General features: G+C 39.8%; 2 protein-coding genes across 6 annotated transcripts; one reads left to right on the top strand and one right to left on the bottom strand.

The window, feature by feature from the left end:
• Positions 1 to 12,925: 12,925 nt before the first annotated feature.
• On the bottom strand, positions 12,926 to 44,464 carry HTR7 (5-hydroxytryptamine receptor 7). 3 transcript variants are annotated; one of them, XR_006014530.1, is made up of 3 exons: positions 43,342 to 44,462; positions 20,417 to 21,863; positions 12,926 to 14,855 (listed from the first exon to the last, which is right to left on the bottom strand). XR_006014530.1 is itself a non-coding variant. In XM_042018945.1 (3 exons), the coding sequence occupies exons 1-2, from the start codon at positions 44,376 to 44,378 to the stop codon at positions 21,113 to 21,115; spliced, it is 1,788 nt and encodes a 595-aa protein (XP_041874879.1). In that variant the 5' UTR covers positions 44,379 to 44,464; the 3' UTR covers positions 12,926 to 14,855; position 21,112. The 3 variants fall into 3 exon arrangements, 2 of the variants coding, with proteins under 2 accessions (XP_041874879.1, XP_041874878.1); XM_042018945.1 differs by having other exon boundaries at positions 21,112 to 21,863; positions 43,342 to 44,464; XM_042018944.1 differs by having other exon boundaries at positions 21,117 to 21,863; positions 43,342 to 44,463.
• A 7,038-nt stretch (positions 44,465 to 51,502) lies between these two features.
• Positions 51,503 to 69,697, top strand: RPP30 (ribonuclease P/MRP subunit p30). Of its 3 annotated transcripts, XM_042018947.1 has the most exons (12): positions 51,506 to 51,627; positions 52,637 to 52,692; positions 52,982 to 53,038; positions 53,757 to 53,831; positions 54,367 to 54,438; positions 56,174 to 56,263; positions 59,052 to 59,141; positions 61,238 to 61,354; positions 64,877 to 64,906; positions 65,323 to 65,360; positions 66,477 to 66,556; positions 67,945 to 69,697. In XM_042018947.1, the coding sequence occupies exons 1-12, from the start codon at positions 51,546 to 51,548 to the stop codon at positions 68,052 to 68,054; spliced, it is 897 nt and encodes a 298-aa protein (XP_041874881.1). In that variant the 5' UTR covers positions 51,506 to 51,545; the 3' UTR covers positions 68,055 to 69,697. The 3 variants fall into 3 exon arrangements, with proteins under 3 accessions (XP_041874882.1, XP_041874881.1, XP_041874884.1); XM_042018948.1 differs by lacking the exons at positions 66,477 to 66,556; positions 67,945 to 69,697 and adding an exon at positions 66,230 to 66,470 and having other exon boundaries at positions 51,503 to 51,627; positions 65,323 to 65,388; XM_042018950.1 differs by lacking the exon at positions 56,174 to 56,263.
• The last annotated feature ends 1,628 nt before the right edge of the window (positions 69,698 to 71,325 follow it).

The following is a 71,325-nucleotide window of genomic DNA, read 5'->3' on the forward strand; positions in this document are numbered from 1 at the left end:
ATGGTGACACTGCTGGTTTGTACCAGTCTGACCTGGACCTGTGCTGGCCAGAAAGGAGGGTGTGGCCTGCTCTGCCGTCTGCTGGGCTGAGAGGGGCTTGGGGCATTGGAGTGCTAGGTCTGGGTTTCAGAATGAGCTTCTGGGAAAAGGGTGTAGAAGAGAAATCTTTGCACTTGTAGGCCGTTGCAAACATTGTCACATTTTTTTAAATTTATGTATGTTCTCTACTTTTTCCTCATGGAATAAGCATTAAGTGCAAAGTTAGTTACTCTTACCTCTGTAATGTACTCTTACCTTTCTGCCATGATCTATTCTCTCTATTTTTGCCTCTCATTTCCAGGAGCACAACTATTTTGCAACTGGTTGGGTGTTTTTCAAGTTGTGTTTCTTTGCATGATCTATCCTAGCTTTGCAGAGAAGCTCTAATATATTAAACATTTGTATGCTCTAAGCAATGTGTCAATCTGATGTGAGTGCCTGACAAATAACCAACATTTTCTACATCTCGCATGGATCTAAGACAGAGGGACAATCATGTAATTCCCTGTCACTGGCTCTGCCAACCACTCACATTTTTTGCTTCCCAAAGCCAGCAGTTAGTAAGGTTGACTGAACAGAGCTGGACAGAACTAGCACTTGGTATGTATCAAATTTCCCAACATTTTAATCTATACCAGAAAAAATTGAGTTGGTAGAAGTGTTCCCCTACTTTCTGAATGAAAGCTGTAGTGTGTTACTGTTCCAGTTTGGGCAAATTTAGAAATATATCCTCTGAGAAAAGGCACAACCACCCCTCCCCCACCAGGTTCGGGAAAAAATAAATTTTCCTCGAAGGAAAGTGAAGAAGATAAAACTATTTATTTAACAAACACATGGGAAGGAAAATAATGTTAGATGGTAAAATCTTTCGCGGTAGAGGAAAAAACCTGGGAAAGTGTTCGAGTCCTCCCTTTGGTCTCCTTGGAGCTGGGGCTTGGGCCGGGGCCAGGCCCTCTGTGCCCGGTGGAAAGTCCTCCCGATGTGCTCTGATGTTACAGCAATCAAGCAGTCCAGTAGAAAAGGGGAAAAAATCCGGAATTCCAGAGAAGGAAATCCAAAGTCCAACTCTCAGTCTCTCTCCAGAGAACAAGAAGAAGAAAAAACTGGCCAAAAACTGACTGGAAAAAAAACAAGCCGGGTGCTTCCTCCCTCCCCTGCCCCAGCTAGGGAAAAAAAAAACCTGCTATCTTTTTGTAACCTTGAACGAGCTGCAAACTGCTTTGAGAAAGTTTTGCTCAGTTTTTTCCTTCCCCCTTTCAGGCTCAGTTTAGAGGCATAGAAAGGCACAAAAATTAATTTCTGGGCATAGGCAGCGATATGGGATACACATCATAAGGTCACCCCAAGACAGTTACATACTTTCAGTCTTAATAGTACACCTTCCTCAGGTGGAAACCAGAAATGTGTTCTGCACTGAAAAACCATGGTTTATCCACCTTAATCACATCGCAGCAGGTTCAGATTGTGCCTGAAAATGTTTTCCAATCAAAAGAGCCCAGGATGATTTTTAAAAAAACGCTGATACTCTTCTGAAAGCTGTCAGCATCAGAATAGCAACAGTTGGGCTCTTTCCATCTGTACTTTTTGTTGCTGGATTAATTTTAGATGTGCTGCATATGGATTATGCATAAAATGTTGCCTCCCTGCTTTTGTTGTTGCTGCAATTAGCTTCGCGGTGAGTAACTCTTCCGGGGATTTCATGGTCCAGCACGTGAGCCTCTCTGACAGGGCTCTTGGCTCTGGGAGCAGACACCTACTGAAACCTAAGAAGTCGTTAGAGGTGTATTCAAAAAAGGTACTCGTGGTTCTGACACTACCTGTGGCAGGCAACTGGAGAGGCACGGCTCCAGCACAGATTCCATCAGCTAGCTGTGTGGTCTGTCCAGAGCTGGGGGTTGGTAGCGATGTGCTGGGCATCCCTTCCTTCAGCTGTGAAGCTCTTGAAACTATCACACTCTAGAATTCAAATTAATTCAGATGCAAGTAGCATATCTAGTTTGATTTGCTACATTTTACCCCTCAAATATTTTCTAGTGGCATCAGGGAAACAGAAACTGATGGTTAAATTATAAAAATGTATCCTCTGGTGACTGTCATTTAGTGTTTCTCTGTGGATTTCCTCCATTTTACAGCTGCTGGTTCTTTAAATGGTATCTATTATCTGTTATCTAGTATTATCTGTTATCTAATGTTTAAATGTGTCTATTGCCATTTGCATTCCTCAGTAATTCCTCAAAATACAGCTAGCACAGGGAAACAGGGCTTTTGTGTTCTTTTAATTGAAAAAGTTGAAATCCTGCTTTAGAAAGAAAAGCATCCCTTGGTGATAATATTTACGTAAAGTCATGTAAACAAAGCCAAAGAACAAAATATAGCCTTTTTAAACTTGGAACCTTTTCTAGCACTGCACCATTCTTGTAAAATATGCACCAGAATAAATACTATTGCTTTTTTTAAAGCACTTAATTAAACTTCTAACTTCTTAAGTGTTGCCCCTTTTTTTTTTTTTTTTAATGATTTTTTACTGAATGTAACAAGGATAAATGGTTTAAAATGATTGTTTAGTTAGTGAACTAACATTAGTATTAAAGTTTCTCTTCTGGACTGTTTTCTATTCAGCATCATATCCAATGCAAGTACACTATTTTTCTCCTTAGGCTTGTCAGTGTTCTGGTGCTGCCAGTGAGTCTTGGCATTTCCAGCATAGGTCAGTATCACACAGAAAAATCACAAGCAAGAGTTAATTTTTTGTACAATGGATAAAATGTTTATTTTGTGAAATTTTCTATGTAACTATATTTTTTATGTCAAATCGAAATTCTAATTAAACATTGTGAATAGGAACTTAAAACCTCCTTTGCAAGGTAACTATGCACTGAGCTGAATAACAATGAGAGGAGATAAACATTAAAGTAATCTTTCTGTAGTGTTTCCTATTAATTAATGCTAATGTGTCTCTTCAGACACTGTAGCATTACAGATGCATTTATATGCCTTTTTGGGGCAAAGTACACATCAGAGGGATAGTTGTACCTCAAACGGAAGGTGGAATAGTAATATATATTTACAATTCTTTTAAAGAAAATTAAGTTTATCTTATGTAAATTGTAAACTAAGGCTTGTACACAAGCCTACTCCATGACTGCTTGTACACAACACAGAACGCAGCTCTTCCTCTTGTGCTCCCTGGATGCTCCAGTAAGTGCAAGAGCTGTTTGTGTAGGGCTGTTTCAAAGTTAGACCCCAGAGATTTCAGCTCATGCAGGATGATATGAATGCACAAACCACAGGGTACCACTCCTTCAAATATTAGGAGTAGCCAAAAGCCTGGCTAGAAATCCTCATTTCTCATGTTTGAAACATTATAAGTGTGTTTATTTTATGATGCTGAATGTAACTACTACATTGCAAATGCAGTCATTTTATAGGTTGTCTTCTTTATAACAAGAATCTCATATATCATAGCTTATTTCCCTACAATATACTGGTTGCCATTCATGTAAGAAATATTAGTGTATATTGGGGAGCACAGACACTTTCCCAAATATGTCAGATTTTGTCAATAGGATTAAACTCAAGTGGGTAAAACATTAATGTCCAGAAGAACAGACTGAGAAAGTGTGTTCATTACGTAGGAGAGCATGTCCTCAGCTGTCTACTTAGTATGCTGAAGTCTCTGGATTATGGAAAACAGAAACTTCTATAGTATATAGCTGAACACATTCAAGTAGAAAATCAGAAGTACAAACTGATGAAAATTGAGCTAATTAAGATTAACAGCTTTGTTCTTTCTCCAGTTATTTTGTTCTGTCGTACTAGAAGTCTTTTCCCACCTTCTTGCTGGTGCCCTACTCTCTTCCCTAAGATGCAGCCTGAGCTGTGATATTGTTGCTCCAGTTAAAAGGCCACCACCTCACCAGCTGCTTTGGAGCAGCATGAGGAGAGTTTTAGCACTTGCTTTTTGACAGTTAAAGGAGCAACAGATCTGTTCCTTCACAAGTGGATACAGAGTCCCTGGGGGAAGGAAATGAGTTGCAGTTTTCTCCTCACATTTTCCATGGTTGTGCTCTAAGCTGCCCTTTTCATTCCCACAGGAGATCAATCATCCCTGTCTTTTTACTAAGTAGTAAATGACAGAGTTTCATCTCTATGATGTGTGTAGGTGAGCTAAGTAGGAGAAACTCTCAAGGATGTTTTTGAGGGACCTCTTCTCAGGCAGGAAAAAAAACCATCATGAGAAAAATCATAAAATTTCTCCTATGAGAGAAGCCGAGGGGTGGACTATAAAGACTAAGGATGTTGGCATGATGATGTTAGAGATGACCATCACAATGGTCAGTTATGACTAGGATGGACCAAATGATACAAGGACTTAATAGGCAATGAGAAGGCTTGCAGGGACAAAAGGGCAACTAGCACAGGATTAGATGGTGGAGCATAGAGGATCTACAAAAATTGTTTCAGTGACATTTTATTGAATAGAGAGAAAAAAGTTGGTAGAGTCAAGGTTTAAAAAAGATAAATTTAAACATAATGTGCTCAGATCTTGGAGCTGTGGGTGGAGTGACAGAAAGATGCCATAGTCTTTCTGAATACTAGGTAAAGGAAACCAGCAAAATCTGGAAAACAGCCTAAAAGTGGGCTACTGCCCCCAGAGGGCTTGTTGAAACTATTAATAAAGTGGGGAGTAATTCAGAAATTCCGGGACTTTCATAAAATATTTTTGACAACAGTGAGATTTTTCTTCATCTGAAATAGAGTACTTGGGTCACAAAATGCCCAGAGTTGATCATTCATTACACGTATTCTCATAATCAGAAGAATTTTTTGTCTAAATCAGCATTCTTGACATATAAACTAATTTATTTCAAGTATCTAAAGGCCTTTTATCTGAACTAATCACCTCCCACTGAAATACCACTAAGACTTCTGTGAGAAGAGCAGACTGTACCTGCAGTTTACAAAATTAAACAAAAAGTAGTTAATCTGAAATACTTTGAGAATATTTAACATCAATGCCTGCAAGCTGCCTTCAAATATATCTAATAGTGAAACATTTTTGGGAATGTGCTGATAGTAATACACCAGCTTGTAACCTTGTTTAGACACTGTTTCTCTACAGAAAAGCAAAAATCAGATTCCCAGTCATGGTTGTCTCCTCCTGACATCCAGCAATATCACTACCAGGTAAGTTATGTGATTTTATGGTTATTCCTGCCTAAATAGCTAAATGAAAAATGGGCTTTCTGATCTTCTTTACATCTTCCTGCTTCTATATCCATTCTCAAACATTCACAAAATATTTCAGACTATCACTTTTATTATAATTGTGCTGTTAGTATTCAAGTACATGAGTAAGTTCATTTTTAATTTTGAATTTTATTTAAGTTAATACTTTAAATAATTTAACTAATAGTTAAATTATATAGAAGAATGTTATACTGCATGTTAGATGAAAAACATGGATAACAACATTTTAAGCTACAAAAGGAACATCTTCTAAAGTGAACTGATGCATGCAAAAAGATTACAGAGAAAGAAAAAAAAAAGATAAAACAAGATTACAAAATATTTGCTGACTTTTTTTTTTTCAAAGGTGCTTCCTAGAAGTCTATTGATCTAGGATCAAAGCTTAAAGGATCATATTATAGTGTCAGTTGAAGTATCAACCTAGAAATCTGACTCCACAGTGGTTTTAACTGCCAGGCCAGCTCTTAATAAATAAAATCTTAGATAAGATGCCCTGGTTTTAGTGTTCTCAGTTGAATTCACTGTAAAAATAGGAAAGCTTCCTTTCTTCTTTGAATCCATAGATAAAATGTGCAATTATTTGTTACCAGCCACTTCTGAAACACTGAGGAACAGAGGGACTGGGAAACTTTTCTTTGAGCTCATTCAAATGCCGGTCCTGTTACCAGAGGTTAGTAAAGGTTTTATTATAGAATAAAAGTTTTGGAAGTGCAAAACACCCATAATCCCTTTTCCTTCGTGTTACATGACAAATCAATTATAAAATGTTGTTTTTCTTCAAATCCATTAAATTTCAGTTTCCATTCTAAACACAGTTGGATGAATAACACCAGCTAAAAGAGCTTTAATCTGTAGCTCAGATCTGTTAACATTTAATTACAAATGTCATTCACCTATTACAACACTTAAATGTTAATATTCTGAGTACATGTGCATTAAATCATATAACTTCTTGAACATCTGTATCATATCCTTTTGGTCAACAAAGGCAAGTATCAAGTTTAAAGTAAAGACTTAAAATAAATTTATCTGCAAATATATACATGTCAATAATTTCTAATTAATGAGAACTACTCCTTTTCAAAGACAGGAGGAAGCACAAACATGAAGACTAAAACTGATCTGTTAACTCTAGATTTATTGTTTGCTGGCTTAAATCTTGAGCAAAAAGACCATTTAAGAATTTCAGTTTACCAGTATTGCACAACAGCTAAAAACTGGTCTAGCTGCTGATTTTTAGACTAATTTTAAAGAGAAAGTGAACTTACAAAAGCATAATTTTTTTTTTGTGCTGAATCATCACCATGGAAGAGCAAGAAAGCATAGGAAGAGAAACTTTTCTGACCTTTGTGACCTTTCAGTAAGCATACACTAAAACTTACTATCAGGTGACTTGGTGTACGAGGATACAGGGATGCAGAGAGATGCATCCAGACTCAACTATGCAACCCACAGGATGTTTTATTAATCACAGGCCCATCAACTTGAGCTAGTTGTTTGCTGGGAGAAAACCCATAATAAAAACAAAAAGTATGATCTGTCTTCTCTTCCTATAGGGAAAAAATTAATCTTCCATCTTCTAATGAACAACAACTGGAAAAAATTTGCTTCATGGGCCCACGTGGATCCAAATTAGCCAGCCAGCAATGATCTTTGCATGGTACAGCAAGAGACAGAGCTGCTTGTTTCCACTATAATCCACAAAGGGTCAATGTTTTCCAGTTCCTTTCAAAGTCTTTGCTAGCCAAGAAGTAAAATCTGTACTACAAATGAAAAAGGTTGAAATATTATCAAATGTCAGTTGGAGGACAGAGATACCTATATGAGTTTGTATCCCAAGTAATCGCAGGACCATTTTCTCCAATAAAGGCTTAATCTTTCTCTGTGTTTTATCAGAACTAGTCAGTCTTTTCTACTACTTTGTTCACTAAATCGCAGTTTAGGCTCTACAGACTGTAACGTGAAGATAAGAGCTTGAAGTCCAAATGGAAAAGGACTTATCTATGTGAGCTGCAGTTTATGGAACTATAGCAGATAAAGAGAAATGTATTTTTGGACCTCATTCAGGTTATTTTTCTTCTGCAATCTGCTGTGCTGCTTAACCAGTGAATTAGGTAGGCCAATTCATGGAAATTGAGAAAATTATAATCTGTTTACCATCTCTTCTAGGTGATAATTTTAAACACAACTTTTTTTTGCCCTATCAATTATCTGGGACAGTTCTAAAGGGAGCATTATAAAGACTAGAATGTTCCTTTGTGGCAACAGAACAATTTTGAATAACATTTTAAAACTTGCTTTGATAAAAAAGCTTTTGTGCTCAACAGTCTGAAGATCTTTCACTCAGAAAAGTCATATTGGAGCAAAAGACTGAGACCATACATTATAAAAGTCATGTTAAATTCTCTGGTTTTCAAGGTTGCATTTTGATTTTTTTTTTTTTTTTTTTTTTTTTTTTGAGTGTTACATAGTCTTCCCCTGCCAAATCCAAGCTTATAGCAGGTAAAATATTCATTTATTAGATGCAACAGGTATGTTTTTAGCTTCAGTTGTGAAAGTGGAAGTATTTCTGCTATCTAAACTTTTGTGGATAGCTAGGAATCAGGGGTAAATTCACTTGGACAAATCCAGATAACAGAGCTTGCCCAATTTCTCACGAATTCCAACTGCTGCGTGTCAGGATGTCAAATATTCTTCATAAGGCCTCACTGAAGCAGGTAGTACCACATCAATATGTTATGGCTGAAGAAGTGCCTCTGGTCTGAAGCCCTCCCTAGGAGAGCAGTAAGTTATATTTTTCATGTTGTGCTTAATGATTCTGTAGGATGATGTAAAGCACATCTGGACAATGGTAAACTTGAGTTCTGCTTTCTGCTCCCGGAATTTTATCAACAACTTTGACTGTACTTCTACAAAATATTCACTGGATAAAGAACTTCCTAAATGTAAATTAACAACTGAAGTAGTAGGCTATGGAGTCATGTATTCCTTTGGTTCCATTTTGGCCTGATTAATATATTGAACTGCTCTCTGCAAAGGCTCTTCCCCAGAAGGGCCAGACAGTGCTTCTGTCACTTGGAAGAGAGTGCTAATACACTCACTCTCTGAGTAAGGGGTTGTGGGTTTGATGTCAGCCTTGATCATGGGTTTCCATGTGCTGAGTAACTGATCTGACAACATTGTAAGAAACATAGATACCGCCACAACCATCTCCAAAAGGAGGTGACCAGCGACATGCAGAGGTCTGGTTCTGCTGGATGCACAGTCCATGTTCCCAGGCTGTGTTGGATTGGCAACCTGGACAGATGATCATCTGGTCATATGGGCTGGCTCTGGCTCTGCAGACTTCTGTGCCTTGCAGGAGCTTACCGAGAACAGAGAAGGGGTGGTTTAGATGTGTCCATGGCAGCTAGGTAATGTATTATTGGATCACAATTCCGGAAATATTTCATTCAATCCCACAAAAATTTTGCCTCAGGGTAATTTTTATTAGATACACTGTATTTCTGCTCAAAAATTACTATTTTTTGTTCATATACGAATCAAAACAAGAGCTTTTTTTCCCTTTGTTATCACATTCAAATTTGAAAACAAGCTTTTCCAGCATGGGAGCTCTTAGTGATTTGAAACAGGCAGCAGCTTTTCTACAGTTTTTTTCTTTGCTTGCTTCTTGCTTTTGCTGTCCTTTTCAAGAAAATGATCACTCACCATATCTTTATCCTCATAATGTTTCAAATGAGAGATAAGCTTTTTGTTGGGGGTTTCTCTCTAATGAGTCATCTATAATTCATGATAATTAATAAAATAAATATATTTAGTTAATTGCCATCCAGTTGTAAGTTGTTATTAAAATTTCATTTTCTACCATAAATTACTCCTCAGAAATCATATTTTATTCACTTGGTAAATCTGTTGCACTGTTCATAGTGCTATTATACCTGTGACACTGTAATAGCAACAGTGAAAATCAAGTCATCTTTCTGCTGACAGAATAAGAGCAGTAAATGTCAAACTAATGAATATAGAGTGGGCATATGTAAATGGCCTAGGAGAGCAGAGAGGTTCTTAACATTTCTCATTTTAAGCATAGATCAATGTGAGTTTCACCATGTGAAAGACTCTTGCACGGTTCATCTGCACTGGCTGTAACTTGATCAGAAATCATTTTTAAAAGGGCTTCATATTCTTGCTAAAAAATTTAGTCATGTTTAATAGATATCCAGCTTGAAAATAAATCTTACTGAGCTGTTAGTCCTCATCAGTCTGAGCTTTGGGGACAGCTGTGCCCCGTGGTGTGCCCAGGGCTGCCCAGGGCAGGGGATGTGTTGGTGTGTGCCCCATCTCGCCTGGTGCCCAGGCACTCTGCTCCCTTCCCCATGGACATGGAGCAGGGAATGGTACTGGGGAGGAAACCTGCCTTGTGGCATGCTCCCCACATGTACATCTGGATTCAGGCACTGGGAAGTAGCTCTAGACCGAGGACACAGATTTAACCTCCTTGTTTGGTTTGCCTTTGTTCTGGAAAATTGCACATACATGCTCAGTGTCTCAAATACGGCTTTTCTCTGATGCGGTTTCCCATCACGGCTTGTGCTGCTGTTTGTGTCTTTAATCTTTCCTCAATCTGATAATTGAAACCATGAGAGATGAAGTTTGCTCAGAACAACTCAAATGGTTACATGAAAAACTGATTTTTTGAGAGCAGTTTCAAAATACTCTGTCTTCTAAAAATCTCTTCTACGATATGTTGAAAAAAATAATCAAATTATTGTATCTTTCTTACAAATCAAAGAGCATTATTGGCTATTTTGATTCAGCTGGAAATAATTTCTGTTTATTTGGCTAAATGTCCAACTTAGATAAGTGGTATTTTCAACAAAATAATTCAGATAGGTAGTCAACCATAGGAAAAGATTCTGGCTAAAGAAATAAGCATTGATTCAACAGATTTAAAAATAAGAAAACACTAGCATAAATGAAATATGTTATAAAACACCTGCATATCATTTTCTGAAGATGTCCCAAGATGGATGCCCTCTGTGCATTGAGAAGATCATACTAGACAAGAGGTTAGATGATATAATTCAAGAAATTGGAAAAAATATGCTTTCTAGTCTGAGCAATCTTTTCTGGACCGAAATGCTAATAAAATTTTTGAGCATTCACCCTTCCCTGAAAAGGCTTGAATAGATGAAATCAGCTTTTGTTTAGGAGCAATCAGTCCCGACCTGCTCCGTACGTCCCCTGCCAGTGCCCTTTGTAGCAGCACTTGTGGTGAGCAAACCAAACCACACTTTCTTCAGGAGAGCCATTAAAAATTTCTCATTCTTTCAGTTCAGTGCTATCCAACAAGTGTAAGTACTTTCTTCAACAATGATTTTAATACAGTAAGGATTTTATATTAGTTGACCTGAAAAAACCCAGACATTTTTGTAGATGAGAATGTCTTCCATGAATCTAAATTAAAATCACTTAAATAAATGGATTCTCTACTTAATGTAGCATTAGTTCAAAGAAAGCACATGACAGAGGGATTAGTATTCAGCAGACTTCTTATTTTATTGTATAAAAGTAATTACCTTTTAAAGACTATCAAAATTAACATTTTAATATTCCTCTGGGGTTATACATTTTAAAAACGTAATATAACTCAGTACCTAATACAGAAGAACCCTATTTCCTTTTCTGCTAAATCAGTCTGCTGTATAAATTTGAATAATTTGCAATGCAAGTGGCAGCAATTCTTTTTATTACAAATAAGACTCATATTACAACAAAAGATACTCAATGTTTTCAGCACAGGCCACTTAGAACTTGAAGAGCTTAACTTCATTAAATTTGTATTTCTTGGTAAGCTATTTATGGAAAAGAGTCTCTTTTATTAACCATCTTCATGTTTTACCAGACCTCATGGAGGTAAAATATGTGACCTAAAATAGATTTCCATCTCCATACTCTGGTGAATTTTGCATATTAAAAGTCCTAGCTGGCTGAAATAATAAATAAAATTCACTTTTGTCTGTTAAAATTGAGACCATCTGACTGTTTTCATACTATGTGTAGATATGTTTTTCGTGCTTTCGTGTAATTTCATTTATCAGCGTATGTTATGACAATAAGAAAAACTTTCTTCTTTTATCACCATATTTGTTTTTTGCTTAGGTCTGAAGCAAATTAATCACTTTGTCATATTGATAAAGCTATATAATTTAGCAAGAATTTTACAGTAGAATCAAGGAGACAGCTAGGAAAAGGCTTTAAGATTGTACAATAAAGGAACAGATTAATTTGGGAAAAAAACAGACAGTAAGGGAAGTGCAGGAGAGATTTAATAAAGGTGTAGTAGGCTTGCCCACAAAATATATCAGTGGTCTGTTAACCACAAGAGTATATGGAAAAAAGACAGTCTTGGGTGGATAGTGGAAGATCAAGGGCTATGCAATTTTTTTAAAGTCATCTACTTTATCAAATGACAATGGTAACTGATAAATGCAGTGGCAACCACTGTAAGGTAGCCCTGCAAAAAAGCAAACTGTACACTGCGTCATCCCTGAACAGGTTAAGTGACAGAGCCAGAGAGGCATCCTCTGCAGATCCAGCACAGTGATTCTGAGCCTTGTTTCTGGCATCATCCCCTCTGCTGTTGTTATAACCACAGCCTGGGGACTTGGATTATCTCAGTGTGAGCCAGGTCCATGTGCTGCCCTTGTACTGTGGGCTACAGGAACTATTGAAAGCTCAACTCCTTATCCCAATAGGCCATCTCTTCTCCTGACCTCTTTTGATCAACCCTACTTTTTCCCTAATCCTCTAAAATATACTGTACATTATTTGCTGGTATTGAATATGTACTTAGCCTTGGGTGACTCTCCTAGTTACTGTGTGGCCTTGTGCATTGGTTTAAGAGGTGATAGACCTGACAGTTACAGCAGGAAAAAAAAATAAGCTTCATCTTCTATGGAAAAGTATCAGTATCGTGTAGTTCCTAATGTTCTCTGTGTTATTTATGTGTCTGAAAATTCCTGGGTGAAAAACTCTTCGTGGAAAAAAACAGGTAGAACTGCAACTTTGCAGGTCTGTGATGCCACAACCTATCCTAAAACATCCTCATAATTTCTGTGAGATTCTAGGAATGTAATAGGTAGTTAAATAAATATTTATCAGGTAATAATAGAATCATTACCTTCTTTTTATGAGGCAGAACCACCCTAAAATACAAGGGACATGTGTGTGTGATATATATGCGTATCAGATATATCTGTCTAGAGTTGTAGCTCCCTAGCAGCTAAAATCTCTGACTCTTTTGCCCTCTATTAAGTTCCTCCTAAAACATGCATTTTCTCTTAAGCTTAAAATATTGACATTAAAAACCCTATAAATTTTCATAGAACAATTTCACTGGTAGCTTTTTTTAAATTTGAGTATATTCTTTTAATCCTTTAAAATATTCATATGACATATAATTTTTTCCATTTCAATTCAAGTTAAGGTTTTTGACACAGTATCATGAACAAGTAAAATGACAGTCTAATTCATCAAAGTAAGATTGGTTTATTGCCTTTGTGAAATGGACATGCAACTGAGACCATAAAGCTTGAAAATGAGTTTCAGAGTATGGCCACTGCCCTTCATTTTAAGGCTTGGGGTTTTTTTTAAAAAAAGAAACACACACACCCCACCCCCCCCCCCCTTTTTTTTTTTACTGTTACAGTTATGAACCTATTATCTCCCTTTCTCACCAGGTTCAGTTATAATATTACTTGCCAATGTATTTTTGCCTTCAGCTGAGTTTCTCTGAATGGATTCTCATATAATGCAACCAGAACTGGTCCACTGGCCATTGACAATAACTGTCCCATTTCCTGTTAAGTACTTCAGGCTAACCAAGTAAAAAGCATTTCTGTGACATTCCCTTTGGAAAATAAAGCAAACTGTAAGACTCATTATGTTTCAAATGCAGAGCTCACAGTGAGTAGTTATACCAGTAAAATACTGAAATGAGCCTTGCTGACCTGGTAAAATGAAAATATGCCACTCTGGTGCTCTCATGTAAGCACAGGTGTTATCCTAGGGTGTCAGGATAGTGCGTAGAAGAAGGATTCTCTGTTCTAGGTTTTACATAGGCTTAACATATAGTTGATTTGCTTCCCATGCTGATCCCTTGCCAATAAGAAATTAATTGGCCTGTTCTGGTATGTCTGCCTCCTTATTTAGGCAGCCACAGTGAACTTTCATATTAATTTAAACAAAGGAAATCAAAGCCCCAGTGGCACATGTAGCCACTGGATGATTTACCAGCAGCATTTTGGTTAAACTGCGGGTAAGGGACTAAGTTATCACAAATCCCACAGCTATGGAAATAAGGCAAGTGCTCATCGAGGTGTACCTTTAGCAAGATAGCCTTTAGGAATGGGATATGCCTCTGCATTGTGCATTCTGTAACCACACATAGCTTAGAATCTCAGAAGGGAAAGGAATATGAGAAGCTCAAAAAAAAGGTTAAAAGCTATGTTTAAGGAACTATCCTTTGAATCAATTTTCCCTGGGACAAATGGTCATTAATACTTGCCTACTTAATTTTTATCAAGCCAAAGGGATATGTTTAAATTATAACAAACCATTGGCAGAAATAACACTTCTCAAACACATTTTTAAAAATTATAATTAGTTCTCTCTCTAGCTAGCCAGTAAGACAAAAAGCAAAGTACTATGGAAATTCTCCAGCCTTTTATACTTATTTGAGTTGAAATGACAGGACTTCATAAATTGGCAGGTCATCAAAATTACATTAAAGCAAAGCAATCATATTTGTAAATTAGCCATGGTGTAATACACATGCATTCTAATTCTGTCCCTAAACTTTCGTCACAGCGTAAATGAAAGCAGCTTTTTACAAAAGTTTGGGAGAACCAACCACATGTATGTTAACAAGTAACAGACATTTACTTCATACAACAGAAAGCTTTAAAAAAATTGGGCTTTTATTGTTGTCATTCTCAATCCTGTTGCAGGTGTACAGCATCTCTTTAGTACAAGCTCTGAAAGCATCCACAGAGACAGCATTGACCTCTTCTTTTAGTACAGCAAAATACATTCAGTAACACTGACAATCCCTGAATAGGAATACCAATGTTAGGATCCATAAATATAGTAAACATATGAATGTTCTTCTACGTAGTTTAAAGTGGTGGAAATCTGTACAACCCTTTATCTTTGAGTTTTAGTGGCATTTTTTTCCCCCACCCTCTGTGTCAAACTTATTGCTGAAATTATTTGGCTTTCTCAGGCAGAAAACTATTTTCATTTGTATATGGCATCACTTTCCTCCATAACAAACAAGATGTGACTACTTCCAACAGAAATGTATTTAATGCAATGTATCAAGCTCATGGAGTATTTTTAGCACATTCCCATCAAAAGAAGATGAAGTACATTTCATAAATCTATCCAACTCTTCCAAAGCCAACTCTTCATTTTTCTTCTTCCTGTTCTGGCTTGGCTTTTTCTGGCTGCTTTGAAGCACATTTGGTCATGACTCTTTTTCCCTGGAGAAATCAGGACTTCTCCTGTTTTTAAAAAAGTGGATGAATTAGATGAGAAATATCCTGGAGCAACTAAAAGTTCTGACCAAATATACCACTGAAATAAATGGAAATGTTTCTCAAGAGGCAATTAGATCATTGAGATAATTCTCTAAAATCCTATACAGAGGAGGAAGCTGGGGGAAAGTGGAGCATTCCGGGGGCTTTCAGTCCTTTGTACTCATCATATTTCGGGTTGTTGTGAGCAGTGAGGAAATTCAGTCTGTTTTACACAAATCAGTGGCAAAAGCCCTAAATTCCTTCATTAAATACAGGTGACTTTATTGAGAGCCCTGCATTTGGTCCAGCCTTCCAGCCTCTGGTGGCAGCACAAGCCTACACTGCCCATGGAGACCTCACACATGTGAGAGAGGGAGAAAGGAGACAGAGCAATAATGAAGACTTCTCCCTCGCTTTCATAAAACTGTCTGTAGACAAAGAATTATTGCAAGAATCTTTGCATGTAATACACAAATTCCTGCCTCTCTTCTCAAGCTGGGTGAAGGGGAGAACCACTCTTGTACAGCAAGCAGGCTGAAATGCTGTAACAGAAACATCTGCAAGAATACAAGACAGGTTTTCGGCGCATTCCTCTCCAGTCTTGCAGCAGGGGACTAATTTGTCTTGTTATAGCCTCCCTGTTGAAACTATGGAATTAATCATATCTGTAACTGTATCAGGAGCAGGCATTTTTACAGGCAAACCTGCACTCTCACCTATTTCAAATACTTTATTACATGTAAAAACGTCTTGGCAAAAAATGATCCAAATTGAAGGAAGGCAGGTAATTATATCCAAGTTCAAAACTAGATATAAAGGAAAGATAAAGGTATTTTAAATCCTACGTTTTAGGTAATTGTAGATTTTTTTTAAAGCCAGAATAAAATTCTGGACTTCATATAATTTTCCCTTTAAAATGTTGTTTTTCTCTTTTCTGGGCTGACAAGAGATTATTTCAGAAAGAGAATGCTGATATTAAAAAAAAATGTTATTATGCAGCATTAACTTTACCTGCATAATACAACTTCTGATTTTTTTTCTTTTAATGACAAGTGAAAGGTCCTTAACATGATTGTCACTTGCATTTACTGCATTCTTTGAAGACAGTAATAAAATTTATGGATTTGTCAGCTTTTGCAACTGTTGGGAAGTAAATGTTCATTTAATTTGCCCAATTTTTTATTTTCCTTGCAACCATCTTCAGGATGGTAGATTTGACTGAGGAATCCCTGCTGTTTTAACTCAGACCTGGTTAGTTTAGCCAAAGATGCAAAGTTGTCTGGGGCAACAGTGAGTTTATCCAGATGCATTCTTTTATATTTTTCCATGCTTTAAACCACAGATTTTTTCAAAAGGGCTGAACTAAGTATACTTCAGTAGCTTGCTGTCTCTTCTCTTGCAAAAGGTAAAAATAAGTGTACTGTAAACACAATTTTCTGGAACTAGCAAGACCACACAACTACTGAATTAATGAAATATTGTTGGTTTTGATGGAGTAGATAGAAAACTAAAAGCAAAATATTTATTCAGTCTGGTATGTTGGTTTATAAAACTGTATGATCTCTTCTGGAAACTTTGATACATTTGAATGCATTTTTTTTCCTGAAGTAACTTCACTAGCTCTGTGCAAAACCTCACAAATGACAGAAAATATAATTTCAGTCAGTAAAGTCATGAAGTTACACAAATCATCAAAATATTACCCCAACAATCACCATATATTAATATCTTTTAGAAATAGCTCAATGGGGGTTTTTTAGCTTGCAGCAGTGAGAAATGAATCTGGGAATCATAAGCATCTTTTCAGTTTTCAGCAAATAAAAGGCATTCTGTCCTTTTGGAAATTTCACTATGTGAGAAGGTATTCAGGAAAATAGCAGAGCAGCTGAATAGTGAATGTAGGGAATGACAGGCCCGTGTGGCAAAATGTTTACAAAGTGGATGTAGAATATATAATTCTCTTCAAACTCACTCTGAACCCACTCTTTAGAGGCAATAACTACTTAGGAGATTTAAAACCGTGAAGAGGGACCTAAGTTTGTGTTTCTTGCAAATCGTAGAGATTGCTCTTCCAATTCAGTGTTTCTTAGGCTATTTTTAAATTTATTTGCTTTTGTCCTTCTCTTAAAAAAAAAAATCTAATCCTCACACAATCCCTACCTCCTCAGCATTTGAAATAAGAGGTTTCTTCTATTCCAGGATATTAATAATTTTTCATATTAAAACCATTCCCCAAGTCTCTTCATTTTCTCTCTTCTCTCTCTCTGTGTCTTCCTGAGAAATGTTTTAAAAGACAAAAACTATTTCTTAAGCAAACTATGAAGAGGATTTGGTGACTTGTTGATTTTGTACATTTTCTGAGAATAGTATAATTTAAATAGTTTTTTTTCGTGAAGGATTAGAAAAATAATGGTAAGAGTTAATTTAATAGCTGGGGGAAAGCAAAAGGACCAATGGCATTGCTTCCAACACCTTCCAATTCTGTAACTACAGCATCTTGGTCAGGAATCAAAAAATCTAACTCAGAAATGTTCTTCTAATAATGCTGCACTGTTTGGAGCAATGGATGCCTGGAAATTTGTTGTTCTGCCATGAAGCAGGGGCAAAAGTGAATGTATTTTTCTGCATTATTTATAGTATTAATTTGATAAATAATTCTCTTCTTTATGTCTCATTGCAGTAGATTTCTTTCCCACTCTTTGGCACACCTTTCTGTAGGTGATGCTAGCTCTGAACAGAGCATGGAAGACACTGTTTTTCTTTTTACGAAACTGAAATGTGAAGCAATAGATGCACAATAATAAGATATTACCATCAAGTCACATGTTTTACTACTCCGTTATTTCTGTTACTACCTGGTAAGACTCTTACTAAACAGAGGAGTTTGGCAAGTGCCAATAATGTGTTACAGTATTAGATGTACAGGCTGGTAGGTGGTGGGAGCTGGAAAAAGTGTTAGGAGTGAGGTTTCTGCCACAGACAGTCTCCCTCTAAAAAACAGTGCTAAGCAAGCAGGGGGAGTACAATTCTCACTTTCCCCCTCTTCATTTAGTCAGTGTTATGATGGCCTGCCTGTGCTCTGGCTGGTTCTTGGAGCCTTTCATTACCATTTTTTTCACAACCCCTTCTATCTGATTCACCCTTTTGGCTTTCCTCTAGAAACACGTGTCAGAACACACAGACCAAGAGTGCAGTCTCTTCTTGAGTTTGATGAAAGCATGTACCAGGCTGCACGTGTTGACATGAGCTTCTCATTCACCCATTCTTTTATCACCCCCTTTTCAGATGTGTAGTGAATTATTTAAGTTTAAAAAATGCTATTTCTGCAGTTAGATGGTGTGATGCAGTTCTATTTATTTATTTATCTTTTTCAAAAGTGAAATGACCTGTTCATGAATGCAAACAATTATTTCCTTCTTGTTCTTATCAAAGCAACGTTCCATTAGACTTCTGTCTGAAAACTTTCTCTTCTTCTCAACTTTTCTTCTCTGTGTGTCTGGGCAATGGGGCATTCTTCTAATCTTCTCAACTTCTTTACTTTTCCCCTCAAATATAGCTCCATCTAAAACCACCTTCCATTTGTCTATATTTTGGTTTGGGTGTATGAAGAAACCTTGTAGTCTTTTTTTTGGTTTTTTGGGGGGGTTTTTTTGGTTGGTTGGTTGGTTGTTTTTTGGGGTTTGTTTGTTTGTTTGTTTTGTTTTTCTTTTTTTTCCCAAACATATCCAGAGATCAGCTATAGCTGTTTATCTCCAAAAACTTCAAGGATTAGTATACACACGCCATAACAACTCTTACTCCTTTCTGGGGTCTCATTACCTGAAACAGATGGTAGAGGAAAGCTGGAGTCCTACAGGATGTTTTCCCAGAGGAAGGCAATTGCTTTTAGTGACAGCTGGGCAAATGTCAAATTCTGACTCACAAGACACATATTTCATTAAAAAAAAGGGAAAAATCTTATTTGGAGGAAACACAGTTTCTCACACTTTCCTGCAGAGTAAAAATGATGAAACTTCTGTCCAGAATTCTAAAATCACCTTCAGAGTTCTATAGTCCCACTTGGAGTCTTCCCGGATACATCTATTTTTTTATACCCATGTATATCCTTACACAGACAAAAACCTTATAGAAGGCCTTAAAAATTTCTCACTTATGCTGGGAAAAAAATAGAAAAGCTACTCTTGTAAGTAATAAAGAAACAACAATAATTTCATGTTGAATATGGAAAATATGCTTGAGTTAACATGAGCTCTACTCCGTACTCCAGAGCTTGTGGATATTTTGGGCCCAAATCTCTTCTTGGCACTGTGCATAGTATTAAAACATTTAAAAGAAGTAGGACTGTCCCAAATCAATTTGAAACTTCTTTAGAAAACTGTTTTGAAGCTGCGATACATTCTCTTACTCTTACAAAACTATGATTCTCTTCTGAAAATGAGGCCAAAATGTACTTCCTACTGTAGTGTATGAATGCATCTAAAATGACTTAAGCATGTTTCAGTACACATAGCTCAGCACATCAATCCAGGTCTTACCTATGTGCCAGTTAGAGGCTCAAGTGTTTGCAGTTATGTCTGGGTGCTTGGAACAAGGGATCTGGCACAGACTTCTCACTACTTAGCCCAAATTAACATCACTGAACTCATTTAAGTCATTTTGGCTTCATAGTTGAGAAAGCAGGGACAGAAGTTAGCCTAAAGTGTGATTTGATGCTGAGGCAATTTGATAATGAATATGTCTCCTCACTGATGTCCTGATATTTGAAAAAGTAGATCAAGCTCCAAAGCAGTCTTTGTTCACTAATGTACCCCCACCCTCTGCTTCAGCTGGAACATGGTGTGCAGTGCAAACTTGGGCCAAAGAACTCATCTTGATCTTATGAGTTGTTCTATTATTATTTTAAGTTATTATAGTAGTATCTTACACAATCACTGCATGGTTTATTAATACATTATTAGTAATAGATTAATATAATCAATATCTTTATTATTAATTTTTAAATAAAATCATTGTTATAATATTTGGGCCTGCTCCACTGAGGGAAGAGATTTGTTACCAAAGTCAGGAGAAGTAGGATCACATACTTGGACAAACTGGAGTGGTGGTAGAAAAAGCTAGAACCAGAAAAACTAAATTATCTTTATTCTTACACAGGGCAAGGCTTTAAATCACTTCAAGCACAAGTGATGATTAAAATTAGCTGTAAGGATAAAGTTCAGATGTCTCTGAAGTCATAAGGTCTTATGTTTATTTTTTCCTTACTGACTTCAGAAGAGAAAGAAATCCCAAAAAGTAGAAGAGCTTTCAAATAGAGAGTAAGAGCTTTCAAACAGACAGTAAATTAACTACTGAAGTGGAATAAGGACTAGCCATACATCAACAGAAATAACTTGAGCACAGACAGCGTCTCCATCTAGATTAGAGAAGTGCTCAGCTGAGAAGGCCAAGAAAATTAAAGAATGAAGAGATGGACAAAGACCAGATAGATCCTGAAATAAACTGTAATCAGACACATTTGTTATGTTAGAAATATAGTACAAGATTACCTGGTGTGATTGGCACAGCAGCACTGCAGCTACCTGCGCTGCATGGCTGCATGCAGCAGTGGATGTTGGTCCATGTGACTTTACTCAAACTCCTATAATCACATTGGAAGTGTAACATATTCTTTCAGTGCCAGAGTTGCTGTGCAAAGGCAACATTAAATTTCACAACATAGTTCATTTCCAGGCAATCCAATAAATTAATGCTTAATGAATATATGGGGTTCTATAATAAAGAATACTTCTAAGCAATAGAAGATCTTTGATCCAGCTTCTACTTAAATGATTTATTTTTGTAATAACAAAGTGGAAGTAAATGAACTTTTCATCATTCTTAAGTCTTTATTACAGTAAAGAATCTCTAGGACACAAGATGCATCCAACATTCAGACCTACTAAACATTTTTTGGGCCAAACAAACAGGTTAGGCCAACTTTGCTTTTTCCTCACTAACAGTTCAAACATCCTGCACCACATTCCTCTTTTCCTATATTCCTCTTTCACCCAAATTCTTTAGATGGTGGTCTTGTTTTGCCAGGCTGATTAGGACTGGTGGGCTCTACCTTGCTCCCTTCCCTTGATGACTGCATTAACAGAGCTCAAGAAGCCTGGTTCTTCCTACAACACTTCTTTCGAATCTGTGGGGGAAAAAGCTAATGTGATAAAACAACAAATTATCACAGTAGAGGATGAGCAACCTTACAGAACAAATTCTGGCTTTTCTGCAAGCTTCAGAGCCTCGTGCATCCCTGCGGCTGAGAGCTTGCGGTTGATGTTCCTATATCTGCATTGCAGCAGGTTGCGATAGGTCGTCCTCAGGTCCCGATTGAAGAAGGCATATATAAAAGGGTTAATGAGAGAGTTTGCATAGCCCAGCCATAGAAATGTTCTCTCCACCCAGAGTGGGATACAGCTGCATGCTGTACCACAGATAAAGGGCCTTGCAGTTGAGAGGAGGAAAAAGGGCAGCCAGCAGACTGTGAAAGCCCCAACAATAATCCCAAGGGTGGTAGCAGCTTTCTGTTCTCTTTTAAAGATGGAAATGTTTTTCTTGTCATGCTTTAGGAGTCGTGAAAAATTAGTACATTCTTCAGATTCCTTGTGCAGTTTTACAACTCCATTCACAGAAATCCCTTCTATTTCTTCCAGACGGGGAAAACCAGTAAACTTGTGTTTAGCAGCACTCCTCCTGGCAGCTTTATAAATCTGATAGTACATGAAAAGCATCACTGACATTGGAATATAAAATGCAACTGCTGTGGAGTAAATGGTGTAGCCAAAGTCTTGACTGATGAGACAAACCTTTTCATCATTTACGTTCTGGGCCCAGCCGAAGAGTGGAGGTATGGTGATAGAGGCAGATAAAAGCCAGACACACAGGATCATTTTGGCCATACACTTCCCATTCTGCCTTACGGGGTACGTAAGAGGTCTTGTTATTCCCAGGTACCTGGAACGATAACACAGAGTTACCACAGAGGGCAGGGGTTAACTGTTAAAAGTTATTTCACGTAGCCTACCCTAAACCAAAACCTTTGGCCAAGTTTTCTGTTTCTTAATTTTCAGTCCTCTCTTTGCATGTATTACTAACTTGTAAATTCACGTGTCTTTCACATTAAAATTTACAATGTTAGTATTCTATATAAAAGGTCTTTTATTCCAGAAGGAAATCTCCCATTGGCCATAACAATGTGATTTTCATGAATTTGTTCAATCTCCATGCACATAAAGCATATTTCGGCTTTTAAGGAAATTCTGAAGCCTTAATTATGTTTTACTACCTTATGAAATCTTGGACTATAGAAAAATGCTCATTCCACAAAGCCATCCACTTTTTGTATTGAGTGGATGGTTATAACAAGCAAGCATTCATCTTCACTCTTCTGATGTATTCAACAGTTAGGAAGAGCCCTGCCACTAAGCTGAGATAATTGGGTTGTCTTTCTTTCTTTCATGTTTCAGGAACAACACAAACAACAAACTGCAAACTTATACCAAGAGTAGATTATTTCAGTACTAAAATAATTTTTTTATCATTACTTAATTAGAAAAAACATGTCTATTAAATGTCCAAACTTTTACTGAACAAAATAAAAGTCTATCACAGCTCCAGAAGACCTGGGGAAGAAAACACATTTTACAGACAAGAAAAATATTTATAATGGGTCAATTTTTCAATAGAAAAAAAAATTAAGTCTGTTGACAACTTTTATATTTCCTAATTTGTGGTATTTTAAACTAAGTATCTTTTTCTATTTACAGAAGTATTACTATGGCTCTATATAGCTGGGTAAGAATATTCTAGGTTTGAATTTACTCTCAACTATAGAAAATGTCTGTACTTCCTCTCTAACAATGGGAATTTCTCTTAGATGGAATCAGATGCTTTTATTTAGACCTAAGATTTTTAGTTTCAATTTTGGCTTCTGCTCAACTGGAACTTACCTATGAGTTACTGTTAACTTCTCAAATTGTTCGTTTTCACTTCCTCCAAAAGAATTTTGAGAAAAGCGGTGTGATTTGCTTTGTTACTTGTAAAAGAAATTATTTCAAATCAAGTTTCTGAATAACGTTTTGGTTTCAAGAGCTACCAGGGTTTACTCACATAGTGAAGGTTCTGGAGAGTTACAAATGAGAACTATAGTAATGTAATTAAAAATATCTTTGGGGAGTACGTTTTCTCTGTCTATTCACTTAGCACATCAAATATGAGATTTGCCTGGGTCTGTGGAATGCTGCATTGTTGATTTTACTGCAATGCAGTAAATTATGGCCAATGCTCTTGCTTTATACAAGCACTCAGGTATGCTACAGTGATGGAAGTAAAAGAAACATCATTTAATGATCTGTTCTGATGAGTATCAACAATCCTTCTCAACCGTGACATTGGTTTTATATTGCTATTATGACAAGTGTTACACAAAGGACAGGCTGGTTTATTGTGCCCTATTCTTGACAGGCTGCACAAGTAAATTACAGCAGGCCAGTATTTTGCCAGTCTGCACCTGGAGAGGCTGTGAACTAAGAATTCTCATTGGAACTGTCTGGGATCAGAGCAGAGCAATCCATGGACCATGCTGTTAAAAAGGGCTGCTTCTTGTGCCCCTCAGCACCAGCATTAGAACATGGTCACTGGCCCAGCTCCAGCAGCCACAGGCATCATGCAGAGACCATGGAGATTTCTGTTTTACAGCACCATGGCCAAAACCATTTTCACTCCCAAGGAGCCGAGGGTTTTCCAAGGCGCTCCAAGATACAGAAGAGAAGAGTTAGTGCAGTGAAATTTCAGTTTAACTACTTAAAGGATACATCATACTGCTTTAAGCAATGCAATTGCAGAAAGGGTGAGTTATCAGCTGCAGCTTTTCTGGGACAAGAGTGGCCTTACCCTTAAAATTTGTCTAAGAATAGCACAATTTAGGTACAAAACAGTTAAACGCATCCTTTGTGCACAAAGACTTCTTGTCATTTACAATGGGTTGTTTTAAAAAAAATCCTTAAGAAGTTGGTTTGCCTTCCTGAAGTATGCACTTCTCTAGCTATTACCCAACTGGTCACTAAAAATAACACACTTTTGAGGTGAACTTTATTATGTAGCTAAAAAAGTTAAGCTGGATTTCTGCAAAAATCAGATCTGTGGGCTGCATACTCTGCCTACTGATGCATTCTCATGCACCAGAATATAACAAAAAGAATTCATGAAAGCGTAAGTATACTGAAAAGAATTTAAATTCATTAGTTTTGCCCTGGCATCACTTTTTTTGGAGAGTATCTTTTCTTCAGAAATGCTATTTGAAATTAAAATACATTAATTAACATAAAAATACACCAGCATCCTTTCTGCCTTATTCATTTTGCTAAATGTAGTATGATAGGGGAAAAGAAGTCAGCAGGCACAAATTAAGGAACGTTATCTTTTAATCTCTCTATACGAAATCCATTACCCTTGAAAACTCATTTGCAACGTCAAAATAATGTAAATCACTACGGTTGCCTAATACACTAGAGAGTGTTCAGGGCTTAATAGACTCATGAACTTCAAAAATATTGTGTCAAATTCAGTAGGAAAATATGCTTTGTAATGCTTAATCTTAAACTAGTACTTTAATAAAAAAATACTAAATGTAAATCAGCTGAAATTAACATATTCAAGTATAAGTAACACCTTGAGGTCTTATTACTGGGAAAGAATGAAGTCAGAGTCCTTAAAAAGCCCATTTCATGTGTCTCAGCTATCCTCCACATGAAAGAAGTGTCTCAGACTTGTTATTCTGAGAGTTGTTTCTTTCACATGCCACAGATGTTCATTTTGATCTTGGTGGAGAAGAAACTGTGCCTCAGTTCTCACTTGTAAAAGAAGGGCAATGCTATTTTGTATTCTTCCTGCTCCAAATTTCTTGACTCTATGGTTCTGCCAGACAGGGCATATCTCCATGTTACACCCAGCTCAGTGAGGTCTGTATCTAGGTTACTCCCCAACAGCAGAGTACTGCCGATGAATAGCCTTTATTTCTTCTAAAGTGGCCCCAGCATCTTCCATTCAGCACTGCCTGATGCTGCATGCAGAACACCGACGTGCAGGATGCTGTACTGTTGGGCAACCCTATGAAAAGGCACAACACACACAGCAGTCACATCCTGCTGCCATTCCAAGGATGCTGGGTGAGTGCAAAACAGTGAGAAGGAAAAATCTGGCACTACTATCTAATGGATACAGCAAAAAAGGATGATGTGAACTTTTTTTCTACTGCATCACTCGTGGAAAACAGACCCTTGCTTGAAGAGCTCAAAGTAAACAGCAGAGATCAAAATGATGTTAAATGGTGAAGGGCAGAGTAAACTTCTTGTTAAATGAATGTATATAAACACACGAGCATGTCCTGATTCTGGGTTGGTTTCTTATGATTTCTTCAGTGTCCCTTCTTCCCCACTGGGAAGAAGTTTGGAACCAGTTTGGAAACTGGTTTCTTTGTGCAGTCCACACATCGTGTGCCCAGCTCTGGGGAGGAAAAGTTACTGCATGCCATCCTCTTTCTGGAGCTCTGTTCAAACCTGCGAGGGGAGGGGGTAAAGAACTCCCTCCTTTAGTCAGCCATTGTACACAGTTGCCATTTGCCACACACAACGAACACCAACAGTGGAAAAGGTAAATTAACAAATCCTTTCCTTTCTAAAAATCTGATTTCCTGTGACGTAGAATTCTTTCCCAGTATCTCTAAATGGTTAGCATTCAATGACAAGAAATTGTCATAGACAATTTAATGCAAAATCATTATAACTGTATAGGTCTGTTTCTGAGATTATTCAGTTTGTGGGCTTTTTCATTCTGGCTTTTGATACTGATCCATTTCAATGACCACACAGAATACTTTTTATACTGCAGGGCTAAAAAAGTCTCTATTGTCACTTGAACTGTAGATCGGACAGGCAGATAGGTCTAGTCCTCATACCTTTTGAAATATCCAGAAAACAAGTTGAGACTTAACAGCTACATTGACTTCAACAATAGAAAGAAAATAATAACAGGATGGTCCAATATGTGATCATGTGTCCTAACTCTTTCTCTTCTACCCCCATTATATGGCTAAAAGATAAAGAGTAAAAGGTCTTGCCTGACACTGTGAGCAAAGTCATAGAGCAATAGAAAGCCTTACATCTCAAAGAATTAAAATAATTTTGAAGCTTCCTGCCCAACTCAATAATAAATTGAATACACCAGGACATCGGGATCACTTACACCACTTTTGTACTACACGTGTTACTCCTTTGTCTCTGGTCTCCATGTACTTTATAGGCAGATAGAATTCCATTCTAGTTAGTCCACATTCGTTCCTTAGCATTCACTGACTTGATCTAACAGATTCCAGAGTCAAATTAGATCTTTCACTGTCTGACTGCTTTTATGAAGCAGATTGGACTGCTACAGAACAAAACTAGAACCATTATACTGGAAATTATACAGATGTGTATTACAGCTATTTCTGCCAGGAATCACAACATACTGCTTTATTATCACTTACTATTTGATTACGAGTTGTGCTTAATATGACGTTCTGTCAGTTCTCCTACTGTTGTATTTTAAGAGTCATAAAACTGCTTTGTTCCAAAGGCACAACAATGCTTACTCCTTCCTTTCTCTCTTTCTTTAGCACAGAAGCTTTCTGTCTTCAATGCACATCTCCATGTACGGATTTCTTTGCAAACCCACAGCTATAGATTCCCTTCCTGTACCTCACCTGAAATAATTACTTATTCTCAAGAATGATGCTGATCTACTGACTTTTCTTCATTGACTATGATTCTCTCATCATCTTTCTTAATGTTTTTCTGTTTGGTTCAGCTCAACATTAAGAGACACGTCACAAGAAGAGGAGCAAAATGTCATTCCTCAAAGCTATCCATCATTCAAAAATATTCTCCCTAGTATATATCTCAATAATTTTTTCCCTTTCTTTCAAATGTAAATGTAGAAAGTTGAAACAAATACCAAATCCTATATTTCTGTTATGGCTATGTCAAAACACCTAGCAAATACTGTTCTCTTTTCAAAGATGATGTGTTTACACAATGCAAGAGATGCTCTGTCCCTCAGACATCCTTTTAAAGAGAACAAGATATACAAACATACAGATTTACCAGGAAAATACTATTCCTATCACATACTTAAGTAATTGAGACAGAAGTAAAAGAACAGAAACATAAGAAGACCTAAATGGTGAGACATGAGCACTGCAGTGCACAGCTCTGGTGCTATAATGTGACAATTACCTTGCTAATAACTGTACAATAGTACTTGGCCTTTCTGCAATACAGAACTGGCCTCATAATCACATCATGATCACTGCCAGTTTATTGCCTGGGAGGATATTTCAGAGGCAGTAAAATATTTTTCTCCTTAGCAGAAATGAGCAAAGTTACTAATTTCAATGCATATATTAAACATTTCAGAATATGAATTGGGTCACTTTAAAACCTGAACATAAAATGTCATGTAATGGTAGAGTGAGACAGGAGAACTAACATAATCAAAACACTACTCAGTGGAGAGAAAAAGACTGACTAATTTTATGCTCTATCTGGTTAAATGTTGCATCTTTCCTATGCTGTGAATTAGTACACAGGTTATAAAAGTCTTAGCACAGTGGTCAGCTTCCACATCTTAATTGCTAGAAATCCTAGAAAGCTCTACTTTATCCTTCTCAGCTGATGGTGAATGAACAAACATAAAAGATGTTAAATCTATGTTTTTATATCGATTCTTCTAGCTGCTTATGCTTCACACTTCATAAAATTTCAACCTTATTCTTATCATTGAAATGGTGATGTGTTAATTTTTATATTTGGAAGAACGAGAATGAAATACTTGTTTTGCTTTCAGTAAGGTTAACACTCTACATTATTCCCCTTTTTGTTTTTAATTAAATGTATTTTCTTAAATTCTCTTTATAATAGGATCATTTCTACAGCTACAGTGGGTACATATTGAATTTATTCTACATCGTAAATGTTCTGACTTGATTTTTCTTTTTCTCAAAAATCATTGTAGGGGTTTATTTTTGATGAACTCAAGAAGTGTAGGTGTTCCTGGCAGTGGGGGAGGATTAAGTCAATCAAAATTAAATATCTGTTCATTCTAAAGGAATGTAATTTGCATAGTAGAAGATTGCTTTCTCCTCTTTTATATTTCTTTTCATTTCTCTGTACTTTCCTGGGCTTTCTTCCTCTCATATTGTATAACTTTACAGCTTCATATTTTTCATATTTATTTTAGCTCATTTTTCATTCTTTCATTTCACTCATTTTTATTTCACCTTCTTGCTGTCTTATTTCTCGTTCTCTTTTTGCTCTGTATTTTTCCTTCTTTATTTCTGCTTACTAATCTTAGACATCCACGCCATAGATAGGGGAATGCATTCTGTTCTTTTTCTAAGAAATACATGACAACCATATTGTCAGGATATGTGCAAAATTTTTCTATTCAACTTCTATTACCTTACTTGTACTTCTGAAACCATATTGCTCTTTACTTTCAGACCTCGGCAAATTTCTTTCACCTGCCCTCACCCTTTGCCTTTCATGTTCACCCTGCATGACTGTCAAAGCATTTATCACCTGTCACATCTTGTTCTCAGCTTCTTGACAAACCAGCTCAGTAGCCTTTCATTTTCCACTGCAAATTATACATTGCTTGGAAAGAAAGGTCCAAACGTGTAGTTGCTGATGTTTACCTTGCAACACAGCCTGAATGCTAGATAATATGTATTTCCTACCTAATATTTTGCAATTACCCTTATAAATATTCTAAATTATAGATTAAATGCTCTTATTAACTCTCTTTGAAGGAAACAGTACCTGTATATTTTCCTTTCTCTACCATCAACAGAGACATTAAGGTAGGAGATATAAGAAGGGAGGTGGATTTCAGCCCATTAATACTTCACCAGCCACCTAGAAACCAGATACATTTGAAAACTGAGAAGGTTTTGGACACAAATTGTTTAGAACTAAGTTGCATTGTGTAATGGAAGAATTACTATTTTTAATTTTTTTCAAAATATCTGAGCTGCAACTTTGTGGGTTTCATCGTCACTAGTTTCCTGTTTACAAGTGTGGTTTGCTTACTGAGTGAAATAGGATTAATTATATACCGAGCTCAAAAGTGCTTTTCACCCCACTTCTTGATAGATAATCTGTAACACTTCAAAAGCTCTCCAAATCCAGGCAACTCGCACATAGGAAGAATCATTTTTCTTTACAATGTTCAACAATGTGATAGGTTGAGGGAAAATAAAAACTCACGCTTTTCTAAAAGAAAATGCATAACTGTGTCAGGGACATACTACCTACTTCTGCCTTTTCACACACATGCACCTCCTCCCAGATTTGCAAGCTCCTTTATTTAACACCGATCTATTTATTTTTGTGGAAGAAGTGAGAAGAGAGTCAAAATGCTTTCCCTACATTTTTCTCTTTTTTTGTTTTTTAATAAAAAGTTATATTCATCAAAATAAAGTATGATTTGCGATACATACTAGTAACATTTTAGGAACATTGCCTAGAGAAAGACTTCTCAGGCTTTTTAAGAAATATCTAATTTACTGAGAAAATCTTCATGAAATTCATCCTCGTATACACACAAGCTGCTTCACAAGTGCAGCTTGTTAATACAGCCTCATACCCTGTGGTATCATTCACAGTAGTTGTTAAGTCATTTTATCAATCAAGGAGTAGAAGGAAAATCAAAACCTCTTCAAGGATGGCAGTTTGTTGCTATATTCAATAAGGGGATTCATATCAGAAAACACTATTTCTATTAAAATTCACATTTCAACTTATTCCACATTGAGAACATCTTTATTATCCCAAAATACTGCAGGCTCACAGAAACAAATGCAGTGCAATTGCATCATGTCAACTGTTATAGCTGAGTATATCTAATTACACGTAGACTGATGTCTGTCTTACATGACTATTTTTTCATCTTTATGTGTATGATGCAGTAGTTCATGTTATTAAGTTATTACAACATGCCTGGCCTCTTTTTGAGAGGGCAGAGAAGATATTTAACCTTCTAATACTACCTGGAAGACTAAGATAGAAAAAAAAGGTTTCTAGAAAAACAATTAAAGAGGAATCACATTCTTGTTTATTTCTGTCTGGCTGTGATGCAATGTTCATTAGCAACTGAACATGCAGGATAATAGTTTAGGTTGGAAAAGGCTAGGGAAGAGGTTTTATCTCATATGGCCTTTTGTATGTTAGAGGAGAACTGGGTAAGTCTGAAATGGAAAATGAATCTGAGTAAATGATGTGGCATGACTGGAGGGAGTTGGTGCTGTCAGTGAGCTTGAGGAGCAGCAGAGACCTTGAGCATGAATGCACAGTCCAAATGATCCGAGGAAGGATGAGGCTTGACTTGGAATATTGCTTAATAGTGTTATAGAGGACTTATTCTCCCCTTTAAAGATGTGGTTTCTTGAAGCACCAGCTCAGATGAAATCCCTCCTCTTTTCAACAGAGGCAGTTTCTGAGCAAAGAGCAAAAATTAAAAAGAATATGTATTGCAGATAGGAACCAAAAAATCCTCATTTTCCTTTCGTGTTCACCCCATCTCAACCCTCTTGTCCCTCACACCCGGGGTTATCGACAGAGAACGTGTGAAGGCTCAATTTCAGAGCTATGAAAAACTGTCTTTTCTTTTTTAAAGAAGAAAACCCTCATCTGACTACCACAAAGCGGAAATGGCTAAGGTGATTTTCTCCAACTTCACTACATGAGTCACGCTTGGATTGACACTAAACATCAGCTTAAAAGGAATTATTTTGAAAGTTATAATAGTGTTTCAAAATGAAAGCCTCCCACAACTTTAACTAGAAAATCATGACTGATGTCTTCAGTACAATTAAATTAAACATTTCAGAAATATCCATAGTATAAGTGATGAATGAAATGAAAAATTACAGCCCACTGAACTGATAATACCACTATATTAAAATAAAGTATCCTCAGGGAATAGCTATTTCAATGTGCTGATGTTTATGTCCCTTCTCTTCCTTCCTTGAATACAAACAGTTTAAACACAGTATCTTCAGACAAAGCACTTAAGGAACAACCCTCTCTAGAATACTTCTTCCTTCCTCCCCCTTCTTTCTTTTCCTCTCTCTGAAGAGACAGGAAAAATGCTGGAAAGACCAGGTCCAAATTCTCCTTTTTGCTTCTTCACGACAGTAATTCTGCAAGAGCCCTAAGGAACACCTGTACAGTCATTATGGGTGAATCTCAATACAGACCTAACCTACTTAGACATTTTTGACTCTGTCCATAGTTGTATTGGCCTGAAGGCAGATCTGAATTTTTTAAAAATCACACAGAAGTCTTTCTATGTTCCACTGGATCAGGTATGTGAAAATTACAAATGTTGACCTCAAGCTTTACTTGTTTGCCCTCGCTTGGCTAGACAAAATACAAAATATATCAATAAACGGTATTAGATACACAGGAAAATCCAAATCCAAAGCAGGTTTAATTAAGAATATTCTTTCAAAAATTTTGGGATATGCAAAGCATCTTGTATAGTGTTTATCTAGTTGTTTTTTAAAGATGCACACTGGAGTTGCTTTTCCTACAGCAGTAAAATAATTTCTCTCTTCCTAATATGAATAATTCTTAACACAGGAAAAAATCACAACTCGTTTTGGAAGCAGAGGCTGTGGGCTGGACAGAGCACAGCATGAGGGGAAGCTATCAAGGAAGGAAGGCAGGAGGTTAGATCAAAATGTGAGTCTACAATTCAAGAACCTTTTAGAAAACTGCTGTTCACAGTCCTTTCCAGCAGAAACTTTTGGTTCAGTGACTTATCATTAAATAATAAGGTGATTCCTTCCCTGTAACTTATATAAACAGCAAATTTTTTGTCATTTCTTGATATTTTAGTAGTATATTTTCTGCTCAGTATGTGGTACAGAATGAGGTTATCGTGTCTCATCATCTTTCATGCCAATGAATGTAAGGTTTACTGTAGCTACCACATTTCTCAACCGTATGTGATTTATTTCCTTAGCACTCATTTTAACTAACATATTCACTTACAGCATACTTAGACACCCAGTCTTAAGTTCTCCCTTCACATGTAATTCTTCTGCCTGCTGTCATTTCCCTCACAAAATGTGTCATTCAGTGAAATTTTGAAATTTAATATCAATAAATAAATTGGTCAGGTTGAGTTCTCTTATACTAACTGGAAATAGAAAATTTCCAGGGATTTAATAGTTCTTCCCTTTGCAGTCACTCAGAATCCCTAAATACAGAGCCCCAGGTGACCTTTAACTGAAGGAGAAGGTTGAAGGAGAGAAAGATCTAGTGAGAAGAAGTAACTGCAGCTAAATCCAAATTGCAGTGGGTAATACTGTATATTCAGCCTTTCCCAAACTCAATATTTAGTAGTTCATTTGTCATAATACTTATTCATTTTTGCCAGCAGCCCTGGGAATGAAGAAAGTAACAGCCAAATGGACACCATTTCTTTCTAGCTAACAAATCCCACACTCTCATGAACTTTGAACCTCCTGGGTCTTGCCCAGACCTGCCAGGCTGTGGTTCCACGTAGGGGGCTTTTTTCAGCTTGCTGCATCAGAAACATTTAATCCAAATCCAGAAATCCATACTCCCCATTTCAGATGTCACCAGGTCTACCTTTGTAAAGGTAGCTGCAAGCAGGCTTAGAGATCACTAGACAGGAAACCTGGAAAAAGATTATTCAGGACAGTGTGTCCTCTTTGTCTAGTTGAAAATAGGCCTGCCCACAGCAAATTTCCACTACAGTGTATTCTTTTTTTCAGCAACATCCTTCACATTTTCCTTCTTTTAAAAATCATGCAAAATCTGCAACATTAAATATTTTTAAAATATAGAACACATTTCAACACAAACTGTTACCACCAACTTCACAGGCATGAAAACATAGTACATCCAATCTACAAAATGAACCTCTTGCTTTTTTTCTTGTCAAGAAAGGAGTTTCTGGCTCTCTTCCCCTGAGTTTTCTGTACAGAATGACAAAATTTGAGGACAGATTCAGCTACTGATTATTCACAAATAACCGTTTGTCCAGCTCGGTGTGGTCACAATACCTTCATAACATCTTTTCATGCTCCTCAGAATCTAGAATTATATATTCATGCTGAAACAGAAACACAGCCAATGATAGATCATCTCCTCCAAAGCCTTTAAAGATAGCAGGATGTGAAGATTATCAAGGATCCCAGAACTCTCTTTTATGTTCATTTTACAGTTGCTACACCACACATGAAAGCAGTGGAACAAGTGGGATCAGCAGAAAGAAGCCCTTCTTCCCACCTCTCAGTGAGCATGTCTTTCCTTTGCTTATTTTCCTCAGCAACAAGATGGCAACTCTAATGTTCTTCTGAGGTATGGTGGCATCAACTCTGTGTGGACAAAGAGTGAACTACCTAAGGTTCATTGCTGTGACTACGGCTTCCAATGATAACAGCTTTCATTGCCAGGCTGAAAACTTCAAACATTCACTTGAATTTAGGAGCAGAACATTGGCATCAGTGTGGGATGAACCACCACAGCTGGCCTGTGGACATCTCAGGTAGCTCACTGCAATCTGCAGGTGTTTGAGAAATTCGACAGGATCCTCCCTTTTTTTCAACAGCTCAGGAGCAGTGCAGAAGTTTTGTGTTAAATTACAGGCTTTGGAAATGTTAAGCTGCTTCTTGTGTTGTTCAATTCATAGACGAATGGTCCACTATGCTATTTTATTTTCAGTTATGTTTTTTAAAAAACAATAATGTATTCTGTTAATGGCCATACTCATTTTGCAAAAAAATATCTTTTTAGTATGGGACAATACACGCTTGAGACACTACAATGAGTACTGTTGCTAAAACTGCTTGTGACGAGAAGTGGGTCTTCAAATGCAGATACTTAGGGTAAAAAGGAAACTGCAGTACATAACAATTCAGAAGTTAAGTCTTTTGAGCCAAAGCTGTACCACTTTAAGCATCAAAACATCTTATTAGACTATTAATGAAAAGCTTTGCATCTTGTCACCAGCTGTTTTGGGTCATGGGTATAAATATTTCCAAGTAGTTTGTGGCCAGACAACACACCCTTTGTTCAGGGATTAAATATTTCAACTATTTTCTAAATGTCAACTTGTACAGCAAATAAACAAAATTTAACAACCCACATGGAGAACTGCTCAGAGAAAATTATTCTGGCAAATGTTACTGCATATATGAAATATTTCATGACAATCACAACGTGTTTTCATGGTTTATATTCATGATGACAGTTACGTTGTAAATTCTTCAATAAATTTAGATAATAGCACACTCTTCAGCTATCTGTACTTATGTCTTCCATTTCTACCTTCCAGTATTTATACCTACTGACAATTTCTGAATCCCTGTTATCAGAGTAAATCTTCTGGGGCACTATTCTTTCCTTTGGTTAAAAAGTTCCTGTACTTTCTCATATGGGATCAGTCTTCTAGTGAACAGACGCAACTGCCCCAGGCTTGGGATTTTTGCAGTTACGCTTTTTGTCCCTCTCTGCAGATCTGCAAAACATATGTTGAAATACATTGTCCCCAGTCTTCAACATATTTCATGAAAAGCAAACAGTTTATAAATAAGGTACTTTAAAAAAGTTCTTTATGGGTGGCTCAATTTCACTTGCAGCAGCAATAGGCCATATTTCTGATTACAGATACTTGTATGGGTGACAAGAAATTATGATTTGAATGCCACCAAGGGCATCAGCATTATTCAGTGGCAGTGAAGGTGGCACATCTCCATGCCAGATTATTGGGAAGAGACCTTGTCACGTGTTTGCCTGGATCTCCAATTACAGTCTCTTTTCAAAAGACTGGAGAGTTTCCAGCCAAAAAATAAAAAGCAAAAAGTTTGTACGTAAGTCTGCCACAAAAATAGTGCTCTTGCAGGCAAGCCTTTACTGCCACTTCTGATTTTACCCAACTTGGTGAATGTCTGAGATACAACAAGCTCTGTCCACTCTCCCTTGATCCCTCACCAGTTTTTCCACCGCTGCTAATGCGTGGCAAGGTGCTGCTTGCCCCTCAACCTGTTATACCATGCAGAACAAATAATTTCTAGAGTGAGAAAAATGTTATCTTTCATACAGCTCTGCCTCCACTTCCTACAATCTCCTTAAGAGACATAAGAACTGTACATAGAAATGGATTTTTATTGGATTACCAACTCTCCTTGTGGTTATACTTTAAACTTCTACAAGCTGAAAAACTTGGTTTTAGGTGTTTAACTGTACCAAAACCCCACCCATTTCCTTGATACATCTCAGGAAAAAACTCTGCTGCCAATTTTCTTTTCAAGACACAATGTACCTCTAAGAATAGACTTCACCCCGGTTTTCCTTAATTTAAAAAAGTTATTTTTGTAATATCCCTCTTGGCTTTGTGTTTTGGCTTGTTTTTTAAACACTTATGACCATTTAGCAGTGAAATAGCTATCAATGATGAAGTAAATCCCCTTCAGTGGTGTCTTGTGCTAGCTCCAATTTGATAGCAAAGGCCACGATAGACAGAAAGAATATATTCAGTACTGATCTGATTTCCATGCACATCTCTGTTCTGCACTACTACAGAATTCATTCTTGTCTGTACATTACCCCAAAGCCATGTTTATTGTTAGAAGTGAATCACTACCAGATTTGCATACATGCTAATGTGTACAGAACCTCCCATATGTATCAGATAATCTAGATTTCTATACAAAGCCTTGAATAAACAACAGGGTACAAAAAGAAAACCAATGACACTCATTCTCTAATTTTGCTATGTTAGCTCAAACAGAATAAAAACAAATTTTCACTATGACATTTACTCCTGGGATCTTTTGAAGATGAAAATTTGCAGTAAGAGTTTGTTCAAAAAATTTCAGCTGTTTTTTTGCCTCTTTTCAGTATATATAGGAAGAGTTATACTATTCAATCCTTTAGAAATAGTTGCCTCTCCACTACAACAAGAAAAACTGAAACTTGTAAGTTTTCCAGCTGGAAGAAATTATCCTCATCTTATAGACTGTAGTGACCATTAGAACAAAACTGCAGTGAGCACAGGTTTATGATACTTGTGCTTTGGACATGCAGGTATCAACACTTGTGGTTTTGCTCCCCAGTCTTTCTTCTATGACAGCCGCACCTCAGCAGACTCAACTATTTCTGAAGCTCTTTATTTTCATACAAGGCCTACAATGGCCAGCTTTCTTCAGACTTTCTAGTCCACAGAGGAAGGACCAGATCTGTGTGTTATATATTGAGAGAAAAAAAAAAAGAGGTGTTTGCAGCTGACAGACAGTACCATATGTACATATCAACTGCAGATGAAGAAAGTTTCAAAAGTTGCCACAAACACTTCCAATGAAATATTTGAAATTCAACAACAATATCAAAAATAATACTGTGTTTCTTTAAAAGGAATAAGATATTTTATATAATTTTCAGGGAGTTCTAAAAATAATTTTCAGAGAAAATTATTCAGGGAAAGTGAAAACATTTCCTGACTAATTTCTGTTTTTCTAGACTCTTGTGTGAGCATGCTACTACTGATACAGTAATCTTGTTTCAGTGTACAAAACTGCAAAAGCTTTGATGTTTCATTCTATGATACTCATCCAGTTCAAGAAAAACACTAGGAAAATGTATTTTGATACCAGTGTAATCAGGTTACACTACACATCATACCAGTATGATATGCATTTGCATTTTTGTGATTTATATTAGGACATATTTTTGAAAGTTCCCTTCATGAACTAAGACGAGTGTTTCTAGAACTGCATTTTTGCTGTGAATCTTCAAGCAAATCTACCCTTACTTACAGAAACTATTTTTGTGACCTTGACAGGAAAGAAATCACTTTTTAAATGTCTCCGGAGTGCCCTGCTTGGCAAAAATGTGAATTAGTGTTCCTTTACCTCTGACTTATCAGGCTCCTTTGAAATGTCTGGATGAACCCCCAAGAATTAGAGACCCCAAAATCACTTCTGAAAACTCATCCAGTGTAAAACCCTGGTAGGAGCAAACAGAAGATAGTTTCAAATGTGGGGGGAAAATGCAACATCCAGTTTCAAGAAAAGGCATTCAGGTAAATGTGGTTTAATCTCAAATCTCCTGCTACTCACTGAACTATAATTCCCAATTCATGCACCTTGAAAAATTACCAATTGCAGTCACCCTTGCACTGCCACCTCTGGGTTATCTTGCATCTCCCCACTTTGTGACTCCCTTTCAGTAACACTGCTTAAATGCATCCAGTACAGAACAGCAATAGAATAATCAATCTACAGATTTCTTTTCTATAACATCTTCTAGCTTCCCAAATTTTGTCAGCCTCTACAGTGCGGACACAAGATACACCCACCCAACTTCAGATCTTATGCCTTTTTCCTCTGCAAAAGAACAAAACTTCCACTCATTTTGATGTTAAAACTCCAGGTTTTTTTCCTGTGTTACGTTTTCACAAAATAGTCCATCGGTTTTTTAAAATAACTTTTATCTGTTAATTCCCACCTACTTATTGTGTATCTGGCATGAAGCACAATGTCTCTGCAAAGACATAATACAACAATACTTGTGGCTAAGACCTGGTTACTCTGTAAGTAACTGCATCTCTTTCAGGCTGCCTACATGACACAGGAAGATGCCCAAGGATGTCACAGAAAGGTACCTAAAGAAATGGGATCATGTTAATGCAACAAAACACCCCAGATTAATTTATTCTTTTGGAGTGGGTTCTCAGTGACAGATACACATTGCACTGCCTTATACTACTTAAAGCATCCAACTTCCAATTGAACTTCTTCATCTCTGAATTTTGGACCAAAAATTTATATTGTATCTTATTTCAAATAAATAATGAAATGGAGATTGTATAAGTGTTCAGCAATAAATTCTCTGCAAAAAAGAAACTGCATCAGCTTAAGGAACATTCTCTAAATAGACTACATTAGAAAAACTACATGGAAAGGATTAAGATCAAATCTGTTCTTTTTCACTTTAGTTTAGTTTATTAATGCTGTCTGTGTCTTTCATAAGCTAGACAAGTTATTTACAGGATCAGAAAGAGTACTGTTGTTTATCAGACTAAACAGTGAAAAAAATGGCTCTTGTGAGGGTGGCTGCTGTTAGCAATTAGCTGCCATATTGATCTCAAAACTTTCTTCTCCAATATAGACCTTAACTGCAATAACTCCATCACACACTTTTCCTATAGTTCCTTTTAGGTTTTTCTCTCCTCTCTCAGTTATTTCTGTGTAAATATATGTATCGAACAAAATCGCACAAGTGGAACTACTGGTGGCAGCCTATGTTTATTCTAGATCCAAAATATATCACATAGAGGATTTTTTCACAGCTATTTCTGCGTATTTATTCTACATGGATTTTGTGAATGATCTGAGCAGGGATGGCAGAACAGACTGCAGCCTTTTCCACCCATGGCACTGAGGCAGAAAAAGTCTTCATACCAAATAGGAAGCCACACAGGACTATTAGGTACCATTAGGTTTAACAATTTTCTAACAGTTTTCAGGTCATATTATCAGCTTGGGATGTAGGTAGAATTTAGACACCTGGATTCTATTGAAAGTGCTTAAATCTTTATTTAAATTGAGTTCCAAGTTCTTCCTTTGAGGAAATTTGAGGTCTGTGCAATTCCCAGACATGGAACAAAGACTTGAGGAGCGAGTGAGCTTTTGGGACTGACACGTTCTAAGGAGAAGCATAAGTACTCATACTTGGAGCCTTGCAAAACAGGAGAGAGAGCTGATTCTTGTGTATAAAAATCTCAGAATCAACAAAAAGGCCCACTTATTTGCATAGAAATTCTAAATCCTCATCAATTTAATGGAAGCCTGGAATAGTCGTGAATTGTTGGCCAAGATACAGACTGGAAAAGTTCCCAAAAAAGTGTTTCATTACTTGTGTGGGTGTGGGGAAAGTGTTATAATTCTTCAACTGTATCTGAGTAGTTATGTTTCTTTATCACTTTCTAAGCCAAAGAACTATTTTTAAATTGAATTAAAAATTGCTACTTATGCAGTTATCCTGTGGATACTCTCCAAAACAGCATTTCTGTAGCTATCTTGGGTCAGAACAGCATGATGACTCAGCATGAAAACACCACGAGTTCAAATACAATTAATCCCCTTTATTTGTTCATTCCCCACTAAGATATGGTTCGTATCCACCCCTCATAATTCACTCATAACTTTTTCTCACTCTTAAATGTAAAGAACGTAAAGGAATTTAAATGTGATATAATCTATTTATTTCAGAACCAGAAAAGTGGAGCCTTAAGAGCAAGAGAAAAAAAAAATCCAAACACACTAATAGGAAATACTTAAAGAGTATTCACTGAGACCTGATTATCCTGCAAAAGTCTCTGTAGGTCCTACCTTTCTACGGAGCTACTTCTCGTATCACAGATGGGGAGAACAGCAAAGGTAATTATTGACTGAGTATCAAGCTTCCTTGCCTGTTTAATCCTTGTGAAATTTGAAAAGGCAAAAATACTCGTCAGTCCATCATATCTGCTTTAGTTCTGACAGACCTGCCTGTATGCACATAGCCTTCTTCCAAAGTGCAGGCTTAAATAAGACAGAGATGCCTAAAAAATATGTTCATCTCAGGTCACCCTGATAAAATCTGTGAAGGTTTTTACGTTGTGAAACAAAAGGGAAGATATGATCTGAAGAAAAGCATAATAGTCCAAATCCTGGTAACTTCAAGGACATTATCTCATGATCTCTGCAAACTTAGATCTTTATGAATGATCAAACAACCTGTCCAACCTGGCTTCTTCCTTGTGCACCCTGTGCAATGTTAGATATCCCCATAATAGCACATAACATCTACTTTGCACCCTCATTGTTTACACAACTCAGAATAGAAGCAAATTCAAAAGTACAAGAAGTGCTTGGTGTGTCTAACTAGGAAAAAAATACAAGGTTTTCCAACAGACAAAGCCAGCCCATTTGTACACCCCATGCTAACATGCTTTTTTCAGAGCTTTCCAACTGATAGACTCTGCTAAAAAACATATCCGCCACTAAGGTCTGTGCAGCAAAATCTCTCTGAGCAATGGGATTGCCAGCTGCTGGCATTTCAGGGCTCTCAGTGGCATAAGCTGAGTAGCACATATTTGTGCAAGAGAAACAAATCAAAAAGCCTTTTCAATTTACTCACTTTATCCTGCTTGGCAGCTCCTCAAAGCCTCTGTTTTACTAACTTAATTGTTTGTTTAATAAAAGGTATTATTATTTCTCCTTACAAGCTCTCCCTAACAGCTTGTAACAAACTTGGTTTTTTAAGATTAATTCAATAGTAATATTCTTTCAGCTATTTACCTGATTCTCATATCTGCTTCAGGAAGAACCTAGAGATTTAAAAAATTTTAAAATAGTCTATTTATTTGCTCTCTCTGCACTGTCTGCAATAGCCTCATCTTTTACTTCAGGAGAGATGTTACTGGATCACAACAAAGGTTTCATAAAGTGCCCTAAAGAGCCAGGTGACAGTGCAATTCCTAATTGTATTTCAAAAATGTTTCTTTGTCCTGTCTTAACCCTTCCTCCTAAACAAATGTCTCTCATGTGAGCCCAGGATCTACAAGATTTAAGTACATCTAAATGTCTCTGAGGATAGTGGCCAACTTGAAGGATGGTGAGTTTCATTCACTTTCCCTGCTTCTGGAATTATTATTGAAATTTCCTGGTCCTGTATTTGTATTAGTTGCCCTGAGATAGTAAGGCTGGTAAGGGAGGTATCATTGGTAATCTCCTCCTACATAACAGAAAACATGGAATTGTTTTCACCAAAGCCTTGCAAAAATGGACCCTGTGAAAATGGTCTGTCCCTCTAATGCACTATATACATTGTGATTTGCAGCTCCTGTACCACAAACAAAACTTAAACCGCAGGTATGTGTTTTCAGAGATAAATTTTCTTCACTGATCACTCAAGGATTTCCTAACTACATACATGTAAGAACAACTACTGATAAGAGCATCATTACCATCAAAGCTATACTGGCAACTTTTCATCATTCACATTTGATTTTCATGATGCCTCCCTGGTTTGCATATTTTGTACATATGCACTACTCAAAGATTTGTTAATATCCCAGACTAATCTTTAACCTGGCTTAGCAGTGTTACAATAGTATATGATTAATTATTTTTAAATAGGATTACAAATCATGGAGGTTTTTACATTCTTTATTGCCGAGTAGTAGAGACATTTTGTTAATGAATTGGTGACTTGTCTCCTTTTATTTATGATACCTACGTACTTAACTATATAATGGATTTGGGTGACAGAGGTTAAGGCATCATAAGTCACAGAATTTTAATTTCAAGTAGGTAGTAGACAACAGTATAATGAATTATGAAGAGATGGCATTCAATAAACATCCAGCTAGTTTAAATCAGCACTAGCTGGTGAAAATCAGTCATTTACAAGGGGTTATATTCTTTCTCATACAGAGATATATCCCTTGTTAGAATTTTAGGGGGAGAAAGGAGTGGAGGAAAAACTGAAAGAAGACAAGAGATGCAGTCATTAGTATGACCAGTTCAGTCAAAGCCCCTGTTCAGCACACAGCAGTGACCTCAAATGTTAAACTAAGAAATGGAAAAGAGTAAAACCCCAGTGCTACAGTGTGAATCCTCGCACATCCTTAAGAAAGTTTAATTATGTTAACCTGTTTTCAAGAGGTAAGTAGAAATGGAGGTGGAGAGCTCAGAGATGGACATAAGAAAAATCAAAGAATAGAAATACTTTGTGGGGAGAGAGTGGAAAAATGAAATCACCTATCTTACAAATAGTATAGAAAAGCAGAGAATAACATTGGGAAGGTAGATAAGTCTATTCATATTCTCTTGCAATACAGGAATTAAGTTAAAAGTTTAACTTAGATAAATTAAGTTAAAATTAAGCAAATTTCAATGTAACAGCAATTAAAAACAAACAAACAAAAAACCCAAAACAAAACAAAAAACCACCACCATAAACCCTTTGATACTGTCGAAGTCTGTATGTGGATTTCATTGCTACAAGATGCTTTGCAGCATTCAGGTAACTGCTGACCAATACAGAAGTCACAAAATAAAGAGTACTGGAGCAGAGGATGCTTGTACAGAAATTAAAGTTCTGAAATGAATACAAACTGTGATGCTCCTTGGAATGAAACAACCTCCATTTACTGTAGGAAACTCTTTTGAAAGACTGTTGCTTTCCAGAAACCTAATGCAGAGCCTTTTTGAAGACTTTCTGAAGTAAACAGTCAAGGCTGCTGTTGGATATCGAACTTGGTAAACTACTTCTACAATCTAGCTATGAAGTTCTTCAATTTCAGCCAATTGTGTGGAGTTGTAATGAAAAGTTACTCTCTAGCTGTTAAAATTCTTGGAATAGAATTTAGGCTGTGAAAAAGGGAAGCTACAGGCTGCAACTTACTTTAGAATAGGAGCTGCATGGAAAAAAAGGAATCTGTTAGCCTTCTGTTAGTTCTCTGTTCTGCAGAGAACTCTGATACAGGCAAATGTGGGCACTTAGGTATGGTTTTGACATCAGAACTGAATACCTAAGATACTCTTCTGCAGTGTGTACACACCTCCTTGTTGCCCCAGTGATTGTTGTATCTTGTGTAAAAAGCTAAATGTCAGTGAACATAACTGGGTTTTTAAGACAGCAGGTAAAAATTTTTAAAAAGCAAATATTTGAAAGTAATTTTTTCCTTCAAACAAAGCATTATTTGTCAAAAATGAAACTGAGCTATTCTGGGATTGTCCTAGAATAAAGATAAAACCTTAGTAAACTATAATTTCTCCTCCTTCTCTGGGCTGGTGAAAGGCCCCTGAACCCAGTGAGGTTACATTGTCACCAGCTTTGAAAGAATCAGCCCAAATCTACCTGTGGCATAAAGCAGTTTAAAGACATATGTTCCAAATTTTAAAGCAGCTGAAAATGCCCTATTACTTGTATAGAGTCATGGTAAACGTTGACAGTTTAGGTCCAGTTTTGTTTTGACACCTTAGCCCTCGAGTGACAGCAAGGAAGTTACCCACTGGGACAACCGGGCACCTGGGCTGACATACGGGCGGCAGCTCACCCTGCTCCGGCGGGCTCCTTCGAACAGAGAGGCTGCGGGCTGGCACTCGCCTCGCTCCCTGCTCTGAGCACGGCTCATTTCCAAGGGACCCGGAGGAGGAGGCAGGAGACCGCTGGTGGGACCGCTCACGGCGGGTCCCCGCGCCGGGGCCGGCGGCCGTCCTGGGTGCCCGGGGCTGCGGGCAGCGGCGCGGGGCCGGTCCCCCGGAGCGGCGGGAGGCCAGGGCAAGCCTCGGGGCGCCGGGCTCTCTCACCTGTCGATACTTATCACGCAGAGGGTCATGATGGAGGCTGTGCAGCACATGACATCCATGGCGATGAAGACGTTGCAGAAGAGGCGCCCGAAGATCCACTCGCCGCCGATAAGGTCAGTGACGCTGACGAAGGGCATGACGGCCAGAGCCACGGAGAGATCGGCCAGAGCCAGCGAGACGATGAGATAGTTGGAGGGCTGCCGCAGCTTCTTCACGAAGCAGACGGAGATCACCACCAGGCAGTTGCCGGCGATGGTCAGCAGGGTGATGAGGCAGAGCACGGCCCCGATGAGAACTTTCTCCGCGTTGCCGTAGCTGAGGATCTGCTCCCCGCACTGGGAGTCGTTGGCGGGGAGGGGGCTCGCCGTGGGCAGCGCCGACGGCGGGGGCGACGGGCCGAGCTTCGCCAGGCTGCGCGGGGGCCAGGAGCCGGCGATCATCCTGCCGCCGCTCAGCGCCCGCGGGTCCTCCAGCACCAGGGGCCGGAGGTTACCGTAGAGGTGGCTGCCGTTGAGGGCGAGCACCATGGTGGCGTGAGCAGCCCATGAAGCCCCGCCGCCCGTTCTCCGGCTGTCCCCGGCGCCGGGATGCTCGGGCCCCTCCTCGGGCACCCGGCGCCGCCCTCCCCCTCGCAGCCGGCCGAGCGGCCCGCGGGGCTCAGCCTTCAACTTCCCCCGGGGCAGCCGGGCTCGCCCACGGCGCATCCCGGGTGGCCGCGGGTTGGGCACGGCGCTATCGCCCCCAGACCGCGGGCAGAGGGGCGGGCGGGGGCGGCGGCCGCTCCCCTCCCACCTGCGCCCATCGCCCGCTCCCGCCTGCGGCTGCTTTCCGAAGGCGACAGGAGACGGCATGGGAACCGCTCCGCCTCCCTCTCCCTTCTGCCCTCTGAGCTGCAGGTGGAGTGCACCCCTTCCCCGCAGTCTGGGGCGCCGGTTCCTCCTCCGGCTTCTCCTTTGCGGCCGCCCCAAGCGAAGGGCGCTCTGGGAGCCCCATGCGTATATGTATATACGTATACACCTATATATGTATACGCGCATACTGGCCGCACCCGGGAAGCCGCGGGCAGGTGGCCGCGGCGGGCGCAGAGGCTCCCGCAGGCTGAGCTGCCCCGGCCGGAGCTGGGTACGAGCCTCTCGGTTTGCCGGCTCCGGCACAGCCCTGTGGCCGCATCGGCTGCTTCGGAAGCCCTGCGGCACGTCCGTGCCGAGGGATTCGGGCCAGCAGCACCCTGGCGGCTGCTGCCTGGAGAGTTGATAGTGGCCACCTTTTAAGATCTATATCTCCAACAACACGGTCAGCACTGAAGCACTTCTCTGTGTATCCAAGCTTGCAGATTCTCCTTCATATTAAGTTGATGTGAATACCATCACCCGTATTTTCTCTTTTATTAATCTTTTTATACCCTTGTCAGTGTTCCATGTGTAATTCCTCCAGGAAAGCTAAAAGCAACAAACTCCCATTGCTTGAATTACCTGCTTTTCTTGAAGATTCCCTGGACTCTTAGATACAAGCCAGTTTCTGGGACTCACTAGATTTCTCAATTCTTTAAGTCCTGTTCTTGCCTCTAAGTGGGGTGAAAACTGTTTGAATTGTGAGTTACCCATGGAATGCCAGCAGGTCACACCCCTTGGTATAGTAACATGCCAGACAGTAAGGACTGAAATAAGAAACACCTGCTCCTGAGTGTCCCTCATATTTTCAACATGAGACAGAAGCCAGATGAACTAGAGGAGAGGAAATGAAATCCGTTGGTCCCAGATGTATCAATAACCATGGACCACGACGTAGGAATGAGGGGAGACCTTACAAAAACACAGCAAGTTTTATTTAAGTATGCACCAGACAGGGAAGAACCATTTGTGTGGCTCAGTAGTAAGAAAGGCTGCAGAATGAACACATATTACACAGACTTAAAAATCTGCTTTGAAGACAGACCTAATAAGTATCCAGCTATTGGGAAAAAAAAACCCAAAACCCTTAACTGACAGTCACATGGACTACTGAAACACAAATCCATGGCAACTGAGGCTTCCATACTTGGCTCACAGAATGTCTCAGTTTTAATGAAACCTTCCATTCTGTCAGCATCTCCTGTTTTCTCCACCTTCTTCCTGTTGGAAGATGGGCTTTCCAACATGCATGACTCTGCATTGGCCCATACGTGAGTATGCACGGACTGAGGGGTTGGGCTCAGCTGAGCCTGACACAAGCACAGGCAGAGCCTCCTGAGGTCAGAAACGCAGCAGGATTTGGTAGTTCAGTTGCTGCCCTTCCCTTCCACCCCCACAGCTTGATTTGACTAAGATAATAAAATAAGCAATGATAAGGATGAAATCTTGTTGGGCAGTTCTTTGACCATTACGAAGTTGAAAGTGTTTTCCTGTTCAGTCAAGTATTTTCCTACACTTTGTTAGTTGCTTTATTGTATCCAATCACAATAAAAGCAGTAACAGCACAAAATAAAAATCCCTGTTAAACCACCCAGAATGTGTTCATGAGCCTTAAGCTTCAAGTGAGTTACCCCACCAGGTGATAAATCAAGTCCTTTGTCCTCCTCAGTTAAGAAAATATTAGGAAGGAAAAGGTCTTTAGAAATGGCAAGGATATATCTAAGTTAAAACATTAAGGCAAAACTTGGAAGGAGAATGTTTCCTTATTGGTTCAACACATTTTTAAAAATAGTGTCTGAAGTACAGCTAAGGAGTTAGGAACTTAGTAAATTTTGTTCAAAATAGATTCTTATCACAAAAGCTGAAAAAGTTGTACAGTTTAATACTCCCAGTAAAAGCAATTTTTCAGTTGCTTAAAATGTCACTAAGGCAGAGCAAATTATAATCTGGTGCTTCCTGCAAATGTGTTAACACAGTTCATTAATTTAGTCATTCTTCTTGACAGCTTTTCAATACACTTCTGGAATGTGACTCTCTAAATGTTCTCAGTGGATGATACACAAGATCATTTGTGTGTACTCCTACCCATTCCAACCCAAAAGTAGAATTGAACCTTGTCTTTTGTTCTGTATCTTCAATTCCCTTAAAGTTCATCAGAAGTTAATCCCCTGATTTCTTTCCTTCTCAAAGGCCATATGTTACCATTCTTTGTATTTGCTGTCGTAATCTTACCTTTGAAGAAACAAAGCAATTTAAGTCAATTTATGTACCATTATAGAAAAGGATTTGTGTACTATTGCAGAGAAGATGTGAAATCCTATCAAGAAAAAGCAGCTCACACCTCTCTAAAATATGTTCCTTGAAAGCTTTTTACTAGGACACACCTAAATTAACTTCTGGTTTCCCAGGCTGGGCTGAATCTGGTGAGGTGCTTTTCTTGAGGGTTTAGAGGGTCTCACATGGCCAGTGTCTGGGAAAGCACAGAGACTCCATCATTCCATGAGACAACATCTATTGTAGATGCTTAAAACAACACCACATGAAAGTAGGACTTGATCTTTCCAAGGGTACATCCCACTTTTGTCTTCAGTGATTCTGTTTAGAAATTCTAACATGTTGTTCCAGACAGCATACAGAAGTGAAACAAATGTCCAATTAGGTGTCAAGAATAACAAGTTGACATTTGTTCTCTCCCCAAGAAATTACTTTTTCACCTTCCATTAGGCCTCAATAAATATCATCAAATCATTTTTCTGGCTGGGCTTAGTAAAATCCTGTCCTTTGAGTAATTTTGGCTCTCTATGCATAAAAGCCTCTTAATATTTCTACATACCTCCAATTCTGTGCTAAGTCCTTTGTCCCTCATTCTTTCTGCACTTATTGAAGTTAAATTAATTTGTAAATATTTGATAATGTACTTTATTTGCAAATCTAACCTTTGTTATTTTATTGTTGTTATATAGAAAAGTTTCAGATTAAAAAAAAATGTAAGAGAATTTTTACTTTGATTTTTTTTCCTCTCCCAAAGTAGTTAACTCCTTTGATTAACTTTTTCTTCTCCTCCAGAAATAGTGGTAATCACATAACATCTTCAGCATTTGTCATTCATACTAAGTGTATAATATAGCAGTGGGTATTGGTATCAATTCTTTGCCCCCATGTTAGTGAGATAAGGTAAGACAGGTTATCAGGGCTAGCCAAGGAAATACAGTTTCCCAAGCACATGCTGATTTAATGGGGCAGACTGTATCTATCAAAATGTTTGTGTTGAAAAACCTCACATTAAATCCTGGCTCCTTCATCCCGCCCTGGCGTACTTAATGCTTGCAGACAGCAGGTCTGTGCTAACTTGGAGGATCCTGACTGAAATGGGTCAAGGAATGCAGTGCAAGAGCTTCAGCAGTGAAGGAGAAAATGCTGACAGCCCAGCATGGTAGCACTTTCCCTCACACAGCTGCCTCTAGAAAACAATAGCCCTGCTCATCTTAGCTTAAAGAGTTGAAGGCACTGCTACATTCCCCTTCTTAAACCATTCAATATTGTATACATGGCAGGAAGGTAACATGAGTGTGCAATGCAATAAATAAACAGATCAGAAAATTTTTTTGTTCTTTTTTCCTTTCTTATCATCCCACTTTTTCTCTTTCCTTGCCTAAGACAGCTTATCTCATTGAACTGTTGTTTTTATTTGTCTGTTGTATTTTTTTTCTTTTCTTTCCTTTTCATCTTTTTTCCTTAGAAACCAATATAAGATTGGTGAGGACCTACTGTTGGGAACAATAAATAAAGTATAGGTATATATTTCTTCTGCCTTGGGGAAATATTGTTGTCAAAACGTTAAGGATATTTTACCAGAGACTGGCTGGAGGTATTACTGAAACCTCAATTTTTATTCCCAGCATGTACTGTTTAGCAAATAACACTCTTGTCTAACTTCTAGCAAATATGTCGCAGCTGCACTTTTCTTTTCTGCCTTTTCTTGTCTTTGTGAAGATAAATCATCATCACTCTGTGGCAGTAAAACAGAGAGGTAACTATTCCCGTATTTGGCATTTCTTATCATTGTCAAAATAAATACTTGCATCTGTGCAACTTAAATATGAAATTATGCCTTCCCTTTTTTTGGAACCAGCAAATACTAACAACAGCAAGCTGGCATCTGAAAAGAAAATGAATAATTAAGACGACATTTTTGCTTAAAATTCTGTATCACTCAAAATGAGAGCTCCCAACTCTGAAAATTCCGTCTGTACCTTTACAAAGGAGCTTATTGAGGTTATAAGGTTATGATAAAAATGACTGATATTCATGTTACTGAGTTGCTGAGGCAGCTAGTACTGAGTAATATCTTAGCTCCCTAAAAGGGCCAAATGCAGAACTAAAGCAAAAAAACCTAACAGTTGCTACCATGGGCTGCCCGTTGAAGAAATATTAGAAGAATTGTTACAGTTTCTGCATTAAAATTTACTGAAACGACTACCTTGAGGTCTAAGTGTATTGAGAAAGAAACACTTGGGGTGAGGAGATCTGTTTTCACCAAGGAGAACATCAGGACAGCAATGAAACAAAGCATGTTAGAAGCTTGCAGCTCAACAGTGAGGAGTATAAGGAAGTTCTAAGCAGACCACTGGGGCATAAATAAAAGCAGTAATATCTAAATAATAACATAGAAAATAAGGCTGTGCACTGCTCTGAGTACACAATTCATGATGCCTGATGCTTAAAGTGCTTCATACTCAGATTCTTACACCATTACAGCAAATAAGGTTCTGCAGATCTTCTGCATGAAGACCTGTCTAGATGTCCTCCATTTTAAGCACCTCAAGGAAAGGTTTCTTTTGCTTGTATATTGCCAAACACAAAGGTTGCTTAATCCTCTTCGGTGTGTCTGAACGCTGCTGCAGTAGGGCCATTCAAAAATTACTGATACATGCTTTTGCATTGCTTTTTACGTTCATTAAGACAAATCAAGTTACATCACACACTGAGCCAAAGAAAACCTGGAATAATATCTCGAGCTCTTCGGTTTTCACACACATCGAAGAAAAACCTTGGCAATACCATTCAGGCTGTGCTGCTTATTCAAATGGCTGGCAGAGAAGCAATATTGACTGATCTGCTATAACAGGCTGTTATTATCCAGTTTTAAGGTTCTTAGAAGTGCCTCTGCCTGAATTAAGATGCAAACGAGACCATATGCCAGTGACAATAGTAAGGGCTTTATTTGATGGTAAATATGAGAGAGAGAGAGAGAGAGAGAGAAAGAAAGAAAGGAAGAAAGAAGTAGAAGATAGGTGAGGGGGACAGAAAGAGTGACAAGGACAGAATAAGGAAAATATCACCACTCTGTGGATCCCAGCGATGTTCATTGATCCTCTCCAGCTGCTCTCTCGGTGGTGAAGGTCCCCTCAAAAGGCACAGAGTCCCATGGGTGTACATGCTCAGGCTGGGTGGGCATGTCCGGCCATGTCCCCCTGGGGTGGGGTCAGTCTCTCACAGCAGACTCTGGGTCTGTTGCATCCCCTGCAGTCCTGTGGGGCAAAGCCTCTCACGTGAAAGTGCCGTGCATGTGGCCTGTGGGGCTGGGGGTTCCACATCTGGGCCAGTTTGTGTAATCAGAGGATGGGTGTTTATTGCCTCTCACCAGAGGTTGCACCATGCACCCAAAACCTCCTCCTCCCCCCTCGGTTGGGGGGAGTCTGTGTCAACCTGGCTTCTGTGAGCTGTGCTCTCCCTCCACCCCAAACTCAGCTGGGGACAGTCGCAGCTGGTGGCTTTGGCCGTTTGTGGATGCACACCTTTCCCTCAGCCTGAGATAACTGAACAATGCATTTCCCTTTATCTAATCAACAGTTTGACTTTCAGTTCAAAAGGGAAGCTTCAGGGAAGCTTCTTCGGTTGTAGCTTCTTTATAATGAGCAAAACTTTATATCAATGTTTGAGGCATGAACTATTTTCAGTCTCTGACAGAGGCAAGCACCTTATAGATGCAGATGGACTAAAACAAAGTTTCACTAAAATATCTTGACCTAATAATCAAGAAAAAAATGCTGCCATAGATGTGGTATGAACAAAGATGGTTTGCCAGCTGGGGTTTTTTACCCCTTTCAGAGTGGTGTGGTTTTTTCCTGCCATCCAGATGTGGCAGGCTGTTTTCTATTGCCCCTCAAAGCTGCTTCAACTCCTGGTCCAGTGTCTGCAGCCCACAAGTAGCTTCTCTGCTACCACCATCCCAGGTATTTGTAATTCATCAGATAGCAAGTCCAGAAACAGGCCAAGAAGGCACTTGTTGGTTCTCAGCCATACTTTGTTAAACAAGTGATCTTTTTGGCAGAAATGAGCCAGGTCCCCAGAAGTCCCTTGTGCACAGCTGGCACAAGCTGCATCAAGGTCAGACTCTGTAAGTAGGGATGTTCCAGGGTTTGGTAGCAGCCTTGGCCTTGGCTAGAAGCATTTTTGCCTCATTAAGAATTCGGGACTCCAGATACCCCCCACAGACTTCCCCTGGTGAGCATTTAGCCCAATTTGAAGATAGAAAAAGTGAAGCACCCCTTGGCCTGGTCACATGAAGTTGGACTGGAATTGCAGACCTGCTGTCTTCAGCAGCTGCTCTAAGTCACCAAAAACCACCTACTGAGAATTTCCATTTGTATTTTACATAGTCTGTGCTATTTCTCAGCAGTAGAACTATATTTGCACTTTTCGTAGCAGTGCTACACAGTGAACTTTATCTGGTTATTGTGTCTGTGATAATTCCTCAGCCCTTTTCCGTGTCAGGGGATATCTTTGATATGGCAACTCGGGGCTTTGCAGGAAAGAAAATAATTCTAGAATTATATAAATAGAAAAGATTGGGTTTGATTTTCATTGGCAATATTCAGGTGGAGCTGAACCAGATTAACAGGGGGATAAATACGCCACTGGAGCAGGGCTAACGCTCCACCTGGTGGGCACCCGGCGGCTCTGAGGGGCGCGGCGAGCCTTGGCCGGCGGCGGAGAGCGGCAGAGCCGGGGGATCCCCTGAGTCGGGGGGAATGTCCCTCAGAGCCCGGGATGCGTTGCCTGAGAACCTTCAGGGGCCCCGCCTGAGGCCTGAGCAATCACCCCACAGGCTTTCCCCGGCCACCGCCGAGGCACCCGCGGCCGTGTGGAGCAGCCGCCCCGCCTGTCCCCGCTGTGCTGACTGAGAGCGGTGCCGGCCCGGCACGGGCGGGACTACAGGGCCCAGGCTGCCGCGGGCGGGCGGGCAGGGGCGGTGCCGCTGCCGTGCGCCGCTGCCGTGCCCGGGCCCGCCCCGCCCGCCGCGGCGTGAGCATGGCCGGCTTCGCCGACCTGAACCTGCCGCAGGGGCTGGACAAGAAGTCCCTGCAGAGCCTGCTGGAGGCCGCGGCGCACCGTGAGTCCTGCGAGCGGGGAGGGCAGCGGGGCCGGCCCGAGGCTCGGTGGGGCTGAGCTGGGGAGGGCGGGCCGGCCCTGGCCAGGAGAGTGGCTGGACGCGAGCGACGGCTCCCCTGGCTCAGGAGGCACAGCCGGAGCCTGTGGGCTGGCTCGGGCACAAGCCGGGCTCCCCGGGATGAGCCTTCCCTTCCCTCCGCACGGGCCGACCGTCGCCACCAGCCCCGCCGGCGGGCGCGTTTCCCCCGGCGCCTCTCCGCTCTCCCCGCTCAGCCCGCAGCTTTCTGCAAGCCAAGTGCCCCGGGCTGGGTCTGCCCGGGACTGGGTCGCAGGGGAAGCTCCTGTGTGCCCTGCAGCTCTGTCTCTGCCCGTTTATCCCAGCGTAACAGTTGGCTTTTTCCCAACATGGACAAGTTTTTCCGCCTGCAGTTCCTCACGGCCCGGGTCGTTTCCTGCAGAACTGTTGTACAGCCACGTGCTGCCTGTCCAGTGTTTGGGGCGGGTGGTTTAAATGCCCCTGGCAAGCGTATCATCTTCCTCAGAACCCTTTAAATGCACCTTCGCCTCCGTTTACTTGGCATCGTTTTGAATGCTGGCCTCGCCTTCTCCGATAGCAGTATGCCTCCCAGCTCTGCGTTGTCCGCAGTTCTAACAACTATCCTGAATGTACTTAGCAGTTTTCCGTAAATAAAGTCATAAACAGGACCAAACTAGGCCAGACCTTTGGGAACCCCAAGCCCAAGTATTCGTGTTCATAAAGCTTTGCCACTGAGTAAGAGTTGTCAGGCCTGGGCTGTGTTAAAAGCCAAACAGATTTTTTTTTTTTTTTTTTTTTCTCTTTTAAAGCAGTTTTTGGGTGAATCAGTCTTCTTAAAAAATATTGTGAAATCTAAATATGCAGGTGATTATTAATTTAAAGACATTTAAGTAATGAGTATTTTACAGTTTTTCCATTGGATTTGTTTTCTTTTTGTTTGCTGGACAAAATATTCTTACTGTGTGTTTTTCAGTGGGATATTCTGCAGTTGCACTTAATCATGTCATCGATTTTAAGGAAAAGAAACAGGTAATTTTTCTTGGGGTTATTTGTTCTTGCTGTGTTTCTTTAGTAAACCTACTGCCTTATTGCATGTTCCCAGATAGCTTTAGCTGCAGAATGCACATCTAGAGACAAGTACATTTTATAATTCAGTAGAACTGCCCTGGGATTAATTTTTAATATGGTTCATGTACTGTCCCACAAAAATAGTCTTGTTAGCCTGGTCAGTTTCTTCTTAAGATTGGAACACAATTTTTGTTTACTTGTAAACCTCACCCATGACATTTTTAATAACTTTGTTCTGTTCTCTTTCAAGGAAATCATCAAGCCAGTATCTCCTTCAGAGTTGTTTCCATCTTTACCTATTGTACAAGTATGTCTAGTTACGTTATATATATGTCTAGATAGATAGATAGTTATTCTGAGTTACCTTTTTTTACCTTTGTGTGTTTGTATATGTGATTTTATGTATTAGGAGGTAATAAAAAAAGAGAAATGTGTCCATTATTTCATGGTTAAAACACCAAGCATTGAAAGAATAGTACACTTGCATCAGGGTAGGCTCTATTCGTTATTTTAGAAATTATTAAAGAAAATGCTTTGTGTGAATTTTTAATCTGCTTGTAGTTGAATAATTACAGTACAATTCTTGAAATTTAAGTTTTGGAAATAACTTTGTGGTTTTGATGGAGCAAAATTTGGATATAAAGAAATACAAATACTGTGTTATGGATCACTGATATTGGTTAATTCAAGAATTGCTTTTCCTTGCAGTTCTGGCCTGCCTGGGGAATCACAGCAGTAGTGAAACATACCCAATTTTTCTGCACGATTGTTTTTCTTTATTTCTTCTTTTTCCTTTCTATTCATCCTTCCCCAGAGAAACACAGTAAGTCATTCTTTGTAAGGACAGGTATAATATCAAAGAGATGCTATAAATTAGGGAAGGGTTACTACAGACTTTAGAAAATTAGTATAGCAAGACTATAAGCATGACACCATTTTCTTTTTATAGCAGACTGGGTGGAAATTACCACAAATTTTTGCTTCGGGTTTTTAAAAAAATTTTTTTATTATTCCTTTTTCTGTAGGGGACATGTAAAAGAATTAAAGTCTTGACCCGGCTAACACTTGTTGTTTCTGATCCTTCCCACTGCAATCTCTTGGTAAGGATACTTAACAATCAATTTTCTAACTTTCATTTCCTTTTCTCAGTTGAATGAATGAAACTTTGGAAATTCTACGGGTAGAACTACCTGGATTTTATAGGGCACTCAGCAGTGATTGCTCAGATTGCATCTTTAACAAATAATGTGATCATGAGGAGATGTAGACTTACAAGACTGGATATGGCTTCTGTTGATCATTTGTCAGTATGGAACAACAGTTCTGGTCCTCTGTTTCTGGACTTCTGCGCATAAACTAGGAGACCATGAGCAAGCCTTGTCTCTGGTTATGTTTTAGTGCTACAAGTTCGAAGCAAATGGTGTAAGTGTCCTGGTAGATGGGTGGGACAAGCCTCAAACTGAGAATGAGTGACTTCACTGTAGAAACCTGCTGTGTAATTGGATGATTATTGGCTTTGTTTTAGTACTTGACAGGGAGAAAGGATTTTTCTTCTCATTGTTTTGGTTATAATCATTGTGCATAGCTTTGACATCTGCCAGAATTCGAGGTAGTAATTGTTTGCTCCTTTTGTAGAGATCAACATCTGCAAATATAAGGTTATATGACATCATAGCAGTATTTCCAAAAACTGAGAAACTGTTCCATGTAAGTACAATCATCTCATCGGTAATGCTCATTCAGTAACTTTTTGTGCCTTGTGCCAAGTACATGCTTTGTTTTGATTTTATTTCCCATTTTATAAAGACCTCATGGACCTAATTAAGCATTATAGGCTGTCTGGTCAGTTAATAGGCTGAGGGGGGGGTTGGGAGGATTTGCAGGAGGCTGCAAGACCCTGAGGTGACAGGTTAAAGTCTGAAACATCTACCTCATCTACCTGATGAATGGACTTGTATGCCTCTGCACTGTGGTTGCCTTTGTGTTCCTTGTACTCTAGTGAGGGGAAAAAACATCTTTTTTTTCCCCCAATATATGTGTACTATCATCATATAGAAAGTGTCTGTCTTGAGCTTTAACTTCTCAAGCTCTTGGCAACTTCCCTAAAATGTGCTTGCGATCTTCTTTGTTCCTGGTCTCTGAAATGCTAGGGAGGATTTTAAAGTGGAGCTAATGTGGTTCTGTGAGTTACCTGATAGGTGTTCACCTCCATTTCCTTCATATTCTTATTTAAATTTTCTCAAGTACTTGATAACAGCTGGTGTCGATGTTCTGATCAGGTGGAGCACCTTGAAGCAAGTTACGTTTTTGTCAGAATTTTTCTTACAAAACCCGAAATTGTGATGTCTGACCTGTTGTAAGCTCATAAATAATAACCTTAAGTCTGAATTGGGTGAGTAGGTGGAAGTGTCCCATCTCTGTTAGCCTTGGCAGGCAGCAAGCAGGTGTGCAGTTTAAAGCAGTGTGAAGGAGGCACAGGCACGGCAAAAAAAAAGTGAGTTTCTTTGAAGAATTTACCTTCAAAGGGAACTTCTCAGTTAAAATGAGTCTGGTGGTTGTTTTTTTAAAATAAGTTAAAGCCACTTTCTAGTACTGCAGAGTACCTGTTTTGCCACATTAAAATTGTTTTCTTCTGTTTTGCTTTTCTACGTTATTTCCTCTCCTCTTTCAAGACTTGTCCAAGTAAAGTACAAAGCAAGAGGCTGTAGAAGAACATGAACTTTAAAGAACTTTTCAGCAGGATTCAAGCATTAATTATAAGAGTTACAGCTAAATGAAACTAATTTCTGAATTTTATTTCCCTTGCAAGATTTTAGGACTCTTAGGGATGTGACAGAGGCAGATGGTTTAAAATATTTTCATGGGCCACTCTCCACTTTTCTTTTGATCTCTGGCAATAGTATAAAATCTCACTTCTCAAGTGAGCTCAATTAGTTCATCAAGTGTTTAAACAAGCACCTGAAACTAGGTAATCAGCAGGGGTGTGCTGTGTTGTTTTTTGGGAAAAGGGTGTTCTCTCACTTAAGGTTTATTATTGTTTATTTTCAGCCATGTCACGACTCCTGCTGCAGTTGGATGTCCAGCTGTGGTGGTGTTTAAACTGGCATAAACAGCCACTCATTTCTGCAGCTTCCTGTCTGCCCTGCTGCTGAGGCTGCTTGCTTGCTTAGCTGCATGGCAGTTTGCTTTGAGGAGCCTGCTTTTGGCTGAGCAGTAACCAGAGTTTTTGCCAAGTTATTTTTCAGGCAGATCCGCTTTCCCAGTGTGATTCAGCACTCAGCCACGCGGAGAGTTGTGCCAGTGCAAAGCGGGTGGCGGTGCTCTGGGCAGGCCAGAGCAGACAGTGCCTGGTTAAGCTGACACTCTGGCAGGTGATGGACAGGGTGTGGGGAAAGAAGCAGGATTGTCAGTGAGATTATCTCCTTTGCTTCCATGCTGGCAGCACTTCGAACTGGGGGTGGAACCCAAGCGTGTTTCTTGCAAACTGCATGAGATGAAAGACTTCATCCTTACATTTTCACATTCAGGGCAGGTTTGTATGGTTGGCTTTTGTTTAGAGATTTTAGAATGTGTGACTCTATGGAGAGCTGGGTCAGTTTCATAGAGGTATCACACAGGGAGTCCGGTGCAAGTGACATTGTGCAGGGGGTTTCAGCACATACAGTTTGGCTCTTACAACTCATGGATGTTGCATTATTAAGGATGAAGCCTTCAAGAGTGGGTCTTGCATGACAAATAAACTTCCTATTGGCTTTTGGTGGCAATATTACCTCAAGAGCATCACTTTCTCACCAACACTTTGGCATTTGTATTGTTCTCCATAGAACAAGATTTTTCATGTTGTTCTGAAAAAATTACATGACCATTGGAGATGTCCTCTAATTTTAGCATGGCTGAAAACTAGTCTGTGCCTTCTTGTCAAAAGCCAGGGAAGCTCTTCTGTGACTGAGTGTGGCAGTGACATGTACTGAAAGATGTGCTTAAATTCTCCAAATAATTTATATCCTCAAGGGCATGAGGAAGCCATGTTTGCCAACTGTAGAACATGTTCATTGTTTAAGTCTCCCAAAAAGATTATTTTGGCCTGCAACAGGAATGCCCACTCCATGCAGGTAATAGGGTCTGTACCTGCTGCTTTTCAAAAATTTTGCTTTCTAAGATTTCTGATTGTTTTAATGGTACTAATTAGCTCTGTCTGCTGTTTGTAAGCAATTAGTACATCACCAGTATCTAAAAAACTTACATATATGTCTGAAGGTGTAGGGCAAAGTCAAATTTCAATGTTTATTCCTAAAATGTTTGCCAAAGCTTGCTTCAGAGCATCCAAACAGTAGCAAATGTATTTAATGGCTGGCTGGGCTTTCCCAGTAGATGGGGCTCTTGCCCACAGTGTTGCCAGGCGGATGCTGGGCTGTGCAACTGCTGCGTGATATTTTCTGGATGAAGTTGTTGCACTTCAGATCTTTTCAGCAGGCAGGGTAACCTTAACTTGCCTGCATGTCTGACTTGTCTGGGAGCCAAAGCTAGGCTGAGCATTACAGTTCTTGGAGAAATCTGCTCTCCAGTTTTTCATACAGTGCAGGAAATCCTCATGGGGAAGTATGAGTCTGTTTTTCTTTGGTGGTATTTTCTGAAATGGTCATGTCACTGGAATCTTGTATATATCCTGGTTTTTGAGTCACTCCCTCTCCCACTGTGCTTAATTTGCAAAATGGAGAAGAGTTTTCCAGTGTTTCTGGAGCTGATTAGGAAGGCTCTATTTCTCATCACATAGGGCAACTTGCATGTGTCTGATGTCCGTTCTTGCTTTCCTTAATTTCCAGCATTATCTTTTCCTGAATTTTTTATGACCTCACTGATGTATTTTCTAGGGCATGACTCAGAGCTATTTTTTCTGTGCATGTTCCGATAAATCACTTCTGTGTAGTAATTTGTACCTCCTGTAAGCAAAGGAGGAAAACTGGCTGTTGTAGGGTGAACTTCCACATGCAAGTCTAATTCTGTGCCGTGGATTCCAACTGTGTCCTGCCTAATGGAGGATAAAGGTAGGGCATGAAGAAAAAGTTTAGTCTAAATGTCCTGGCAGAGACATTTTAACTTCAAAAACCTCTTGGTTTGCCTGCCATGTGTACTGTGGCTCTCTTGTCTAGGAGAGAATGCTATCAACAGCTAAGAAACATTCCTAAAGTTGGGCCTCTGCTCTCATCTCCTCCAAATTCCATGTGAACAAACTGGTAGAAGACCAGTTTGCTAAGGAGTAGCGTGCCTTGTGTTAGAGCAGCCCCTACCCCTGGGGCTCCTCACAGCCCCCACTGCTTTAGTTCTGCTGGGAGGCGGGATGGATGAATGGTTGGCAGCTGGCCCAGGTGTATTTGGAGCAGTTGTTGGCAGGTTTCTGAGTGCAGAGTGTTCCCCTACACACAGAAAATGCCTTTTCAACTTCTTCAGCCTATCTTACCTTCTTTGTAACAACACTGCTTACAGACATTAGTCTGGCCCTGTGTAATCATCCTTGCAGGGGAGGCATACATAATTCCTACCTTGTGTGCATGAGATCAATGTAAATCAAGGACTTCCTTTTAGGTAACCTTAATTTTCCCTGTATGTCAGTGTGAGGAGCCTCTGCCCCTTGTTCATTCCCTCCATCTCTTACACACCTGTAAATTGTGGTGTAACTTCAAAGCAAATTCTGAAACTGTAGCCTTCAGTGCTGTCTCCAGACTCTGCCAGAGGCATGGCTGTCAGGAGAAGCTGCACATTCTCCACCCAGCCAGGAAACTGAGACTCTGGGGGTTGGTCTCCAGTATTGGGTGTGTGGCACCACCAGTCACTGTCTAACATCCTGCTTTTCTTTCAGTCTTTCCTTCTTTGCTTCTGGTCTAAGTAATTGATCTTGAAAACAAACAGGTGCTGTACTGGAAGCAGAGCATGATGGGACAAGGGGCAGTTCCTGGGCTCTTCCCTTTGTAAACTGGGGTATTACCTGTTAGTTCCCAGCATTGCTTCTGCATGTCCTCTGTCAGATTATAAAAAAAAAAAAGTAAATGCTGCCTTGGGGTTGGCCATTATTTTATTGGAAAATTAGTTCTATAAGAAAGGGAAGACTTGGGTTTTAAATCTCAAATGCTCAAGCTCTGCATCTATAGTCCTGCTGTTCTATTGGCATATCTGCAAGGCATAGTACCTCTTAATTTTAAAACTGAGCTCACCCTGGAGAGACATTTGTTGCATTAAGAAATGAAGGAGACTATTAGTGCACCTTAAATTGGTTATGCATTTTTTGGCATATATAATAATCTGCTCCTATTTCTTTGCTGTAGATTGCTTGCACAACACTAGATGTGGATCTGGTCTGCATAAATGTAACAGAAAAGCTGCCATTCTACTTCCGAAGGCCCCCTGTGAATATGGTAAATTTACATCTAAATTGTTTTCTTGCTGTTAGACTGACATTAAATACAGAATTTGAGTCAAATTCCCTACAGCCTTCCTCCCACCATTCCTATCCAAGTGGTTCTTTTATTTTCTTGCATAATATATAATGTTGTTTCAAATGTCCTTCACTTCAGGGTCTCCACAGCAGCATTTAATACACAGTGATGTATGTTCTTTCTTTTTCTCCTCCTGTCCCCCACTTAAGAAGGCAGAAGTGGTGTTCCCAAGGAATGAAAAGAGAGCCTTAAGGCCACTACACTGCTAAGCAGGGAGATACGGTGTGATTGCTGACTAAGCTGCTTCCCAAACCAGAAATGGTACAGCTGTGTCAGAATAGATAAACAGCCCTTTGATTTAAAAGACAGGAAATGTGAATGGCAGTGTTAATTTAGGAGAACGATGTTGTGCTGGTTACTTGAAAGACAACTGTATTAAATCCATACTTGGACAAAATAATGTCTTGGTAAATGAACCAAATGTGGCATTGCTAAATATGTGCTGTGGGACCCAAGATGGCTATCAGTGTGGATCAAATGTAGTTCTGCCTGCTGTTGGTAGTTTGCCAGAAAACTTAATCTGAACATACTCTTAGGGGAACTTGTTTTCTCCTCTGAATATATGTAAAGGTTTGTTCCAGATGGATATTCTTGGCTGATGTAGTCCTTAGTACTTAAAAATTTAAATTTGGAATTGGCTAGTAATCCTACTTCCTTTTCTCAGAAAGTTTGACCTAGAATAAGAATTTAATATTAACTAGAATTAATTCTGAGACAGAATAAAAATAATACATTGGACTTTATTATAAACTGAGGATTTCAACATTCCACTTGGAATAACAATGTTGTATGAAAGCACCCTAGCTGGCTAAAACTCCAGCAGCTGACCCAGGTAAGGAGCTATGTGGATCTTAAAGCCCTGTGTTGGGAGACATTTTCCTTGCAAGCTGCTATTCATCTTCCACACTCCCAGCTTCAAGGCAGTCTGTCTGTTGGACTGATTTGTGCACCCTGGCGCAGTCAGTTTTGGTTGTTATGATGCCAGACAGAGTAGCAGGCAGCTGAAGTGGTAGGGATGAGGTTAAAAATCACCTTGACTGGAAATTGGTGTTTTGCCATCACCTGTTTGGCTTTGATAAGTTAAGGCTGATCTTGTTTGCAGATATCAGGCCAGTTCTGTGTAAAACATTCAATGCATATATGGCTTCTGTTGTGCTTGCATGCAGAGGTCATGCATGGGTGGGAGCTGGATTAATTGCAGCTGTATTCAGTTACTGGACTCTCTTACAGTATTACCATTGCAGCATATTTTAATAATATTTGTGTAAACATAGAGTGTCATTTCAGGCAAACGTAGGATTGCCATGGAACAAGGAATTCCTGGCTTTACATTGTGTCTTTATCGGTAGCACACTGTGTGCAAGTTGCTTAACCTTTCTATGTTTGCGAAAACAAGAATACTAGGCTTTTGGTGAGGCACTTTGACAGATAGCAAAGGATGTCAAAGCAGCTGAAAATATTATCAGTATTCCTATTTGAAACTTCTCCTGTGACTCACTGTTATTTAACATAGTCACAAACACCGGAGTGTGCTGTGAGACAGAAGAAGGGTCCTCATTGCTGCTTTGTGCAAGGAGAAATTCTTCATCTGCAAGACATGGGTACTGAGGGAGGTGGTGATCTTTCTTACAGCAGGGTGTGGGCCTAGTGGAGTAGAGTCCTCAAAGTTTCAAGGCAGCAGATAACCAGCAGTGGTTATCTGTCTCCTTGGCTCTGTGATACTATGTATATATTAGTGATAGCCAATTACAGCAAATAAGTGGCTGGTATTTGTTTGTTAAACCTCATTTATCTGTCATCCGAAGATTTATGCACATGTATCTGGTGTACAGTGAAGCCTTCCCCTGCTCTTCTTTCATGCTATGCTTGTGCTCTTACTGGAACAGTTCTGCTTTATTTTTTTGTCGTATATGACACAGTTAAACTGAGAATAAGCTACATCAATAATAGACAGCAGTTGTTAGATTGTTAGGCTTCTCTCCTTTTGATTTTTGATCACTCTCTTTCATGTGAAGGCAATAGATCGAGGCATTTACTTTGAACTTCTTTACACGCCTGCCATCAAAGACTCCACAATGAGAAGATACACAATTTCAAATGCCATCAGCCTGATGCAGATCTGCAAAGGAAAGGTAAGCTCTCAAAGTGAAAACAAGGTAATTAATTCAGTTCAAATACTTCTGGAGTTGTACAGACTGAGCCATTTTAAATGAGTGTGATGCTGGGGCATCTGAAGCTGTGACTAAATCTTGGCCTACTAACACAAGGACACAATCATTCTAGCTCCAGATACTTCCAGTCTTGTACCAGTGCATGCTTTCTTCTTAAGATATCAAGCCGTTAGATTCCTTTTCCAGAACAATCCATGTGTTCTTATGGTATGCAATTCCCAAAACAAAGGTGGGAGAGGATGGAGGGGGGATAAAGTACCAAACATCTAAGGGTTTGCACTAGAACTGAAATCCATGTATTTCTTTAAAATCCTCCCTTTCATAGGCCAAAAGCTCTTTTTTGACTCTATACTTTGAATATGGGGGCTAGAAAACAGTAAGAAAAGAATGTAGAAGCCTTGTTTTGCTAAATGGTTAGTAAATTCCCTGTGTCCAAAATAGACCTAACAGCTAGCTGGCTGTCAGCCAAGGCTTGGCTGCAGTCAGATGAACTGCATTCTTCCATGCTACTGAAACCCAAGGAAGAAGTAACTTTGAGATGCCTGTAACCCATTGCTTTCATAACTTACCTCCTCCCAGGCTACCAGGTTAAGCTGTCTCTTATGCTGTGTCCTCTCAGGGCATGCTTTTTAATAGGGGGTCATATCCTAATACATATCAAAGTTAACAGAAATTGTAGCTCCCCCTTCTGCATTGTAAATGGCCTCTGCCACATGTGGCTTGTCCAGAGAAACTGGATCTGAATGGTAGCTGGATTTGGAAAATCTGAAGTGGGATATAGAGCTTGGAAGGCAAATTAAAAGTAGATCCATCATTAGCTCAGTTCTCCTCAAGCATGGCAGCTTTTGTAGGACAGCAGGGTGGGTCAAACAGATAAATTTCCTTGGTGCTACAGAAGAAATATTTGCACAGCCTTTCCTGAGAAGCCCAGCTCTGGCAGTTAATGACATGAAGTACTGACTTGGACATGACTTCTATACGCACTAGACCCCTTTCCTCTGAGATACCCTTTTTGATGCTGCTCCCCTTTCATCTGGGCAGTTCAAGATGTGCTTCTCACATGGTTTTTGATGAACTGGAGAGCACCAATTGAGTTGATGTCACAGGGCAAGTGAGACGCTCAGGCGCTCAGTCTGTGCACGGTGCCCTTTCATTCTGCGTCTGTCAGTCTAGTGTTTCATCTGTGCCTGGAAGGTAAATCAGCTGGAGCTGCATATGACAAGTTGTTGTTAGGCACTGGAAGAGGATTGCTAGCTTGTCTTTGTTCTTTGCCTCCAGACTGAGTAGGTTGTGGACCAGCAGAGATGGTTATTAGCCCTTACTGAGAGTTTGCCTCTATCAGTGAGGTAAAGGCCCTTGTTTAAATGAGACATGGGATGGCTGGTCCGTAGGCTGCTTCCATTGGCACCTGGCATGCAACTCTTACCTTCTGTAACGTGTAGTTGCTGAACCTGTAGTAGCTTTTGGATCCTTTTATTCCTCTATTATAGCAGGGCAGAGAAACTTCCAGAAATTTACTGGTGTTCTCAGGGCTGGCATTGAGCAGCGTCTTTAAAACATTAAAATGTGCAGGGAATGAAGGAGAGGCTCACCTGCCTTGCCAGACAGAAGGTGTGTATAGCCACAGTCCCTCACCTCCCGTGTTTTGGTAACTGAGTTGGAGGCTGCCCGGAGCAGTGTGCTGAACAGCTGCTGTCTGCTTTACCTGGGGAGACAGTGTTTTGCCTTTGAGTTTTTCCCTTTAGCTCTTCTCTTGGATTTGCCTTTGCCTGCCTCTCCTTCGCTTGCCAGGAGTGCTTTTCTTGTCTGCTCTTGTCTCCTTCCTCCATCTTACCCGTCCCCTAATGGAAACCAGTTGCCTTTGAACCAGGCAGAGCATATCTCCAATGCACAGATGTGATCCACAATTCCGTGCTGGTTTGAGATGTCTCATGCAGCTGCTCTGGGAGCTTCTCTGAGCCTGGGCAACAGGCATTAGTTTCTACAGTTTGGAGCAGGAGACTTGAATTTTCCCAGCAAACTCTTGCAGTCAGCGCCACTGAGGCTCAAAAGCACCTTTGGGATCCATAGTGTAGTCATTTTAAAGGTGAGCTATTCAGAAAAAAAAAATGTCTTAGGCTCCATCTGGATGTGTGCTGTTAAGTCACTTTGATGTATATATTGCTTCTGCTTCTGGCTTTCCTTATGGTAAGGCAGAGTAATCTGTCCTCATCAGAGTCATCCTCTCTTCCTCAGCACACAAGGAAACCTTGGGCATAGTGTGAACATGCACTCATTTTCATGTAGGTCTTCCAGCTGCTGAGTTCCAGCTGCATACAGGGCATTTTCTTCCAGTGCCTGCCCAGCTCTTTGTGCTGGGGAGGTGGCAGGAGAAGCCAAGCAGAGTGGGGAAGGGATCTAAAGCCCCACCTTGAAACCAGAGATGGCATGATATGTTGGTGGTACTGACGTCAGAGAGGGAAAGTCTGTCTCTGCCTCAGCACAATTCTCATTCTCACCCACTCAAGCAAGAATTCCGAAAGCCTTTTATTCAGTATCATAAAAGGTGCAAGGATATTTTGCTGCTGCAGAGTTACCAGCTGTGCAAAACAGGCTTCCCCTAGGTGAGCATCCTTGGAAGCTTAACATCAGAAGAGTTCTGGCAGCTGAGCTGTGGGATCTGCCAGCCCCTGTGTAGTCACATACGTGTTCTGCAGAAACCTTTTGTGAGAGAAGGGAGAAGGATTTCTTTGCCTGGTGATTTTCACAGGGGTGCCAGTGTTGAGGGAAATGAGTGTGTGGCGCAAAGAGGCAGCCACTGCCTAGGTGTAGATACATTTCCGGAAGCAGTGTGAGTATGGTCAAGGCCAACGTGAGTGCTTAGCATTGAGTTATACTGCAACAGTATAGGCTGAAAATTTGGGAGCACCAAACTGTCTCAAGGCACCATCTGTAAGCTCCTTCTGGGGGATTCTGGACTCCTCAATCCATTTCTGTTACAGCTCAGGGTGAGTTGTTTGTATTGGGCCTCTTTCAGCTGTTGTAAATAAAGGGGACACTTCTTAACACAGTGCCTGCAGCTTTGCATTTTTTCTTTACCCTTAAGGGCACTTTGAAGTCCTCTATGAGAGATACAGGCTAATAGGTGCTTGCTTAATACCATCACTCTTGACACTTACACTGCTTAGTCTGTCCCTCTAAAAGGTGCTGTACTTATTCATCTCCTGTCTGGCTGTGAGAGGTTTGTAATTACAAGGGAGGGCTTGTGCCTGTGCCCCTCTTTGTGTAGGGGACAGGGCAATAACTGAGTTTAGTTGTGTCCCCAAATTAAGATGCCCACCCTGAATAGAGCTCACTTCATCTGAGGGCATCAGATACTCTGATGTTCAAGTGGGCCCTGAGCCTGAACTTAGCTAGTGCTCATGAAGCCTTTGCTTCTTGCTAATTTTTTTTTTTCATTTATTGATGCTGTCTGACAGATGAATGTTTTCTTTTGTTTTCCAGAACATAGTTATATCTAGTGCAGCTGAAAGGGTAAGTCCCAGATTTTTTTTTTAAAGTCAGAACAATTTGAAGATTTATCTGTGGCTGAAAATACAGCTTTAATTACACATTAAACATATAAAATTTGTAAGTTTAAATATGATTGCCATTACCAAAGAATTGTATTGTGGGTTTGGGGATTTTTTTGGTTGGTTGGTTTGTTTTGTTGGTTTTTGGGGGATTTTTTTGCTGCTGCAAAAAAATGTATTTTCCACGACAGTTTTCTCCCAGACAGAGTGACTCTGTTTGCCAAAATAGTGACATTTGCTTGATTTCCTAGTACCTTCAGTAGCTTGCTATTATATAGCATTTAATCTTGCCTGTCTGATAGCCTTGCCCTGCCTGCTCACACTGTCAGCCTGCAAGCGAGGGCACTCACATATCCAAACTTCTTTGTTTTGTTTTAGCCTCTAGAACTCCGAGGTCCTTACGATGTTGCTAATCTGTATCCTTTTCTGAAGTCAAAGGCAGCAGTTAGTAGTAACATTTGAAACTTTAAAGTGGTTTTGAAATTCTTTTCATCCTTTACAGTCCTTGAACTTTATACAGTGGTACTTGTTGGTGACCAATTCACTGAATCAGAGCTCTGTGTGTGGAAGGGGCAGCAGATCTTGGTCATGAGGTGGCATGAGCAGTCACTGTAAATAATGATGTTTGTGTTCAGCTACAGGAATGTTTTGTTGTGATATGCATTAATGTTGGGTGGGTATAAGTAGAGAAATGAATAAAACCTATAAAAATCTATGGACACTGTGAACCAAACAAGAAATTATTACTTAGTATCTCCTAAGTGCCACATTTTTGGTAGCAGAAGCTATAAAATTGTATTTACGTAAAATTAGAAGTTTCCATCTGAGCAGTAACTACTTCTGTTCTGAATTTTCCAGTCCTTAGGTACCCATGTAATGTTAAATAAGAGGTTGTGTTCTAGAAACAAAGGAGAGTGTCTTTTCTTCCCTCCTCTTAGGAGTTCAGATGCATTTTTATTACTCTCCCACGAAGCACATATCTGGCCTGTCCCTCAAAGTGAAGGAGCATGCTCTGAGTCATGAGAACTGTGTGGGAGGCTGTGTGGCCTGGAAGGATTTTATGCACAACATTTTCTTCCCTCTTAAAATGAGCAGTCAGGCTCAACCCAAATTAACATAGCTAATGTGATGTCATCCCTGCTAAGGTGGCTGGAAACTTCAGCTTAATGCTTTTGTATCAGACAGTGCCATGTCCCCAAAACTGAAATTTTCTGTGGGGTAATTTTTTTGCTTGATTATGCACATCTAAAATGTTCCTGCGTTGACAGTCTCTTATTTTCAAAAGTACAGCTTCTTGTCTGGAAAGACACAACGCTGCCAGGAGCTTTCCAGGAGGGCTGCTGGGGAACTGCAGCCAGGAGAATTGGGTGCTTCATTTCTCCGCCTCTGGGTAACCTTATGCAAAATGTCACTTTGAGTTACAGCTTCGCTAATTCCCAGTTATTTGCAGAGTAAGCAAACCTATCATGCAGAGAGACTTCCCTGTTCTGTTTGTTGCTTCCATGTGTTTTGATCCTGAGCAGCAGTGACAGAGGTTTGCTGTTTGGCCTGTCAGAAAGCGAAGCAAAGGCAGCTGTGTCCACCAACTGCAGAGCCACCATGCTGCATGGAGGTAAGCACTTGTAAGCTCCTCTAAGGAGCGTGTGCGTTTGTTGAACTAAGCTCTTGTTGATGCATATTCTCCAAAAGGTCTGAGACCTTACAGAGCAAGTCATTGGGGTTTTAGCTTCTTTGTCCAGTGCATGAAGAGGAGCTTGTGTGGCAAGGGTGTTTTTATTTTCCCTCATTGCCATGTTGGCAAATCAGTGGCTGAACTGATGGTGCTGTCTGTGCTGGAGGACTCGCTCAACCACATTAATGATTCATAAATGGTTTAGCCAAAATAGGGGCCTGCCTGCTGTGCTTTGTAGTGAAACTATCCCATTTCAGAAAGGTTTGAATGCTGATCTTGGTGACACTGACAGAAACTAAGTGATTGATTTCAAGAAATGGGTATGCGTGTGTTTTGCATTTGCCTTTTTGCCGTATGTATGCAGAAGCAACATTAGTCATATCCCTTTTTGATGCTTTAGTATGTGGATTATTTCTGACTCACTCTTCAGTGTGGATAATTTCAAACTCATGGCAAAATCAACAGGCTTTTCTCCAGCCTGCTACTCATCTACATAGAGATACAGAGTGCGTTGAAGGAATTGTCAAATTTATGTGGGATTTCTCAAGCCTGTCATCTATCTTATCTGTGAAATTAAATAGCAGGTGTCATTTCCCTTGTCCCAGAGAGGATACTAACCCAGAATAAGTCAGTATATTTTGGCAAGCTTCTTGCAGAGCCTCTTTGCTAATAGAGTATTTGTAGGGAATCTCTTCTAACTCAAATTTTGCACAGAAGCTTCCCGCTGGTAATTACAAAAGTGGATTGGGCTCCAAGTGGGTTATTTGACAAATGTGAGGATTTGGGTAACATCACACACCAGTATTTTATAATAATGTTGAGGGTTCAGTAAATAAAATCCTTGAATACCATCAGATCACTTCCTTGGTGTGTAGGGGATCCTCTGCCAATACAGCTGTGCCCACATAGTCTAAGAATCCTGGGGTATGTGAATGCATTTTTTAGTATTTTTTTAAGAACAGTAAGTTTGGCTCAGAAATGCTTTTGACAGTGCTTCAAGAATGTGTCCCTCTGTGATTATTGAACTGACTAAGCCTGGTTTCCTATGGTTTTGTGTCTCTGCAGCTCCCCAGGCCCTGCAGACCTCGGTTTTCCTTGGTTTGCTATAACTCTACACCCACCATTGTATTTCCCCCCTGCAGTTTCTCCACTCTGTAATGCAGTGGATCCCGAGCTCCTGCCCATGCAGGTTTCTTCTCTGCTGTATGTGCTGACTGACTGGCTCCAACTGTGCTTGGGGCATGGACACCTGAATTGAGTATGCCTTAAATGTGTTTTATTTGGGTATTTGAGGTACTGGTACTGCAGCTTCTGCTTGTATATTCCAGAAACTCGAAAGAGTGCCTGTGGCGTGGTGTACACGGTGAAGAAGCCTCGCAAGGTTGAGGAGGAAGAAGCCGCAGTGCCAGCCTGCAAAAAAGCTAAGACTCAAGCTTGAGGACTGAACCAGTTGTCAGCAGGAGCCTCCATCTCTTCTTTACCCAGTGTTGAGTCTTCCTCCAACCTCCAGCCAGCCTAATTTTTCCCTTACTACCTTGCTTAGTCTGCAGAAGAATTACTCTTCCAGCATTCAAGTGAGGAAAGCTGTGTGAATGAGACTGCTGAATGGTATTCACCACATCTGAGAGGTCATGCCTGGCTTCTGGCCAAGGTCAGGAGACTGACTCTTCCCCCTGCCTTAGGTCTCCTGAAGTTAATGCAAACTCAGCAGAACGTTTCTATCATGGAAATTTTCACTTGTACACGTGCATTCCTTTTTTATTAAAAACATGTCTCAGTACACATGCTTTCATAGTCTAGCTCTTCTGGTTTCTCAAGTTTTAAACACATCTCTGTACAGCTGCTAGCCAGTAGATGAAGTTTAACTTCAAGTGGCCTGTGAAGAAGAGTAATAGTACAGTATTACTTAGTCCCTTTTGGTTGTGTGGCTCACACGCATGAACGCACAGACGCAGGGATGGCTTCGGTAATATTAAGCTGACGGCAAGGAGTTGAGAAGGGTCCTTGCATAGAGTTCCACAGAAAGCTGTTTATTGCTATGACTTGTGAAGGTTTACAGAGGCAAATGACCCCGAGCCTGTGACATCTCGAGCTTAAGTACAGTAGTGTGGCTAACAAACACCGGGGAAGCTGAACTGGGGTACATTACCATAACCGAACAAGGCATCCTGGGAGAGGCTCCTTTCCCTTACCATAATCACTAAGTCTTTGGCACCAGGGACTGTCTTACAAAGAAGTCTCTCTTGTACGCCAGGTCAATCAGCCACCACAGTACAGTAAAAAAAAAAAAATACTGCCTCCTATTCAGTTTTGTGATCTATGGCTATAATGAAGATCCCAGGATTTGTCAGTTGCTAGGAAGTATCTTGGATTTGGGTTAGAGTAGGAGTGGCTGACCTGACCTGCCAGATGAATATCCTAAAGGCCATTGTGTGTCCTGCAGCATTTAAAACCAGGCAGTACCATTCGATGGTTGCCAGAGGTGGGAAGGGAGAGCCCAAGGTTACACTGAATGCGTGCTCAGCAGGAGATGTTGCAGTGTAGGAGCTGTCTCACCTAGGCCCGAGCAACCTTCACCTCACATCATCTTTACTGCACCATTTCCTTCTGTACGTCCTGCTCTGAAATTGTTGTCTATGCACGTGTTCATTTTGCTGCCTCTTGCTTTTCCATTTTCCTTCCTTTTAATGCCTCAGTAAGCCTAATCTGGCTGCCAAAAAACCAATCAAACAGATACAATCAGCAGAGCATTTTCAGAGCTCTTCCAAATGTTGACTGAAGTTTTTCTTTTCATTAAATGAATATAAAAATCATGTAAGCCACTGTACTAAGATACTGTTGAGCCTGTTTTACTGTGAATATTTCAGTTCTCTATTGATGCCTGACAAAGTTGAAAAGTGGAAGTTGTAACATGTAAAATATAGCAGAAATCCTGCAGTGGGTTATTTCTGAGCTCTTGGTAATTGGACTGAGCGGAACAGATGAAGTTCTCATAGACTTAACAATTCTATATAACGCTTGTGTAAGTTACAACAGCTTTTGCTTCATTCAACAAATATGAAATATGTTTCCTGTATGTTATTACTTGTTGACTTTGTGACTTGAGTCCATTTTACTACAGGTATTGGGGAGTTTTTTATATATGTGTATGGAGATATATATATATATATATGCATAAAGTAGTTTGTCATGTATGGACTTACCTCTAAAATGATGCTCTAACCACAGAAGAAGCAAAATGTCTTTGGTGCAGTTTTCTGAACAATATGTTAATCTTGCCTTGGCCAGAGAATAACCTACCTTAAGCGTGACAAAAGGTAACTAACATATGGAAGGAGGCTTTGAATGCTTGAGATTCTTCTTGCTACTTGTTTGACTTACAAAAATTAAACTCTGCCTCTTTGCCCTTTATTAGATACAGTGCTTCAGGAGCTGATTGAAAAGTTTCTTCTCTCCCAGTTTCCTGAAGCACATTGCTGTGGCCACTTGGGTGCCTGAATGATTGAACTGCTGCTTGGTTAGGTGATGAACAGACCAAGTTAGCCAGCAGTGATGTCATTTCTATTTCCTGCAAGGCTTGCTCCCAGTGTCTGGGTAATTGTGCAGAAACAAGCAGGGAAGTCGTGGCTTGCAGAGAAGGGCAGCAAGTGGAGGTGGAGCAGGATGTGTTCACAAGTTAGGCCTATGGCTGGCAAGGTGACACTCGTGAACTATGGTGCTTGTGTGAGAAAAGTCTCACGTGTCTGAAGCTGTTGGTCTCAGTCTAGGAGACCTGCCTGCAGACAGAATAGGTGGTTCTTTTTCTTGCTTCTCTGTGGGGTTTGTGTAAATTCACTCCAAAATTGGCACTCCAGGAACAACTCTTCTTTGCTGCCTGCTTCTGACTCCACCTCAGGACATTGCTTTGGCTAAACTATAAAGCCAGCTGACAGAGTTTGGTGAAGGAGTTTGAGAGCCTCTGGCATGTTTGTCTGTCCGGCCATCCAATGGATAATTAGAAATGTAACTGAATGTAGCATCTAATACCCCTCTACTCTTCTCTCTCCCACCTGGAGTGCTGTGTCCAGCTCTGGGTCCTCAGCACGGGAAGAACATGGAGCTGTTGGAGTGTGTCCAGAGAGGGCCACGAAGATGGTAAGAAGGATGGAGCACTTCTCCTGTGTGGAAGTGCTGAGAGAGCTGGGGTTGTTCAGCCTGGAGAATAGAAGGCTCCAGAACCACCTTATTGGGACCTTTCAGTATTTAAAGGGGGCTTCTTATAAAGAAGGATTTCTCCAGAATTTTCATCAAGGCCTGTTGTGATAGGACAAGAAGAAATGGGTTTAAACTAAAAAAGGGTTGATTTAGTTTAGATACAAGAAAAAAGTTTTTTACAGTGGAGGTGGTTAAACACTAGCACAGGTTGCCCAGAGAGGTGGTAGATGTCTTAGCCCTGGAAACATTCCAGGCCAGGTGGGACAGGGCTCTGAGCAACCTGATCTTGTTGAAGACACCCCTGCTCCTTGCAGAGGGGTTGGAGTAGATGAGCTTTAAAGGTCCTTTCCAGCCCAGACTGGTTTGTGATTCTGTGAAATGGGACATGATGCCCTGGCTGGCAGCACTGAAGGTTGTCCTGCTTCTGCTAAAGCAAAGGGAGGAGTGTCTGCCTTTCCTAACGGGACTTGGCATCTCTCTTGGCTTGGATAACTGGGGCTGTCTCATGCTCTACA

Source organism: Corvus kubaryi, unplaced genomic scaffold, assembly GCF_017639235.1.
Source record: "Corvus kubaryi isolate FWS band 111438036 unplaced genomic scaffold, C.kubaryi_AGA036_p1.0 138, whole genome shotgun sequence".
Lineage (NCBI taxonomy): Eukaryota > Metazoa > Chordata > Aves > Passeriformes > Corvidae > Corvus > Corvus kubaryi.

Excerpts from the sequence above, each read along its gene's own strand:
- RPP30 (XM_042018947.1), top strand. The coding sequence starts at position 51,546 with ATGGCCGGCTTCGCCGACCTGAACCTGCCGCAGGGGCTGGACAAGAAG. Across the intron at positions 53,039-53,756 it reads CATCTTTACCTATTGTACAA|GGGACATGTAAAAGAATTAA; the intron begins GTATGTCTAGTT and ends CTTTTTCTGTAG. Across the intron at positions 66,557-67,944 it reads AGCCACCATGCTGCATGGAG|AAACTCGAAAGAGTGCCTGT; the intron begins GTAAGCACTTGT and ends TGTATATTCCAG.
- HTR7 (XM_042018944.1), bottom strand. The coding sequence starts at position 44,378 with ATGCGCGTATACATATATAGGTGTATACGTATATACATATACGCATGG. Across the intron at positions 21,864-43,341 it reads TGCGTGATAAGTATCGACAG|GTACCTGGGAATAACAAGAC; the intron begins GTGAGAGAGCCC and ends TTATCGTTCCAG. Across the intron at positions 14,856-21,116 it reads GAAAAGCCAGAATTTGTTCT|GAGAAGTCCTGATTTCTCCA; the intron begins GTAAGGTTGCTC and ends TTTTAAAAACAG.